Here is a 72089-nt window from a genome sequence, read left to right as displayed (position 1 = left end):
AAGGGTGTTTCCATGCAGGCGAGGATGAGAGACATACATTATATTGTGATATCTTTTCTTTGTATAAACATTCATGCATTTACCTTGAGTTGTTACTGTTGCACCTGTGTTTTCTATGTGACTTGTCGTTGTTGTTCTGTCTTTGCCCTCTATCTAAATTGTTGTTGTGTTGTCCATGACTTCTGCCTGCTTAACTTGCAAATATCATTATTTCCTTCTTGTTGTCATATTTTCAACCATGTCGTTTCTCATTTGTTACACTTTCATATAAGGCTTCTACCATGTTAGTTATTCATGCCTTCTATTTGTTTAACTTATAAAGATCATATTTTTCTTCATGTTTGTTATATCTATATCTACGCCTTCTACCATGTTAGCTAGTGAAATTTTTGACCTTCTACCATAAATCAATCATTACTTCTATGCCTCTTATCTAGTCTGTTACTATTATTCATATGCACCGAATTGTTCGTTATTGCTACCTGTGTATCTCCCACTTTATCGTTATTGTTATTGGCATTTCTTTCACCTGGTTAGTATTGTTATATGTATGATCGATAAGAAAGAGAAAAAAGCATGAAGTATTTCCATGCCAATTGATTTGACTTACATTCATATATGTGGTGAGTATGAGATGAATGTACGAAGGGTGTTGCCGTACCATTCGATTTGATATCTTTAGTACGTTTCTCACGTTATGAAAGATATAAATTTACTACCATGATTTCTTCTGGTGATTCTTTTACTACTTCACATATTTGTTCTTGTACTCTTCTCTATAATATTTTAGTATTGTTCGATTGCTAGTCTACTGCACAGGTTATATCAGTGAGTATCTTTTAACTAAAAAGCCTACTCACTACTTCCACGAGGTTAATCAAGATACCTATTGAGCACATGGAGTCGGTTGTACTCATACTACACATCTGCAACTTGCATGGAGATTTTGGAGTTGAGATGTGGTGGATGACGAAAGCTGGCTCTGAAGATGTTCGTGTCTCCTGGATGCAGCTACCACTTGTCCCTGTGTAGTTTTAGAGTTGAATTCCGTTTATGTACATTTCGAAAATAAGTTGTATTTATTTCATATGTACTTTTGCAAAAATTGAGTCTTAGTAGCTCATGACTTGTACTACCAGATATTGCATGAAAATCTAGATATATCATTTGTTGATCATCTTATTTTATTTGACTTGTGTTAACTGCTAATTGGCTGACATAACAGGCTAGGTTAGGTGCCATCATGACTGGTGGATTTTGGGTCGTGACATTAATCTTCGCAAATTAGAGATCATAAATGAGGATATTCAAATAAGAGGAGGTAAACAGAATAAAATTTGTAAGAGATTTCTTTAGCAAAATGTGAGGAGTAAAAGAGAAAATATAAATATGTTTCTTGGTCATTGGAATATGCCACATCAGACTAACCACTTATGCCTTTTGTGTATTTTTCAAATTTTTGTATTCCATAAGAAGAAAAAAGGAGGAAAGTTTAAAAAAGAAAAGAAAACACAAATCCAAAAGTTTCAGATTGGGTACAAAAGGAGAAAAAAATGTATGTAGGTACTATTTTCTTTTCCTTCTCCCTTTTATCTCTCTTTCTCTTTCCTTATTTTTTTCTTTGTCTCTCCTTAACTTGTTACTTCTCCATCACTAAGATAAAGTTTCCTTATTTTTTCCTCCTAATGTGTCATGATAATAAAATTTTGATAAATATGCACAACATTCTATTCCATAAAATATACACATTCATTCTCTATATATTCGACGTATTTCCATCTCACTTTTTACTTATCTACTCTCATCATCTTCGTTATTAATAATTTTAACAAAAACTTTTCCCCTTCCGTGTCAACTTTCTCATAATAATATATCTTGAATGATTCAAATAATTATCTGAAACTCAACATAAAAATACGAGTTAGTGTGTGTAACAACCCTAATTTAATTTAAAGGTTATTTAGTAATTTAATCACAAAAAAAAAACACTTAAAAAGAAGCAAAATATAACGACTCTGCCAGTTATTTTGAGTATATTTAGCCCTGATGCGCTATTTATTACCCCCTCTATGTTGTGTCATGATTATGTGACTTTCCAGAGGTGTTTGATTTTTGTTCGGGTGAGTTCCGGAGTGAAATGGGACACATAGTCCCTAAATTGGAGGCTTAAGTTGTTATAATTGACCGTAGTTTAACTTTTAAGTAGACGACTCCGGATTGGAGTTTTGATGGTCTCAATAGCTCTGTAGGGTGATTTTGGAATTAGGAGCGTGTCCAGATGATTTAGAGGTCCGTAGGTCATTTCGGCGTGAATTGACGAAAGTTGGAAAGTTGAAGGTTTGGAAGGTTAGAAAGTTTGACCGGGAGTTGACTTTATTGATATTCGAGTTGGATCTCGATTCCAGAAGGGAATAGGTCTGTCATATCATTTATGACTTATGTGCAAAGTTTTAAGTCAATCAGAGTTGTTTTGGTATGAATCGATATTAGTTTTGGAATTTGGCAGTTCATAGTTTCCTAGGCTTGAATTTGGGTTGCGATTCATAGAATCAATATTGTTTAATGTGATTTTGACCTCGAGTAGGTCGTTAGGTGTTTTGAAACTCGTAGCTATATTTGGACGGGATCCAGGGGACCCCGGGTGTGAAATGGATTTAATCCTGATCAAAATTTGACTTATGTGATTGCTGAAGTTGGGTTGTGTCTGGTACAATCGCACCTGCGCAATTTGGGTCGCAGGTGCGGCACCGCAGAAGCGGCCTTCAAGCCGCAGAAGAGAAAGTTGCCTTGCCTAGCTGGGACTGCAGGTGCGGTCATTTGTCCGAAGAAGCAGACTCGCGGATGTGGACACTGCCTTTGCAATAGCGGAACTCCTAGATTTTAGTTGGAACTGCACCTTCGATGGATTTTCAGTAGGTGCGACCCCAGGCCCACAGAAGTGAGGATCGATGGGCAGATAGGTCTTGTTCGAGGGTTTGATTTTCATGATCCGATTTTGAACTTAGAGAGCTCGGTGTGAGGTTGATATTTCGGGAGATTTTCAAGGAAAACATTGGAGTAAGAATTCCTAACTCGATTTTGGTTCAATTACATGAATCTATTGGTCTTTTCATCATTAAATTAGTGTTTTGGAGTTTGGAATTTGGAAAAAATTTATGAAACTTCTTAGGCTAAAACTTGGGGATTTGAAAAGCGATTTGAGGTCGGATTTGAGTAATTCTTGTATGGTTGAACTCGTTATCGAATGGGTGTTCGAATTTTGTAATTTTGGTTTGGTTCTGAGGCGTGGGCTCGGGTTAACTTTTTGAGTTGACTCTTTATTTCCTTGCAATGATAGTAATTTTATTGTTCAAAATAGTTTCCTATAGTTTATATTTATAGTATAAAGTTGTTTTGGCTAGATTCGAACTGTTTGGAGTTGGATACTTGAGGGAAAGCCCTACTAGTGGATTTAGTTAGCATGATTGTAGGTAAGTGTTTTGCCTAACTTTGTGTGGGGGAATTACCCTTTAGGATTGGTGTTGTTTATGATCATTTTGACGTGTGAAAGCCGTGTACGCAAGATGATTAGTGTGTGCACGGGTTAAATGTGGAAATTACTGGTTTTAGCTATGTAGATTCCTTTCATGCCTTAATTGAGTTATCTTAACATGTTATAGTCATCATTTCTCGTCTATCTTCACATGCTCTGCTTTTCTTATCTCTTACTTGCTAATTTCTCTACATGTTTAGTTGAAGTTCTTGTTTTCTTTATTCTGTATTCATTATTTACCCATTGAACTCTTTACTTGAAGTTGTTATTCTTGGAATATCTTGTTTTTGAAAGTGGTATTGAGTTATAAAGGTTGTGATTTGCATTGAGGCAAAGTGTTAAGTTGTGAAATGTTATTCTTATTGAGTTATTCACTACCAGTTATTGTTGTTGAGACTCTTGTGTATATTATGGTTGAGCCATGAGCTCTTTATTGTGAAAACACTGTTATTATTGGTTTGTATGGCAAGTTGTGATATTGGGCATTGAGATGCGATTTGTGATACGTTGTGATATTGATATGCATGCGGTGGTATAAGGTTTTGGAGTTGAAACGCGTGCAGTGAGATACAGTGGGCTTGATACGCGTGGCTAGTAGGGGAACTACTAGAAGTCATGCGGTGTGATAAGGGGGATAAAACGCGAGATGCTATTTCGAAAAATTAATTTTTAAACCTAAATTCAAGGTTCCCATGGTGATATAAGAAAGATTGAATTATTCTTGTGGTTTGAGACTACGAGGCGATATCTCGGTAGTGACTCTTGCTGGTATGCTATTTGTTGTTTCAATGTCAATGATATAAGAAAGATTGAATTTGCTTTAGTTTCGTGTAGCTGATCTTGATATGCTATTTGTTGTTTCAATGTCATTGCTATCATTACTACACTGCCATACACTTGTACATTCTTTTTATTTATTCCAGTAGGGACTTGATCTGACCTCGTCACTATTCTACCAAGGTTAGGCTTGAGACTTACTGGGTACCGCTATGGTGTGCTCATGCTACGCTTTTGCACATCTTTTTGTGCATATCCAGGTACCTCCTACTAGCCCAGGCATTTGTGAGAGTTTAGCTGCGGAGACTTCAAGGTATACTAGCCGGCGTCCGCAGGCCTCGTAGTCCCCCTCTACCTTGACTATTTTATTTCCTTATCCTTCTATAGATATTGATGTATAGGATTATGCAGTACTTCTATTTAGTGCTTGTGACTTGTATACACCGGGTCTTGGAAGTTGTATATGCTGAGTTGCAGATTTCATATTAAATAGTTGCTGAGTTTTGAGACTTTATTTATTAATTCAGTTATTTCTGTAAGAATGTTAGGCATACCTAGTCTTAGAGATTAGGTGCCATCACAACATCCTACGGTGAAAAATTAGGATCGTGAACTCTAGTTCGAAACAAAAGCATAACGCAAAAGCAGAAAAAGAAAGTGCAGTAGGATAAAAGAAAAGAAATGGAGAAAAAGAGAGGAAAAGAGAAGAGAAAAATAGGGATTTTCAGCAAAAATAATCAAGGTAATGATCCTTAACTTTTGTTTGAGTTTATTATGTAAGTAAGAGAAGATTTTTATGGTACAAATGTGGAGAAATTTTTAGAAATTGAAAAAAAGTCTAACACTAGGGTTCTTCAGCATAATTTATCAATTTGAAAGGGCAAACGTTATCAAAATTTGATTTTGATTAGTATTCTGGAATACTCTTACTGAGAAGAATCTGTTGGTGGTCATTATCCGAGAATCCAGACCCGTTGAAAAAATTTGACTTTTGGGTCAACCTTTGATGACGAGTTTTCCTTGTGTTAAAGAATTATAAAAATATTGACCTAAGGGTTTTTGTCCATTCTAAAAGTGTAGGTTTGAGATGAACCGGAGACCCGAGAGCATAACTTTGAGTTATTAGAACGAGTGCTTGGATTGTGTATTCTAGGTAAGTGAGACTTTAAGCTTCGATACTTGCTTCCAAAATCAATTTGAAAGTATATTTTGTCTGCCTGGTCCATGTGTTGGTACGAGCATAAACTTGGCACAATCGGTGGTCTTTGACCAGCCGCAAATATAAATTATTTTGTAAAAAAAAGTTAAAATTATTTATAGGTGATTTGTGGTGTGGTATATATGGTGTGATGTGGTGTAGCCTCGTGTTTGTCACGACCCAAACCTATGGGCCGCAAATAGCACCTGGTACCTTACTTAACCGAGTACCAACATAACATATCTTTCTAATTGTACTTTCATTAGCAAATGGGCCAAACGGGTCGTCATGGGTTAACCAAAATAAACATAGGGGAATACTAAATATAGGACGAACCAACTTGATAAAAAAACTTATACATGTGATATGCGGGCCTATAAGGCCAACATTATTATTTGTAAACTCAAAACATAGGCCGACAAGGCCATACAAGCATTCGTATACATGACATCTATCTACAAGTCTCTAAGAGTACGCACTTAACATGAAGTTTGGGACAGGGCCCCGCCATACCAAACAATACGCATCTAAATCATACTGACCAAATAATCAACTCTGGAGCAAATAGTGCGCACCAACATCTTCCGTTGAGCTGATAGCCTACTTGGAGGACTCTCGACCTGTCTATGAGACCTGCGAGAATGAAACGCAGCGTCCTCAGGAAAAAGGAAGGTCAGTACGAATAATGTACCGAGTATGTAAGGCACATAAATAAGTACATAAAAGATATGAAAGAAATATAGAGTAAATGACTTAACCTGTAAGTCTGGATAACTCTGTAAATCATGAAATACTTATAGTGTCATGCATATGCGTATGAATGTCATCATCAAGCCTTTGAGAGCATCCCATCATAGCATCTTGGCTACTGTGGACAAAATTATCAACATATACCAGCTGATTAGGTGGTGGTGCGTATATAATGCCATAACATTTTCCATATCCCATATACATATATATACGTATATATAACACCATCTGGTCATGGGTCAATGTACATGTATAAATGCATGAAATGCATATGAAATACATTAATAAAATCTCTCGGTACGTCATAAGACCATTATGCCTCTGAGTAATATCATGAAATAAACTTTATCAATTTACGTATTTTCTGAGACCCATGAACACATTGTAGAATAATAAGACATATGGGGAATCAAGAACATAAGTATCTCTAGCATTTCTATGAATAGAGTCATTTATGGAATTGGTGCATTTACTCGTTTCGTTATCGTATAGATTATGCCAAAAAGAAAGAAGGGATAGCCTTAACATACCTATCCGATTTTATTGACAATCCCTCCAACATACGTTGATTGCGACAAAATATGTGATGGCTTATCAAAGTAGGAGAAAATCCGTATGATATTCTTTGAGAAAGATTTCACCGTACTTCATTAGAATCGCAAAATTCCGTTACTATAATATTACATAGTCTCGTATGATTTATTTGTAGCAAAATCATGTTGCTAACATGAAGTCTTTTAGGAATGAGTTTGCTGAAATTTGTTTGTCAATAATGTTGCTAATTCCTTGGCAGAATGTCTTTGTAGAGATTAGGAGAATGATTTTTTAACTAGGAAAGTTACATTTTAATTTTTAGGTGGGCCCCACTTTTGAGGACTAATCTTGCCCAAAGACACCTTAATGTGCCACCTATCCTAATGACTAATGAGTTATCAAATTGGGCTTAATTTGCTGCCACCTATCCTAATGAATAATGCTTATCCAAAAGTGGTTAATTAATCACCCAATAATTCCTTAATTAACTAGGTAATCTCTCATTACCAATAATTAACCAATTACCCACATAATAAAGAATTATTTCAATTTACTTAAAATACTACTCACTTTTAACATACCTTATACACCTTACTATCATGGTCATGTGGTACCTTGTATGACACTAGTCTATAAATACAGGGTATTGTAGCTTGGACCGTATTTACTTAAAAATGTCAAACTTTGACGAAATTCACTTTCTTCAATTCGCTTACCCTTTCACTTTCACTAATTTACTTGTCACTTGTTTGAAATAGCATAATACTTATAATCTCAAAATAATCTCATTCCCGAACTTATATCAATTAACTTACGATGAAGCTTTAACATACGAAAATGCAAAATGTAACATCTAATTTCCGAGCTTCCATCAATTTACTTATGGCGTACTTTCATGTACAAAAACGTGAGGTGTAATATGTCTTTCGAATACTTTAGTACTCTCCTTCCCATCTAGGCAACCGTTCTGTGAATAATTCCAAAGCCTAGGGTATTCCCCCCTTTAGTCCTCTTTTTCATACCACGACTTGTGGTCGAAATCTTTCCAATCTTGTAATTGTTGCTACCTCCTGTCATGCAACCTGTATGACTCTGACTTTGTTAGTGCACCTATGCGACTCTTCTCTCCTTTTCCCTCCAGCTTTTAACCAATCTCTAGGCCTCACTTTGCAAAAATATACAGAGCTTGACAAGATGTCCCTCTAGATATAGGTATACTTGAAGTTCTTTGCTCGGTACTTTTTTGAACTTAGGAATATTGCTATATCTTATTTCATAGATCCGCTTATCCATTCGTATGACTTTACTGCATCTAGGTAGGTCATACTATACCATAACTCTTACTTTGATTTATTGCTACTGAGGTCTTCTGCTGAACTCCAGGTTACTTTCATTACTTATCTCATATGTATAAATCTAAGTTCATTAATACTTCCTTATTACTTGTTCATCTTAAGAATGTCGGCCTAGTCTCGCCTCATACTTTGTGACTTGTGTCTATCCATTGTTGATTTACCTCAATATTTATCTACAATATACCACTAATAACTTGAAACCTCTTACGTAATCACTAGGGCTCATGTTGCATCGTGGAACATTTGAAGTGATTTTTCTGATCCACCTGGGGTGTTACGATACTATACTTTCATAACCGTATTTCATAGCATCCTAATGTGATTCACTTACGTGGTTATTTTAGTCCTGTACAATTCTTCAAATTCCTTTATTTACCACAATTACACCCTCATTTTATTACCAGGGCAACATGTCATCTCTTCTAAATGCTACTAGTCTTAGACTCCTTTGACTTCATTCGGCTATACTAGCATTCTACAACTTAGAGAAACCATCAGCTCTCTTTTTTACATGGGCTTAATCCTGAAGACTTATCCATTCTCGTCACCTTCTCACTTGCCCTTTCTTATCCTTACTACTGTCTTCCTAAAACCTTGTTGATTTTCCATACTTTAGCTTGCGATCTATACATATCTATTTATACTACTCGCAACCTTCCTTCAACTTGTTTTCACCTCATTACACAATCTCGTGAGAGCTTCATACTGACTTCTTATAGGGTTGGGACACTTCTAACTATCTTTATCGTAGAACCGTTATAGAATATGGATGTACTATCTCTCTTATACCTTTGATATTAAGAGTGATTATGCAATGTTCTCAATCATGATGTCTGTAACTTTCTGGGTCCAATAAGCAGACTCCTAATTTACTTAGTTGATGTAACTCTTTAGTCTCTTCTTCCTTCTGATTATCCTTTATGTAGGCTTAAGCTATCTTCCGATCTGTTGTTCATGGCATTTAGTTATTTCTTTAGCCTTTTATGGGCGCTATGGAAAACCATAATATAATATTATAATAATTCAATCCTTTGTCTATGACCTGTACACCAATTATAATATTATAATTATTATAATGATATAATATTATAATAATTCAATCCTTTGTCTATGACCTGTACACCAATTCCTTCTTTTACTTTTACCGTAGTAATCTACAGCTTATCATTAATCGAATAATTCTTTTCATTCCATTTCAGCTTCCTTCAAATGTAAGCAATTGCTTTTCCTGGTATTTTTGCCCCCTTTTGCATACATACTTATCTTATCTGACTTCTCACGCATGCCGAAGTTTTTTTGCAATTCATATGGTCTCGAATATTACTTTTGGTTTTACTCCCCGCTCATTAACCATGGTAGGTGCAACTTTCTTTTGGAGTGCATACAATTTTATAGTTAGACTGTTGTTACACGACCATTTCTCCTTCAAGTTATTATGTTTAGGTTGAAGCTTTCTCCCTCTTATTTCCTCATCTAATCTTTCATTGTAGTACTTAGGGAGAACCCTCTGTCTCTTTTAAAGCTGTGAGCTTATTACACCGTATACTCGATGGAATTTTTGATGTTCTTCCTCACCTATAATTAACCATAGTTACTTACCTCCATGCCCTTGTGCTTGTAAGGTTTCTTCTAAACTAGATATTTTGAATGTCTTCCTAGTAGCATTCTCTTTTATTTCTGTAATACTCATAGGTACCTTTAACTACCCCAACTTCTATCTAAATATTCTTCAAGGAACACGATTTCATAACTATGAGGCTGAATTCACTATATTGGGTTTTACTATGTTTATCTTGCACGATCTGTTGATTTGTCTGTATCCCCTTGTCTAGCCATAACTAGGCTCTTCCTAAATCAATTGCTAATTACTTGTTGGTCCATTCTTATATCAATATTCCACGTAATCTGTCTTGGTTTACTTACTTTGTCTTAACTTACCTCTCGCACTAGCTCCTTAATTATCCATAACATCCCAAGAAGGAACCTTACTTCCTTTCCTTGACGTCGTGCTTACATAATATTCTGGAATCGTAGCATATCTACAGGATTTAGATAAGTGCAATCTCATTCTTTTCTCATTTTTATCACATTCTTCCTTTACCATTCCACAGTTACTAGAACCACTTATTCTGACTTAATGTCACATCGATCCATATTCCCCCTTTTAGGGGAGTACTAAGATTTAGTGTTATGCCGATCTACCTATAGATGTTTTACCTCTTCATCTTTGGCGTCTTTTCACATCATCGACAACCCTTACTCGCCTTGCAGTAATCCTTCTGTACCCAGAATAACTAAATTTCTTACTCGCGAGGGTGACACTTAGTGTAACTGGCACATATAGTTCTTTAAGATTAACTTTGCTCACATTGCTTTATTTTGGGAAGCATCTTCCTGAATGACCTTTAAAGCGTATTCTTCTATCGTCTATTCTATTATCGTCGGAACGTAATCTCTGAAATTCTCATGATGCTAGATATTATCAAATTACTCAGTCCCGAGTTCATGTTTAGTTTATCTTGTTCACCAGCCCATACTAATTTCTATTACTCTGGAGTCTAACTTTTCATGTTGGAGTCACGAGCTTATTTCTCAAAATGAGGATATGACTTTATGGTCTGTACTCTTTTGTTGTCTCAAGGCCTGTCACCTCTCGTCTTTTTCTTCACTTGACTATAAACTCTGTAATACCGTCATTCATTTTATTTTTTTAGTCTTCCGTTGTCATCCATGTGTCATATCTTAATCATAATGCTTCATTAACTCTCTTTTTTCCTGTTAACATTTTGGTCTAGCACTTTTTCTGAAAACTTCAACAAGACATTCTTTTTTTTTTAGCTCCCCTTGCTTCATCCAATGGCTCTTCGAATTGCCTAACATTCTCTCCCTACTAGGGACGGGAGCCATACTAAGGTAATATTTATCTCTTCAAGGCTTCCAGTACCTATCTTTGTAGTACTCATATCTACCTGTGCTATTTTAGAGTGCACCATCTGGGTATCTCACAAGGAGATCTATTAGCATATTTCCAATATCTTCCGAAAATGTCAATTAACATAAAACAATCCATTCACCATTCTGGGTTACTCTAACCCTAGCCGGATCCTGATATCCGTCCTTCTCTTATACTACTTCTGTTAGCCCTTAGAGGGCATAAATGAGATGGGTGTGGCCAACTGTACATACCTCTGTTATTGTTGAAGGTAGCTCAAAAGGCTTATATTCCTCTGCCTGAATTATAAATACTGATAATCTTGATTAACTGGGCGCCTCGTACCCTTCTTCAGCTTGCTTCTTTTACTTGTTTAAACTCGTATCTACCTTCTGAATCTCTCATTGCCTTTCACCATAGGGGTGGATAGATATTCTTGCCTTAAGGCTCCTTATCAAAAGGCTTACACGTCTTAGTACACACATGATCTATTAAAGACCTTACATTTACTCATCATAAGCATCATGAAACATCGAATTCCCTTGACTCAACCATTCCATAGCCACATTCAATCTCTTTCAAACTGCCTTTCTGGATGTAGGCATCGTATTATGATTAGGATAGAGTTTGAGTTCTTACAACTGAGATCTATCACACTATCTAGAGTAAGAAGAAAGAGTGACAGTCCTAAATGCCCTCTAGCCTCCTGCTTATAAGTATGGTGCACGACACACCCATAAATAAGACTCTACTAGACACGGCTTGTAGACTCTCTAGGACAGAACTGCTCTGATACCACTTTTGTCACGACCCAAAACTATGGGCTACAAATAGCACTCGGTACCTTACTTAACTAAGTACCAACATAACATATCTTTCTTATTGGACTTTCATTGGAAAATGGGCCAAACAGGTCGTCATAGGTTAACCAGAATAAACATAGAGGAATACTCAATATAGGACGACCCAACTTGATAAAAAAAAACTTATACATGTGATATGCGGGCCTATAAGGCCAACATGGTCATTTGTAAACTCAAAACATAGGCCGACATGGCCATACAAGCATTCGTATACATGACATCTGTCTACAAGCCTTTAAGAGTACGCACTTAACATCAAGGTCGCGACAGGGCCCCTCCATATCAAACAATACGCATCTAAATCATACTGACCAAATAAGCAACTCCGGAGCAAATGGAGCACACCAACAACTTCCACTGAGCTGATAGCCTACTTGGAGGACTCTCGACCTGTCTATCGGGACCTGCAAGCATGAAACGCAGCGTCCCCAAGCAAAAGGGACGTCAGTACGAATAATGTGCCGAGTATGTAAGGCAAATAAATAAGTACATAAAAGACATGGAAGAAATATAGAGTAAATGACTCAACCTGTAAGTCTGGATAACTCTGTAAATCATGAAATACTTATAGTGTCATGCATATGCGTATAAATATCATGTCGTGCATAAGTACATGTGTTCATAATAACATCAAGCCTCTGAGGGCATCCCATCATATCATCTCGGTCACTGTTGGCATAATCATCAATGATACCAACTGATTAGGTGGTGGTGCGTATATAACGCCATAATCTTTCTCATATCCCATATACATATATATACATATACATACGCGTATATAATGCCATCTGGTCATGGGTCAATATACATGTATAAATGCATGAACTGCATATGAAAAATGTTAATAAAATCTCTTTGTACGTCATAAGACCATTATGCCTCTGATTAATATCATGAAATAAACATTATCAATTTACGTATTTTCTGAGACCCATGAACACACGATAGAATAATAAGAGATATGGGGAATCAAGAACATAAGTATCTCTAGCATTTCTATGAATAGAGTTATTTATGGAAGTGGTGCATTTGCTCATTTCGTTATCGTTTAGATCATGCCAAAAAGAAAGAAGGGATAGCCTTAACATACCTTATCCGATTTTATTGAAAATTCCTCCAACATACGTTGATTGCGACAAAACATAAGGCTTATCAAAGTAGGAGAAAATCCGTATGATATTACTTGAGAAAGATTTTACCGTACTCCCTTAGAATCGCAAAATCCACTTGCTATAACATTACATAGTCTTGTATGATTTATTTATAGAAAAATCACGTTGCTAACATGAAGTCTTTTAGGAATAAGTTTGCTGAAATTTGTTTGTCAATAATGCTGCGAATTCCTTGGCAGAATGTCTCTGTAGAGATTAGGAAAATGACTTTTTAACTAGGAAAGTTACATTTTAATTTTTAGGTGGGCCTCACTTTTGGGGATTAGTCTTGCCCAAAGACACCTTAATGTGCCACATATCCTAATGACAAATGAGTCATCAAATTGGGCTTAATTTGCTGCCACCTTGAAGTTTAATGCTTATCCAAAAGTGGTTAATTAATCACCCAATAATTCCTTAATTACCTAGGTAATCTCTAGTTACCAATAATTAACCAATTACCAACATAATTAAGAATTATCTCAAATTACTTAAAATACTACTCATTTTTAACATAGCTTATACACCTTACTATCATGGTCATATGGTACCTTGTATGACACTAGTCCATAAATACTGGGTAATGTAGCTTGGACCGTATTTATCTAAAAATGTCAAACTTCGATGAAATTCACTTTCTTCGATTCGCTTACCCTTTTACTTTCACGATTTTACTTGTCGCTTGTTTGAAATAGCATAATACTTATAATCTCAATATAATCTCATTCCCGAACTTACATCAATTAACTTACGATGAAGCTTTAACATATGAAAATGTGAAATGTAATATCTCATTTCCGAGCTTCCATCAATTTACTTATGGCGTACTTTCACGTACGAAAACGTGGGGTGTAACAGTGCTATGGCATTGGAGCGTTAGAAGTGATTTCTTCGCTGACATAATATATTTGGGTCATTGTGTATGCCGCCGTGGTAGATTTAGGCCATTGTGTATGCTGTCGTCGGCTCATTGGGGTGTTTGGTTAATTTATTTCGCTGTCGTTTATGACAAGTCCTAAGTGTAGATTGTGCTGAAATATATAGTATTGTTGTTGAATAATTGTTTGGACCTTATAGAGTAATTATATGGTAAAAGAATTTATGTGCATATTATTTTTGTGCTCGTTGTTTTTTTTCCCACTTGTTCCAGAAGTATTCAGAGTGGCAGGTCGAGGATCTTACTGGATTATATTCACGTATAACTCACTCCTTACCTACTTGTCTATGTAGATACTATTGGTGAAGACGTAGCTAATAGCTGACGAGTTCGCTATAGTTGATTCAGTTAGAGAGGTGAGCCACCGCATTGTTCGTGGAGGCTGCTAAAACAATCTTTATTATTTATTCATATGATGTCTTTTGCAATTCTCTTAGATTCTCTGTGGTCTAGTGTGGCATTTGGGCTAGAGTTTCAATTTAATATTTCGAGATATTAATTGTTCGTAATTAATTTTCAGATTATTTGGATACCCATTTAATTAATCAAATGCTACAAATTAATGGCTAAGGTATAAAGTATGTTTCGCCTGGCGGATGGTGTTAGATGGGTGTCAGCCACGTCTAGGGAGTAGTTTGGGACGTGACAGTATGTTAGAGATAGATATCTGTAAGAAAAATAATTTGATAAATAGAGATATTATAGATCTTAACAAATGCGAGATGCATGTTAATTACAGTTGAGCAACATCCATACATCTGAAATAAGGCCTTTCTAAATGAAACCTATAATGTTAAGAATCTCTCAGTCCTAGCGCGCAAATAATAGGATGCAATTTGTTTGACTCAAAAGATTTTTAACTCTTTTTAAGCAAATCAATCAAAGATGAAGGGGTAAATTGTAGTCAAAGATAATAAACTCTAAAATGATTGTAGTAGAGAGATAACAATAATGGAGAGAGAGAGAGATTGATATATAGATAATAGAAGTAGAGAGAGAGATGATATTAATCTTGTATCTTCCGAACCTCTCTTATTACAAGGATGAAACCCCTCTTATATACTGAGAGGTTTCCCTCCATTATGAGGATGACAAATTAAGATATATCTGCCCTACAGGACCTAATGCTAATGCGACGGCGTCTTTCCTTTTGCCTCTAGGTCGTACCCTTGTGTCGACTCATGGGTTTTCGACCACTTATAATACTCGCTATAGGCCGTGGTCAATCAAATTTGGACCCATACAGTTAGTCCCTCCGCTCGTCGAGGTCGCAACGGGATACGTCCTTGGTGAGTGTACTTGATGTCTTCCTTAGGAGGAATTTAACTCGCTGAGGCATTATGACATGACCAGTGAGAGGTGGTAGTCATGTTTGGGGGGATGTCTGAGAGTACATGCCACCCTGGGTGACGTCAGCCTTCGCATGCATCATCATTATGAGGATTTTTGAGGTAGAGGACTAACGGTTTTGGCGCTTGGTTTCCTGCGCTGATTTGAATCCTGCCACCTCGATTCTGGTACCACCCAACCCTATAAATAGGTGAGGGGTTCGATTCCTTTGAAAAACTTTGGCCATTCTTGAGAATTCTCTGGTCTTCTTCTTCTGATCTCGTATTTCTTTGTTTCCATTCCTGACCGGAAGTTCTCCTCTTTCACTCCATTTGTTTGGTTAAGTTCTTTCAAACAAAATCATGTCGAGGTCTTGTCGAACTAACGAAGAGGTTCCTGAGGCCGCTCCGTCGAACGCAACACCTCTTTTCGACAGCGGAGAGGTGGAGATGGAAGTGGGTGACAGTCCTCTTACAGTAAAGGCATTACTATCGAGGCATCCCCTGTTTCGAAATGATTTTCTCAGGGACCCGCCCCCCTACTCCGAACCCAGTGCTCTCCGAGATGAATCAGACTTATCTCGATGTCCTCCGTATAAAATATGGTATTCCTGCCCACGTAGAGATGGAGTTGGCGAAGGGAGATTACGTCGACGTTCATAGGCCTGGGTATTGTTCCTTCTACGAATACCTATTTGTGATCGGCTACACCCTACTCTCTTTCCTTTAGCGGACGAGTTCTACAGATTCTATCATGTTTGCCGGCTCAGCTTACGCCGTACACACTTAAGGTGCTTCTGCTACTGGATAAGTACGCGAAATTATCAGAGTGCGATGTCTCCGTTCATCATCTTTTGCACTTATTTTTGCCCGGTTTCCTTAGGGGAACCATGGTGCACCTGAGACTTCGTGGTACAAAGGGGTTGGTGGTCGGGACGGACGACCGGGCAAGCCGTAAATTTTGGCATAAGTACTTCTTCATCAAGACTGAGCACGTTGTTTTTATCTCCGCCAGGTTTCCAGAGAGGTGGAATAAAACTCGTAAGTATCGTAGTCCATTAGATTTCCCGTCTTCCGCAATTATTGTAACTTCTGGTCACTTGTATTGCAGCTATGACTCGTCCGCCCCAGCCCGTTATCGGTCTTAGGAACTGGGTCACTGGCCTGTTTCCCCATGTGGAAGAGACTCGAACTTGGTCTACCTTCGTACAGCATTATGGCCCTAAAGTTTCCTCAGGTAAACCTCTAATTTACTACCTCGTCGATCATTCGACCCTGCTTAACTGTATGATTCTCTGTGACGACAGGTTGGGGAGCTTCAAGGCGGAGGGCTCCAGTCCTTGCTTTTAGGCGGCCCGCTGCTACCATGGACACTCGATACATTTTGTGTGAGTCTGTCCGGGAGGGTCGTCCTCTACTTCTTCAACAGGGGGACACGTCTGTAATTGCGGCGATGAGAGAATCGGCCTCGTTGGCACAGGCCCCACATCCTATCGATGAATCTTCTAATGGTGATGAGCCGTTAGAGAGAAAAAGGAGAAGGTTGGAGTTGGGAAAAGGTGTGGCCACTGAAGCTGATGGAAGTGAAGCGTCTCGAACGGTTGTCGGTATGGCTTTACAGGTAGGTTCCTTTTTCTCTTCTTTTTGTCGGGGGAGTGGTGTAGAAATGGCATATTTTTCTAACTTTGCTTTTCTTTTGTCAGACCCTCGTCTTGGAGGTGGAGAGAGATCGTCATGAACGAAAGAGAACGGGCCTCTACAAGAAGATGTCGTCAAAATACCATCAGTACCGTGCTAAGCACCGGGCGATGTCTGACATCTACCATCAGGATCCCAAGTTCCAGATGTTCTGCGAGGACTTAAGCAGCAGGAGGCCGAATTGGAGCGTAGGGTTGAGGAGCTGAAGGAGAGGGACGAGGAGCTTATGAGGGCCATCACCCGCAACAGCAAATTAGAGGCCCTTCTTAAAGCGAATGAGGATGAGCTTGAGCTGAGTCAGGGGGTAACGACAGAAAATGCTGACTTACAGTAGAAGGTAGTCAGGGCGAGTTGAATGCCAATGCCGACAAATTGGCCACTGCCATTTCCGAGACGGTCATTTTTTAAGATGCCCTCTGCATATCTAGGTCGAAACTCGCCGGGGAAAGGAAGCCTCCGATCGTCGAATTGCAAGAGTTTGAAAGGCATATTGGGGAGCTAGAGGCGGAGTTGTCCGCATTGCAAGGGCAAATGGCCTGCTGAGGGCAGAGGCAGCAAATAGTCATTCTCGGCCCTCCACATCTCGTCCTTTGGCCAGCTAGGGCTTGCCTCGTCACTTGTATGAGTTGTGGGTTTATGTAGAGGCTTGGCTTGATGTATATAGAGCTTTTCATGCTGAGGGCCGGGCGACGGAGGTGGAGGTTCAGGCAGCGCATGCTGAAGCATGTGCAGCCCGCGAGTCATGTGGGTACGACCCTAATACTCCCAATAAGAGGGTGTCACTTCTGATGACGTGAACCGTCTTGACTCGGATTTGTGGTATGAAGATGCCTACCTTACTATAGACGACGTGTAGTTCTAGTTGTACGTTTATTTTTTGCTTGGGAATTTTTGGTTGTAGGTCATACCAGGGCCTGTTTGTAGGGACGAATGTACATAATATTTTTGTTGTAATATAAACTTTTTTGCCAATTTGTGTATTTGTCGCTTTTTCCTTTTTGGTTTATTGCATGACAGTCTTTGTTGGGATATTGTTTCGATTACTGTTAAAAAAAAATCTCGTCGTGGTTTGAACGAGGTAGAACTAGTGTCGATGGCCTTGGCCATTAGGATGTTGCTTCGACTGTCGTCGAAGTAGTATCCCGTCGTGGCTCGAACGAGGTTGAACTAATATCGATGGCCTTGGCCATTAGGATGTTGCTTCAACTATCGTCGAAGTAGTATCCCGTCGTGGTTCGAATAAGGTCGAACTAATATCGATGGCCTTGGCCATTAGGATGTTGCTTCAACTATCGTCGAAGTAGTATCCCGTCGTGGATCGAACGAGGTCGAACTAATGTTGATGGCCTTTGCCATTAGGATATTGTTTCGACTGTCGTTGAAGTAGTATCTCGTTGTGGTTCGAACGAGGTCGAACTAATGTCGATGGCCTTGGCCATTAGGATGTTTCTTCGACTATCGTCGAAGTAGTATCCCGTCGTGGCTCGAACGAGGTCGAACTAATTTCGATGGCTTTGGCCATCAGGATGTTGCTTCGTCTGTCGTCGAAGTAGTATCCCATCGTGGATCGAACGAGGTCGAACTAATGCTGATTCCCTTAGCCATTAGGACGTTGCTTCAACTGTCATCGAAGTAGTATCCCGTCGTGGTTCGAACGAGGTTGAACTAATGTTGATGGCCTTGGCCATTAGGAGATTGTTTCAACTGTCGTTGAAGTAGTATCCCGTCGTGGTTCGAACGAGGTCGAACTAATGTCGATGGCCTTGGCCATTAGGATGTTGCTTCGACTATCGTCGAAGTAGTATCCCGTTGTGGCTCGAACGAGGTCCAACTAATTTCGATGGCCTTGGCCATTAGGATGTTGCTTTGACTGTCGTCCAAGTAGTATCCCATCGTGGGTCGAACGAGGTCGAACTAATGCCGATGACCTTGGCCATTAGGACGTTGCTTCAACTGTCGTCGAAGTAGTATCCCGTCGTGGATCGAACGAGGTCGAACTAATGTTGATGGCCTTGGCCATTAGGATATTGTTTCGACTGTCGTTGAAGTAGTATCCCGTCGTGGTTCGAACGAGGTTGAACTAATGTCGATGGCCTTGGCCATTAAGATGTTGCTTCGACTATCGTCGAAGTAGTATCCCGTCGTGGCTTGAACGAGGTCGAACTAATTTCGATGGCCTTGGCCATTAGGATGTTGCTTCGACTGTCGTCGAAGTAGTATCCCATCGTGGGTCGAATGAGGTCGAACTAATGCCGATGCCCTTGGCCATTAGGACGTTGCTTCGACTGTCATCGAAGTAGTATCCCGTCGTGGTTCGAACGAGGTTGAACTAATGTCGATGGCCTTGGCCATTAGGATGTTGCTTCGACTGTCGTCGAAGTAGTATCGCATCGTGGTTCGAACGAGGTCGAACTAATGTCAATGGCCTTGTCCATTACGGTGTTGCTTCGACTATCATCGAAATAGTATCCCGTTATGGTTCGAACGAGGTCAAACTAATATCGATGGCCTTGTCCATTAGGATGTTGCTTCGACTATCGTCGAAGTAGTATCCCGTCGTGGCTTGAATGAGGTCGAACTAATATCGATGGCCTTGGGCATTAGGATTTTGCTTCGACTGTCGTCGAAGTAGTATCCCATCGTGGTTCGAACAAGGTCAAACTAATGTCGTTGGCCTTGGCCATTAGGATGTTGCTTCGACTATCGTCGAAGTAGTATACCATCGTGGTTTGAACGAGGTCGAACTAATGTCGATGGCCTTGGCCATTAAGATTTTGCTTCGACTGTCGTCGAAGTAGTATCCCGTTGTGGTTCGAACGAGGTCGAACTAATGTCGATGGCCTTGGCCATTAGGATGTTATTTCACCTGTTGTTGAAGTAGTATCCCGTCGTGGTTCGAACGAGGTCGAACTAATGTCGATGGCCTTGGCATTAGGATGTTGCTTCGACTGTCGTCGAAGTAGTATCCCGTCATGGTTCGAACGAGGTCGAACTAATGTCGATGGCCTTGGCCATTAGGAGATTTGCATTTCATACAATGGAGATTGAATTTCGTTCTACAATGGAGATTGAATTCCGTTCATACAATGGAGATTGAATTATGTTCATACAATGGAGATTGAATTGTGTAGTCTCTTCAATACTTCGACCCAAAGATCGTATCGATGGACCAAAGTGATGAACAACGTTCCGATCCATAGGGTATCCCCTTTGCTGCTCGTTAAAAACCTCCCCGAGAAAACCCTATTGGGACAAAACTCGGGTGAGGGATAAAGAGTATGACTTAGGTGACGCCTTTCAGAAGTGGAAGTACTTGAGATGGGCGACGTTCCAGTTGTTTTGGAGTAGTTTTCGCTCCATTGTTTCCAGTTGGAATGCTCCTTTGTTTGTTGCTGCTATGATTTTATACGGTCCATCCCAGTTTGTTCCTAATTTTCCCTCATTCTGTTCTTTTGATGCCAGTATTTTGGCTTTGAGGATTTAGTCACCAACTTTGAGTGATCTTACCTTGGGTTTTTTGTTGTAGTATCTCTCTACTTGCTGCTTCTGGGCTACCATTCTTACATGGGTCATGTCTCTCCGTTCTTCAACTTCATCTAGGTCTTGTAACCTACTTTCGTCGTTATTTTCCCCGCTTATATGGGAGTATCTCAGGCTGGGTTCCCCGACCTCGACGGGTATGACTGCGTCAGTCCCGCAGACTAGTGAGTAGGGCGTTTCACCCGTGCTGGACTTTGGCATAGTTCGGTATGCCCATAACACTTCAGGTAGTAGTTCGGGCCATAGCCCTTTTGCTTCCTCGAGCTTCTTTTTCAATATGTTTAGTATTACTTTGTTGGAGGAGTTGGATTGGCCGTTGGCACCGGGATGATATGGCGTGGAGAGTGTTCGCTTGATGTGCCATTTTTCGAAGAAGTTGGTCGTTCTCTTTTCGATGAACTGGGGTCTATTATCGCAGCTTATTTCTTTGGGGATGCCGAGATGGCATATAATATTTTTCCATATAAAGGCGATGACCTCTTGTTCGCGTACCTGAGCGTATGCACGTGCTTCCACTCACTTAGAGAAATAGTCAGTTAAAACCAAAAAAAACGTACCATTCCTCGTCCTGTAGGAAGAGGGCCAACTATGTCCATTCCCCACTTTATGAAGGTCCGTGGTGAGGTGACGGAATATAGGAAGTCTCCTGCTTGATGTATCATAGGGGCGTAGTTTTGGCATTGCTCGCATCTTCGGACATAGTCTGCGGCTTCCTTTTTCATAGTAGGCCGAAAATAGCCAGCACGAATGAGGCATCGAACGAGGACACGATTCCCTATGTGGGCGTCGCAATGACCCTCGTGTATTTCCTCTAGTACTTGTCTTGTTTGGTGCGGTCCGAGGCATTTGGCTAGGGGGCTGCCAAATGTTCTCTTGTAGAGGTCGTGATTTACCAGGCTGCATCGAGTTGCTTGTACTCGGAGTTTCTTGGCTTCTTTTTTGTCTTGCGGGAGTGTTCCCTCCTATAAATAGGACACAAGGCAGTTACACCAGTCCCAAGTTAGGTTTAGAGAAAGTACCTCGGCGTGGTCTATGGCTGAGTGAAGGAGGGTGACCACGTTTTCTTTGTTAATATTCTTGATGGCCACAGCTAATTTGGCGAGGCCATCCGCTTTGATGTTCTGTGCCCTAGGAATCTGGTCGAGGCGGCATTTGTTGAACTCCGGCAGTAGTTTATGGATTTCCGACTAATACCTCTATAGTCTCCACTCTTTGATTTGGAATGTCCCGGTGACTTGATTTACAACGACTTGAGAGTCGCATTGGAGGATGAGTCGTCGGGCGCCGTATTTGAGGGCTAACTTCAAACCTGCAATCACAGCCTCATACTCGGCCTCGTTGTTAGTCATCTTGGGGCATCGTATGGACTAGCGAATTACTTCGCCTGTAAGGGCTTTGAGGACGAGTCCCAATCCCAATCCTGAGGCATTCGAAGCACCGTTGATGTAGAGGGTCCACAGGTCAGTACATGCGGAAGCGTGAAGTGCTTCTTATTCCACCTCTGGCAATATTCTGCGCTGGAGTCGGTGATGAAATCGGCGAGCACCTACGACTTAATGGAAGTTCACGGTTGGTAAGTTATGTCGTGCTCGCTGAGTTCTATTGCCCATTTGGCGAGTCTGCCTGAAAGCGCGAGTTTATGCAGGATACCTCTTAGGGGGAAGGTTGTTATTACTTTTATGAGGTGACATTAAAAATATGGTCAAAGCTTTCGTATAGCTAAGACTAGCGCCAGAGCAAGTTTTTCAAGGTGAGGGTACCTTGTCTCGGCATCTATTAAGGTTTTGCTGATATAGTAAATAGGAGATTGCGTACCTTTGTTTTCGCGAACCAAGATTGCACTGACAGCGACTTCGGATACTGCCAAATATACGAGCAGACATTCACCTGGGTCCGCTTTGACGAGTAGTGGTGGTAAGGACAGGTACGCTTTTAGTTTCCTCAGGGTGTCGATGTATTCCTCATTCCATTGCAGCCCGTGATCTTTTCTTAGTACATTGAAGAATTTGTGACATTAGTCCAAGGACTGTGAAATGAACCTCGACAAGGAGGCTATTCGCCATGTTAGCTTCTGTACCTGCTTTTTGCTGGTCAGTACCTCAGGTATTGTGTCAATAGCTTTGATTTGATCCGGTTTGACTTCGATCCCTCGTTGTGATACAAGGAAACCTAAGAATTTTCCTGATGTCAAGCCGAAGGCGCACTTTTCTAGATTCAACTTCATCCCGTACTGCCTCAATATTTTGAATGCTTCTTTCAAATGATTGATGTGGTCCTCCTTCTTTGCCGACTTTATCAGCATATCATCAATATAGAGCTCCTCTGTCTTGCCGAGCTGTTCCTTGAACATTTTGGTGACCAATCTCTGGTAAGTGGCCCCTGCGTTCTTGAGTCCGAACGGCATCACTTTATAGCAGTTAGTCCCTAGGTGAGTGATGAAAGTCATCTTTTCCTGATCCTCTTCGGCCGTTAGAATTTGGTTGTAACCGGAGTAGGCATTCAAAAAACTCAACAATTCGTGCCCCGATGTCGCATCGATCAGTTGGTCGATATGGGGTAACGGGAAGGAGTCTTTTGGGCATGCCTTGTGTAAAGCCCTGAAATATTTTGCCAAGTAATTTAAGTTTTCGTGGTGCCAAGGTAGGCTAATTATTTTATTTTGTGTGCAAATGAGGATTCATGATATAATGGATATCAATTGGATATGTTAGTAAGCATATAAGTCATATTATAAGTGAATTGGGGTCTAAAGAGGGGCCTAAGTCTAAGCCAAGTTGGAAAATTTCATAATGGACTAAAGTTGTGAATGAGTACGCACAAGACCTCACTTTGGACAATCATATATCCAGTTATATAAAGAATTGTGTGATGCAAAACCTATCAAATTAAATCCCTTTGGGTCTAGTTTCCAACGCATCACACCGTTTGTCATTTGGAGGTGTATACAGAAAGTTACGATCATTTTACTGGGCATGTGTCATTAGCGCGGCCGCACATATTGCGAAGTATTCTGCCTCGTTAGCGCGGCCTTAGCACGGGCGCGCTAGTGGCAAACCTCTAAAAACACCTAAGGACGGGAAATTAGAGGATTTAAGTCATTTTTCAAGACTAGGGCATCCTCTCCATCCCCAATCCGACCAAGGCATCTAATTGCACACCTAAGGTGAGTTTTTAAGTATGTTTTCATAGTGATTTCACTTCTCAATCACTAGTTACAACATCATTTTGATTGGATTTCATAGGATTTATTCAAAATCTCAAGAACACCCCAAAGTTGTCTTTCAAGATTTGATCTACAAGAGGTAAACTTTTACCCTTAGACTTACATATATGGAGTTATTATGGAATTATGAGTATGAATCAAGTATTACAACTTATGGTATGGTGATTGGAAGCCATAAATTCCCAATTTAAATACATGACCATGGTAGGGATTTAAAGGTGATTACTTGATGGAATTTTGTTGGTTGGGTGTGAATGGTTGATTACACATGTGGTGTTAGGAGTATAAATTGTTAAAGAATAATGGTGGAATGAATTTTTTGTTAATGGTGATAGTTGGATGAACCAATACTATAGTTATGAGGTGCAAATATCTCTACCTACAAGCTGTTTGATAATATGCCTAAATGGCTTAAGTTATAGAATTTATTACTAATATTGGCCCTATTAATTGATGTATTGTAGATTGAAGTTACTTAAGTGTATTGGATCATTGTAGTATCATTAAGGGGAAAATTTCAGGTATGTATGGCTAAAACCCCCTTTTATTAGAAATTGAGCTCTGTTGGCATTTACGAAAGTGTGGTAAGATTTGAATTGGTTAATGTATTGATTGTTATTGCGCATTAATTGATTTACAATTAACTACACATATACGTGAAGGATGTGCCTCAATGTGAGTAATATATCATTCTTGATAATTAGAGAAGTATGAAGAATACAATTATTTGTTGAAATGCTTAAGCTATAAGCCAAGATAGAATCTGAGAATTATTCATGCTTGCTATGTGCCCACTTACCTGTACTGCAACTTAAATTACTTTTGTATATGCCTATGATCACAACCTGCAAGATGAATACTTAAAATGGAAAACGATGTGATAATGGTGGCCCTGAGTGCCAAGGAATTGATATGATATATATGAAATAAAGATTCAGATGTGATGACTAATGAGAATGGAACAATGCCTAGATAAGGCGGCCTAGCCGATCGGGTCCTGATCGGATACCATGCCGCTCATATGGTGGTAATGTGCTGATATTGAATTTCGGATAAGGTAAATGTAATAGTGATTAAGATATATGCCTCCAATGAGGCAACCTAGCTTGTCGGGTCATGATCGGACTCCGATCAATATAGCAGTGGTATCGAGAACAGTGATGAAGATGTGAAAGAAATGCCCCAAACTAAGTTTTGGAAATTATATGAAGGATTGAATGAATTGCATATTTGATTTACTCATGTGATTTACTTGTACTTGCTTGATAGTTCTTTCTAGTAAGATGGTGTTTAGTTATCCATACTAGTGCTATTCGAAGGCACTAACGTCCTTTTTGCCGGGGGCGCTACATTTTTTTATGAATGTAGGTGGCTCTATTGCGGATAGTGCCGATCGCGCATAGCGGAGTACCTTCTTCTCAAAGTCATGGTGAGACCCTTTCTCCTTCAAGGGGTTATATTGTACATCCTCTCACTTTTGAGGTGTAGCCGGGTCCTTGTTGCCAGCATTGTTATCACGTCTTTTGTATCCTTAGAGGCTCCGTAGACGTTTGTGTGAGTTATGTATGGGTATTGGATAGGTCAATGGACCATGTTGTAACCTTGTACTCTTGCTTTCTTCTACACTATAACTTGTATGGAACCTTGGAAGTTTAACCACGTTTTAAATATTGTGATATAAAATGAACTAAGATGTTGAATGTACTATCTTTCCTAGTTTAAATAAAGGTAAGCATGGCTTCCTTATTCCTATCGAGTTGGGTAGATAGCGGCTGATAAGTCTTGCTCGGTTGGGTTCACTCGATTGAGCGCCGATTGCGCCTCCCGAAGTTGGGGCGTGACAAACATGGTATCAGAGCCTAAGGTTTTAAAGTGTCCTAGGATGTCTCGGAGCCGTGTCTAGTAGAGTCCTTTTTATCGACGTGTTGTCGACCACATCTATAAGTTGGAGGCTACATGGACATTTAGGAATGTTACCCTTCTTCAACACTCTAGATCGTGCGATAAAGCTTGACTATAAGATTGCCTTCTAACTCGTGTGTTGAGATTCAAGATAAGTTTAAACGCTCTTTCTTCTAATTCAAGTAATGTTGTCATATGGAATGACCAATAGGCAAAGGCCTGAATATTAAGGAGATGGCATATGTATCATGTTGAACGAATGGTACGAATATATGAGGTACGTACATAGTATCAGAATCATACTTTATTCGAGAAAGTGTTAAAAATGATTGTGACCTCCAAAGAAACATTGAATTGATAAGTGTTATATAAGCTTGAATAGCACATGTGGGTAGTGTGAGAAGTATGTAAATGATCCTAAGGTGTGAAAGAAAACTGGTTATATAAGCACGTGATATATGGGAGACATGACCAGGAGACTAATGATGAGATTGCAAGTCTCTCCCAGGAGACAAGAAGTTATGAAAGGAGAGTCAATTGAACCCACGATGAGAAGACCCCTGTACAACGAACTTTATAAAAATCCCGAAGTGTACGAACTGATATTATACTCCTAAAGGATATTGATATGAGGAAATGGAATCCCAAGCCCGTGTGGCTGAAGAAGAGCAGAGAACTTATGAGGTTAATACCATTGTGACTTCAATCTCCCTAATAGTCGAACATATATGCGAGGGATAGAGAAATGAGACATATGTCCATGAAGTTGCTAAATTCAGGACTTGTGTCGAAATACGGGGCATTCGCCCCAAGTGGGGGAGGAAGGGCCATAGTAAGGCAACTTAAAGATAATGAAACAAGAGTAAGATCATGTAGATATGATGTTTGAATATTTTGTTGAAGACATGCGTAGTCTAGAAAAGTGATAATGGATGACGTGATTATCTAAAGGATATGCTAATTATAGGCTGCTAGTCCCCCAAAAAGGGTGAAAGGTTAAGGAATGTAAATTCTTCATTCAAGGCAATGTGAATGATAGGGTCAACGATCCTAGAAACTCAGAGTAGGTTTGTAAATGGGTTCTATACTTGTTAAAGGGCCAGGGACAATGCAACCCAAAGAAGTACTATAGATCAAAGGTGAAAGTTTTGCGAGTTTTTAGAATGGGTTAATCATGGAATTGCTATTCAACTAAAGTTCCAAGACATTAAGAAAGGCATAACGAGTGGGAAAAATAAATGTGATGCTATAATAACCCAAGAGGGTATTTGGGCTTGATGGAAATCTTACAAGCAAATAAGTGTTAAGTGATATGCGGATGAACACACTTTCCAACAGATATCCTCACAAGAGTTAAGAGGTGAGCATGATGAAATAACTAAGGGAAAAGACCACGTAACATATTGAAAAGTGCATGGCTATTCACTAGCTAGGAAGAATGAGGTGAGAAGAAATGGGGAGAAAACCTATAAATTGAGATGGTCACGGTTATCATATATCTTGTATCAGAATGGTGGACTCGCTTAGAGCATAAGTGTTAATAAAAGTTATAAAGGACTAACTGTAATGCAACCAACTTGGATGATACCAAATATCAATTAAAGGATCTAGAGATAGTTCATGTCTACATACAATGGAAAGAGAGACTACTGGAGGTGAAGTTGTGGTATGATAAACCCTCTCAACCAGGCACAGCGATGTTACAAGTTCACGGGAGGTAGACAAGTGTGTGGCAAAATAAGGCTATCAATTATGCACTATGAGCAAAATAGAATGGGAATGAATGTTCCAGTTATAAAGAAATGATGGTACAAGCATATTGTCCAGGCCAAAGGGCAATAAAAAAAGGGGAAAGACAACACAATCTACCCAAGGGGCAAATGAAAGCTTCAAAATAGATTGAAAGAGGATGAACACTTGTTATAGACCAGACCATGTTTAACATGGTAACTCTTAAACCATAATATCAGGGAACTCTATTGGTAGCTACAATACGGGGAATGAGGTGAGTTACTCATCGAGGATAGAATCAAGTGGACTAAGTTTTACACTTAAGAGTAAAATCAAAAGTCGTTGTTGAAAAATTGAGGAGGATCTCAAGTTTCATAGAATGCCCTTCTCGGGCCAGTGACTCTTCCTAAATTGTACACATATAAAGGGTGTTGATATGTGTTTTGGGCGGTGTTTAACCGTAAAGAGCTATCGTGAGAATATCACAGGGGAAGTAGTGTGGTTTCTTAAATTCTATAAGGCACATATGGGGAGAAGAGATTGGCTAAAAAAAGGCGGAGCACAATATTACCTTACATTTGATGCAATGTCATGCAGGTTGAGGATATTAAGGTATGTGCGCAGGCTAGAAGATGTTATTCCTTTGAAATAAAAAGGTCCTATAAGAAAACTCATCCAGTAATGTCTTTTTTTGAGAGTTTGGAAGAGCAAGTTGCAAGTTTTCACAGAAGATGGTAACCATATCAAGGAAATTATTGAAGAACTCAATTTCTAGGAAGTCATATGTAAGAGAAATGTGATATAGATGGTTCGCTATTGATGCAACATGGCCAGGTGATCGCTTATGCCTCTAGGCAACCCAAGAATTATGAAAAGAACTATCCAACCAATGACCTAGAGCTGGCAGCAGTGGTGTTTGCGCTAAAAATTTGGCGAAATTATTTGTATGGGGTCCATGTGGATGCAATTATAGATCATAAGAGCCTTCAATATATTTTCAAGCAGCAAGAGTTGAATCTGAGGCAAAGAAGATGGCTAGAGTTACTCAAGGACTATGACATCGACATTCTCTATCACCCGAGAAAGGCTAATGTCGTGGCAGATACACTTAGTCGAAAATCTATGGGGAGTTTGGCTCATTTGGGGGCATATCAGAGGCTGTTAGCCAGGGAGGTTTACCAGTTGTCCAGTTTGGGAGTTCGCGTTGCGGACTCTAGTGAAGGAGGGGTAATTATACAAAATAGGGCCGAATCATCGCTTGTAGAGGAGGTGAAGGAAAAGCAATACAATGATCCATTGTAAGCATAATTGAAAGAGGGGATTCACAAACACAATACCACAGCTTTTTCCTTTGGCATGAATGATGGTACTCTACGATACCAAGACCGCCTATGTATTCCTGATATCGACGGTCTTCGGGAAAAGATCATGGCAGAAGCTCACACATTCAGGTATTCCGTGCACCCCGGTTCTACAAAAATGTATCATGATCTCAAGGAAATTTATTGGTAGAACAACATGAAGAGGGATGTGGCGGATTTTGTAGCAAAATGTCCAAATTGTCAACAAGTGAAGGCCGAACATCAAAGGCCCGGTGGATTGACTCAAAGCATAGAAATTCCAATGTGGAAATGGAGATGATCAATATGGATTTTGTAGTAGGGCTTCTGCGCACTCCGCGTAGGTTCGACTCAATTTGGGTGATCGTTGATTGACTCACAAAATCAGCGCACTTCTTGCCAGTTAAATCTACCAACACAGCGGAACAGTATGCTCAGTTGTATATCAAAGAAATAGTCAAGTTGCATGGCACTCCAGTCTCAATCATTTCAGATTGAGGGGCTCAGTTCACGACCAACTTTTTGAAGAAATTTCAGCAAGGTTTGGGTACGCAGGTAAACCTTAGCACAACTTTTCATCCACAAATCGATGGGCAAGCAAAGTGGACTATTCAGACGTTTGAAGACATGTTGCGTGCTTGTACTATTGATTTCAAGGGTAGTTGGGATGACTATTTGCTACTCATAGAATTTGCTTACAACAACAGCTTCCATGCTAGTATCCAGATGGCACCATTCAAGGCACTGTATGGTAGGAGATACAGGTCTCCCATTGGGTGGTTTGAGGTTGGAGAAGCAAAATTGATAGGGCCGGACCTCGTGTATCAGGCCATGGAGAAAGTCAAGATTATTAAGGAGAGGTTGAAAATTGCTCAAAGTCACCAAAAGTTTTATTCGGACATTCGTCGCAGAGATTTGGAGTTCAAAGAAGATGATTGGGTATTTTTGAAGGTTTCCCCTATGAAGGGCATTATGCGATTCGGGAAGAAAGGGAAATTAAGTTCGAGGTATGTCAGACCGTACAAAATCATTCAGAGGATCGGTCAGGTGGCATACAAGCTCGAGCTGCCACCCGAGATGTCGTTGGTACATCCGGTTTTCCATGTGTCTATGTTGAAGAGGGTAGCGAGAGATCCGTCCGTTATTGTGCCAATTGCAGCTATTCAGGTTAATGAAGAACTATCTTATGAAGAAATTCCAGTTGCCATTCTTGATAGGCAAGTCCGAAAATTGAGAAATAAGGAAATTGCCTCTGTAAAAGTGTTATGGCGGAACCAGCAGGTTGAGGAAGCCACTTGGGAAGCCGAGGAAGAATTAGAAAGAAGTACCCAAATTTGTTTGAATAGTTATGTAATAGCTTTTATGCATTTGGTTCCTATGAACTCTAATCTTTTGATTTGATTTATGTTAATCTATTCCATTTTGGTAAATACATGTTGCCTATGCGGCCATAGTTGGTGTTGTATAAGTTATGTTATGCCTATGAAACATGTATATATTGTTAGGATATGTATCTGGGGCCCTCTGACAGGTGGATAGTCCTAGTTACAAGGGAAACTCTACCAAAATTTCTGAAAAATTTGGGAGTTAAAGATGTGTGAGAAAGGAGATAAGTTATACTAAGTATTTGCAGATTGACTCCAATTATCATTCGAGGACGAATGATCCTAAGCGGGGGAGAATGTAAAGCCCTGGAAAATTTTGCCAAGTAATTTAAGATTTTGTGGTGCCAAGGCAGGCTAATTATTTTATTTTGTGTAAAAATGAGGATTCATGATATAATGGATATCAATTGGATATGTTAATAAGCGTATAAGTCATATTATAAGTGAATTGGGGTCTAAGGAGAGGCCTAAGTCTAAGCCAAGTTGGAAAATTTCATAATAGACTAAAGTTGTAAATGATTGCGAACAAGACCTCACTTTGGACAATCATATCTACAGTTATATAAGGAGTTGTGTAATGCAAAACCTATCAAATTAAAGCCCTTTGAGTCTAGTTTCCAACTCATCAAACCGTTTGTCATTGGGAGGTGTACACAGAAAGTTACGACCATTTTACTGGGCATGTGTCATTAGCACGGCCGCACATATTGCGAAGTATTCTGCCTCGTTAGCACGGGCGCGCTAGTGGAAGACCTCTAAATACACCTAAGGACGGAAAATTAGAGGATTTAATTCATTTTCAAGACTAGGGTATCCTCTCCATCCCCAATCCGACCAAGGCATCCAATTGCACACCTAAGGTGAGTTTTTAAGTGTGTTTTCATGGTGATTTCACTTCTTAATCACTAGTTACAACATGACTTTGATTGGATTTCATAGGATTTCTTCAAAATCTCAAGAACACCCCAAAGTTGTCTTTCAAGATTTGGTCTACAAGAGGTAAAATTTTATCCTTAGACTTACATATATGGAGTTATTATGGAATTATGAGTATGAATCAAGTATTACAACTTATGGTATGGTGATTGGAAGCCATAAATTCCCAATTTAAATACATGACCATGGTAGGGATTTAAAGGTGATTACTTGATGGAATTTTGTTGGTTGGGTGTGAATGGTTGATCACACATGTGGTGTTAGGAGTAATTATAAATTGTAAAAGAATAATGGTGGGATGAATTATTGGTTAATGGTGATAGTTGGATGAACCAATACTATAGTTATGAGGTGTAAATATCTATACCTACAAGGTATTTGATAATATGCCTAAATGGCTTAAGTTATGGAATTTATTATTAATATTGGCCCTATTGAATGTTGTATTGTAGATTGAAGTTACTTAAGTGTATTGGATCATTGTAGTATCATTAAGGGGAAAATTTCAGGTATGTATGGCTAAAACCTCTTTTATTAGAAATTGAGCTCTGTTGGCGTTTACGAAAGTGTGGTAAGATTTGAATTGGTTAATGTATTGATTGTTATTGCGCATTAATTGATTTGCAATTAACTACACATATACATGAAGGATGTGCTTCAATGTGAGTAATGTACCATTCTTGATAATTAGAGAAGTATGAAGAATACAATTATATGTTGAAATGCTTAGGCTGTAAGCCAAGATAGAAATTGAGAATTGTTCATGCTAGCTATATGCCCACTTACATGTACTGCAACTTGAATTACTTTTGTATATGCCTATGATCACAACCTGCAAGATGAATACTGAAAATGGAAAACGATGTGATAATGGTGGCCCTGAGTGCCAAGGAATTGATATGATATATATGAAATAAAGATTCAGATGTGATGACTAATGAGAAAGGAACAACGCCTAGACAAGGCGGCCTAGCCGATCGGGTCGTGATCGGACACATGCCGCACACATGGTGGTAATGTGTTGATATTGAATTCCGGATAACGGAAATGAAATAGTGATTGAAAAATATGCCTCCAATGAGGCAACCTAGCCGGTCGGGTCGTGATCGGACTCCTCTCAAGATAGCGGTGGTATTGAGAAAAATGATGAAGATATGAAAGAAATTCCACTAACTAAGTTTTGGAAATTATATGAAGGACTGAATGAATTGCATATTTGATTTACTCATGTGATTTACTTGTACTTGCTTAATAATTCTTTCTAGTAAGATAGTATTTAGTTATACATACTAGTGCTATTCGATGGCACTAACGTCCCTTTTGCCGGGGCGCTACATTTTTTTTATGAATGTAGGTGGCTCTATTGCGGATAGTGCCGATTGCGCCTAGCGGAGTACCTTCTTCTCAAAGTCTTGGTGAGCCCCTTTCTCCTTCAAGGGGTTATATTGTACATCTTCTTATTTTGGACTTTCACTTTTGAGGTATAGCCGGGGCTTTGTTGCCAGCATTGTTATCACGTCTTTTATATCCTTAGAGGCTCCGTAGACGTTTGTGTGGGTTATGTATGGGTATTGGATAGGTCAATGGACCATGTTGTAACCTTGTACTCTTGCTTTCTTCTACACTATAACTTGTATGGAACCTTGGAAGTTTAACCACGTTTTAAATGTTGTGATATAAAATGAACTAAGATGTTGAATGTACTATCTTTCCTAGTTTAAATAAAGGTAAGCATGGCTTCCTTATTCCTATCGAGTTGGGTAGATAGCGGTTGATAAGGCTTGCTCAGTTGGGTTCACTCGATTGAGCGTCGGTCGCGCCTCCCAAAGTTGGGGCGTGACACCTTGTTTAGATCGGTGAAGTCTACACACATTCTCCATTTCCCATTCTTCTCTTTGACCATGACCACATTGGTGACCCACTGGGGGTATTTCGATTCTCTGATGGAACCATTGGCGAGCAATTTGTCCACTTCTTTGCTGACCGCTTCGTTGATGCGACATTGAATTTCTCCTCATCTACCGTACCGGCGGATAAAGTGGGCTGACATTCAATCTATGAATGGCGATATCCTTTGGGATCCCTGGCATATTTGTGTGGGAAAAGGTAAATAAATCGGCGTTGTTAGTTAAAAATTCACGATACTTTCCTGGCTCTGAGAGGTTGTGCCCGATGTAAGCCTTTTTTGTGTTGCCGGTGTCGTCCAACTGGACTGGGTCGAGGTTCTCTATAGTTGCCTTGCAGGATTCTATGATGTCTTGGTCTCTGATGGCCTCTGTTGGTGGGTCGGTTTTAGTTCCCGACATGGCTAATTTTTATGCCTCCGCACTTGCTCCTTTCAGCTGTTTGGTGTATGTGTAATTTTGGGCGATTCGATAGCATTCCTGGGCAGTGCGACATTCGCCTCGGATGCTGAATATTCCCGACGGTGTGGGAAATTTGATCACTTGATAGAAGCTTGGGGGGATGGCTCACATGGCGTGTATCCATGGGCGCCCTATGATGGCGTTATAGGCTGTTTCCTGGTTCATGACATGGAAGGTGGTTTCCAGCATGACTCCCCCTGCTTGGACTGGTAGCGCTATTTCCCCGGATGTTCGCTCTACTACATTGTTAAAACCCGTTAGTGTTATGCAACGCAGTATTATTCTATCCTCGAGCCTCATTTGTATGAGAACTCTCGGGTGGATAATACATGGGCCGCTTCCGTCGTCTACCATGATTCTTTTCACATATGTATCAGCGATGCGTAATGTTATAACCAAAGCATCATAATGAGGGAAAGACAAATCATCGGCATCTGACTTTTCGAAGATGATACTGTCTTCGAAGTCGTCATAGCGTTCGTGGGCGACCGTCCGTTTGAGTTTATGCGTGGTGGTGAGATTCACATGGTTGATTACCGAATCATCGCCATCGCCAATGATCATCTGTATGGTACGTGCCGGTGATGGTGGCTTTGAGGGTCTTTGAGATGGGTCACGTCCTCTAGCGAAGTTGGCCCGTCCTTTATCGCTGAGTTGTTCTTTCAGGTAGCCCTGGTTCAACATCCTGACCACTTCTTGCCGTAGACCTATGCAATCTTCGGTCTTGTGTCTTCTTTCCTGATGGAACTCGCAGAGGACGTTTGATCTTCTCGCGCTTGGGTCCGATCTCATTTTTTGTGGCCATTGTACCTTCGTGCCTAGTTTCTCTAGTGAGTATACTATCTCTGAAGGGGAGATACAAAAGTTATGAGCAGATAATAGTGGAGGCATACCTCTATCATTTCGAAGGTGTGCGGTGTGCCGTAGCACGACATATGCATGCCTTGGAGGAGGCGGGGTTAGTTGTTCTGACATAAGGCTGATTCCTTTCTCGATTGAAATGTGGGGGTTGATCCCTTCGCCCATCGTTACGTCGATCTCTCCTTGCCTCGGTCTGAACTGACGTCAGTCGCTGGGTTGGGACGTTTAGATCGTCTTCGTCTGCCCTCACCTCGGTGCAGTAGGCGTTGTGAATCTTTTCCTATGTGGTGGGGGGCTACTTCATGAGTCTGTTGAGCATTTTTTTTTGTTGCCTTTGATCCGTTCCTGTTTAACCCATTTTGGAAGGTTGCGACCGCCATTCCTTCTGACACATTTGGCAGTCCCATCTTTACTCTGTTGAATCGGGCCAGGAAGTCTCGAAGTCCCTCGCTTGCCGTTTGCCTGATTGTGAAGATGTCGTTGACCCTATCTTCAACCTTCTTTGCTCCTGCATGAGCGGTGGAAAATTTATCCTCCATCTCCTCAAATGTAGATATCGATCGTGCCGGTAGCTGGGAGTACCATGTTAATGCTCCTCCTGTCAAAGTCTCATTGAACTTTTTTAGTAGCACAGATGGCACTTGTTCTTTAGACAGGTCATTTCCCTTTACCGCAATGACGTAATGGATTAAATGATCCTCTGGATCCGTGGTCCCGTCGTATATTCTCAAGTATGGCGGCATTTTGAAGGTTTTCGGGATGAGGTGAGGAGCAGCTCCCTCTGTATGGCTGTTTGACGAATCGGCCCACATCGCGTTTTGGTAGTAGTTTAGGGGCGCCAGTTATTTTGTCAACCCTTTCCTGGTGCTCTCTCATTTGCTCACGAAGTGCTTTGTTCTCGTTTTCCATTTCTCCCATTTTCTTTCGGATGTTCATGAGTGCATCGTCGTTTGCGTCGATGACAGTACGGGTGTTGCTCGTTCTTGTGGTGCTTGGCTCACCGATGGTAGCTGCGATTTATGTCGTTGGTAAGTCTTCGACATTTCCTTGGGGTTTTTCGAGCATGTTGCTTAAAGCACTTGTCAACCACTCCTTCAGCAGCTTTTTGATTGCTGGTGGTGTTTCTCTCGTCGTGGACGTGAAAACTTCCCTTTCGCACAAGACCGTCAGGTCCTCATGTTGAGAGGGTGAGATCTCCTCCTCCGGTGTATCCTCTGGTGTTGTATTCTCAGTGCCTTCTCTACTGGCTCCGTTGAAGGAGCTTAAGAGGTTGTTTGAGACCTCTGCTAGCATCTTCAGCCTTGCTTCTTTCTCCGCCATTGTTGGTTTTTATTGGGTATGAAGAACAGTAATCGTTACTTTCGATATCCTAGATGAGAACTACGATTTCGGCTAACAAAATCCCCACAGACGGCGCCAAATTGTTTGACTCAAAAGACTTTTAACTCTTTTTAAGCAAATTAATCAAAGATGAAGGAGTAAATCGTAGTCGAAGCTAATAAACTCTAGGATGATTGTAGTAGAGAGATAACAGTAATGGAGAGAAGGAGAGATTGATAGAGAGATAATAGAAGTAGAGAGAGAGATGATATTAATCTTGTATCTTCCGAACCTCTCTTATTACAAGGCTGAAACCCCTCTTATATACTAAGAGGTTTCCCTTCATTATGTGGACGACAAATTAAGATATATCTGCCCTACCAGACCTAATGCTAATGCGACCGCGTCTTTCTTTTCGCCTCTGGGTCGTACCCTTGTGTCGACTCGTGGGTTTTCGGCCACTTATAATCCTCGCTATAGGCCGTGGTCAATCAAATTCGACTCATACACAATTCTCTGTCTTTTGAACCTGAAAACAATCGAGTATGTTAGGATACGTTTATGAAATCTGTGCAACTATTATCATGCAATCCTATACAAATGTAAGAATTTCTAAAGACAAGCACATGCATGAACGTAAATTAACCGGAAAATAAGTTAAGCTTGTAAATGCAGACAGTCGCATAACAGTGTGAGTAATTTACATAAAAGTTGCGCCAAAATACAAAACAAAAAAACATGGATTTGTGGCGGTTATTTTTGAGTAAAACGGCAGTTTGAAACCGCCAGAATACACAGTTACGGCGGTTTGAAAAAGTGCCACAATCCGGTCCGCCGCAAGTATATTACGGCGGTTCCCGAGAAACTGCCGTAATAAAATATCAAAACTGCCGTAATAGGCTGCATTGTTTTCGTGAAATTTTATCATTTGATAGTAAATTTCCAAATATATTAATGTGCATATGCTATTAGTTGCTGTACAACATTATCAAACGATTTCAAATCCTCGTATGTGAGGTGTCATTCCATGCCATGCTATTTGGATTTAGTAGGGCTCTTTGGTTGTCGTCCATGTATATTTTAGTCTCGTATGTACTATGAAGGTCCCATGAAGGTCTCCTAACAGATGACATTAAGAGACTCTTTGTACTTTAGTGAACTTCTTGTAGTTAATTACAAGGAGGAGAATGGTTTCCAGTATAATTCACTCTGCGCTGTAAGTTAGTTTAAATTCAGCAGCTCGCATAATTTTCGCTTAAGATCGGGTAAAAAAAATGAAATTTAGATACTAAAAGCTACAAAGAAAAGTACTTAGAAGTAACTTTTTATAAATATCAAAAGTGGAAAAATCAATTTTTAAAATATTAGTGAAAGTTTATTAACAATAATATTGGTAGGCAAAAAATATTGAATACTCCAAAACAGATGAAATAGGTCCCAGATTAATTATTGGCAACTTATTTCCTTCATCAAATACAATGGCATGAAAATAACAAAGCTTTTTGTTTCTTACTTGCCTAACCAAATATTTACAACGCTATTGTAAATTCGTAACTTCCAAATATTTGAGTACGAAACTACCAGTATATATCTCCTAAATCCTAATTTAAGGAACCTCGAGCATTCTGATTGCATATTGACTATATATATATATATATATATAGATTGTACGAAAGAGGCAATAACCAGAAGTATTTAAATAGTATAACTCCATAGAGAGGTGAGCAGCAGCTTCCCCATAATCTCCAACCTCTACGTAGTGAGGTGGTGGTATCATTAGTCCTTCCGCCATATTTGCTAGCAGTCCCGGCATGCAAAACAGAGCTTCCTCATCCATAAAAAAATTATTACTTTCTGGTGTTTCATGAGGAGTTGTGCCAGCAGATTCTCCTGAAACTGCTTCTGACTCAGATGGTCGGAAAGCCTCGGCGGCCTCCGCTGCCGCTCTCTGAATATCCTTAGAGTCGGTAGAAGCAGGGATAGGCAACTTCCAAACAGATCACACTACTAGAATTCCCGTAAAAAGCGACCAAAAATTAGCGACCAAATTTGGTCTGTCAAGAAAAGCGACCAAAGTTGGTCGCCAAACTGCCGAAAATAATTAAAAATATATTTGAAATAGTTTAGCGACCAAAGTTGGTCGCTATTTGGCCGCAAATTTAGTCAAATTGTTGACTGGACTGGTCAGACTTGCTTGGTCAAATATATACTGAGATTAGCGACCAATATTGGTCGCTAAAGTGGGACCCACATTAAATTTGTTAATAATTTTATTATTATTTTATAAAACTTATAAAATATAAATATATATAATTTAAAACTTGCGACCAACGTTGGTCGCTAATTGAAGGATAAGTTGATAGCGACCAACATTGGTCGCTAACATGGGACCCAGTTATAATATTTTAATAAATATATATTTATTTAAAAAAAATTAAAATATAAATAAATATAATTCAAAAGCTAGCGACCAAAGTTGGTCGCTTAATGAAATAGAGACCAACGTTGGTCGCCAATGTGGGACCCAGTTCTAACGTTTAACAATTTTTATTATTAATTTAAATATTATATAAAATATAAATAAATCTGATTAAAATTTAGTGACCAAATTTGGTCGCTAAATTAAATTCATGTTCTGTTAGTGACCAACTTTGGTCGCTAAATTAAATTCATTTACAGTTAGCGACCAAAGTTGGTCTCTATATGGTCAAAATTAAAAATCACTTTTGTATTTACTATGTAAATAATATAAATGTAAGTCGTTAACACTTTTGTAATACAAGGGATGAATAGTACTACGAAGCGGGCGTGTGTGTCTATATATATAATATATATATACTTACGCTATATACGATGTACTAAGTATAAGTGTATTAGGTAATATTGTATCGAATATAGTTTATATATATAATATATGTACTTACGCTATACTATGCACTAAGTATAAGTGTATTAGGTAATACTGTATCGAATATAGCTTACATATATATATAATATATGTACTTACTCTACACTATGCATTAAGTATAAGTGTATTAGGTAATACTGTATCGAATATAGCTTATATATATATATAATATATGTACTTACGCTATACTATGCACTAAGTATAAGTGCATTAGGTAATACTGTATCGAATACAGCTTATATATATATAATATATGTACTTACGATATACTATGTACTAAGTATAAGTGTATTAGGTAATATTGTATCGAATACATCTTATATATATATATATATATATATAATATATGTACTTACGCTATACTATACACTAAGTATAAGTGTATTAGGTAATACTATATCGAATACAGCTTATATATATATATAATATATGTATTTACGCTATACTATGCACTAAGTATAAGTGTATTAGGTAATACTGTATCGAATACAGCTTATATATATATAATATATGTACTTACGCTATACTATGCACTAAGTATAAGTGTATTAGGTAATACTGTATCGAATACAACTTATATATATATATATAATATATATATGTACTTACGTTATACTATGCACTAAGTATAAGTGTATTAGGTAATACTATATCGAATACAACTTATATATATATAATATATGTATTTACGCTATACTATGCACTAAGTATAAGTGTATTAGGTAATACTGTATCGAATACAGCTTATATATATATATAATATATGTACTTACGCTATACTATGCACTAAGTATAAGTGTATTAGGTAATACCGTATCGAATATAGCTTATATATATATATATATATATATATATATATATATAATATATATATATACTTACGCTATACTATGCACTAAGTATAGACTGTTTGACCAAAATAGCGACCAACGTTGGTCGCCATTTTTGACCGTTTGACCAAAAGGCGACCAAAGTTGGTCGCCATTTTGGTCAAACGGTCAAAAATGGCGACCAACGTTGGTCGCTATTTTGGTCAAACAGTCAAAAATAATTTGGCTACCAAAATAGAGACCAAGTTTGGTCGCTATTTTTTTTCACAGGAGCCAAAACGAGTTTCAGGTCCATTCTTTCAAAATTATTCCCCAAATTAAAATCTTTCTCCTCTAACACTCAAAACCCCTTCCCCCCTCCGACTTTCAGCAGCAGCGACGCCCCCGCCACCGGCGACCCCTGACGACAGCAGCAAATTCCGGCGACCTCCACTCCCAAGGTTAGTTTCTCTCTCCTTTCTTTTATTTTTCCGAAAAACAGTGATTTTAGGGGTTCAGTTCCAATATATTAGGGTTCAAAGTTATATATTATTTGTTCAACTATGTTTAGTTCAAAGTTAATTCCATGTTAGGGTTTAATTTCTCCATGTTAGGGTTCAATTTCTCCATGTTAGGGTTCAATTTCTCCATGTTATATATTATTTGCAATTTTTAGGGTTCTTATTAATACTTTTAGGGTTCAAATAAATTAATTATTTAGGTAGACTAATTTATATATGGGGTTAAATTTCATTTTATGGAGTTCAAGTCAGCTACATTTCATGTGTTGCGAAATTGTCTCGAAGTAGTACCATTTCTCAAGTAAGTATTGATTTAATAGTTATCAAAATATAAAATTTACTGTGATTACATCTCAATGCAACTACTAAAAATATTTGATGTGTCACAGTCACTTCGTGGGTCAATTTGGCCAAGATGCTGTATATACGGCATTTCATAGGTGGTTCAAACAATTTGTAAGTATATCCTTAAAATATTCTAACACTATGTAGGTAAACAATGTTTGGAAGTTATGCTAACTTATGAATTTTGTTAACAATATGTAGGTAAATGATCCAAATAATGGTGTAAATCAATTTTTGAAAGATATATCTTGGGGACCTGGGGTTGAGGTCACAACATATTCCAAGTACGTTGTGAATGGTTATAAGTTTCATACAGAGGGTTGCTCTAAAAATAAAAAAAGCAACAACAGTGGGGTGTGGGTTCAAGGTGGTGATGGCAACCAAGTTGGAGATATTGATTATTATGGTATGCTCAAAGAAATAATAGAACTAGAATATTCAGGTAGGCCATTTAAGAAAATTATTCTCTTTAGATGCAAGTGGTTTGACCCAAATCCAACAAGAGGTACGAGAGTACACAATCAATACAACATAATTGAGGTTAATCATACGAGGGAGTATGATCGCTATGATCCTTTCATAATTGCACATAATGTTAGGCAAGTGTATTATGCTCCTTATCCATTTCGGCAGAATAAGTCCGATTGGTGGGTTGTAATCAAAACTAAGCCTGTAGGTAGGGTCGAAGTCGAGAATGTGTTGGATGTTGCATATCAAAACGATATCTCCAGTGTTCACCAAATAGTGGACGAACTTTTAGAAAATGATTTGGAACATCCTGAACACATATTGGAAGAAGTTGATATAAATGAAGTAAGAATTATAGAAAATGAGGAAGAAGAATCAACTGATGAAGCTCAAACTAGTGAGGAAGAAGAATTCTCTGACGAGGAAGAATACGTCGATGAGCTTTAAAAAGTTGGTTTCTTTGATAACTCTCATTTATAGATAGTTTCCTTATATATTTCAATCTAAATATGTATTATATTATGCAGATGACAGGCAAGGGTCGAGGTAATAATGAAGGTAGTGGTTCTCGGGGTCGAAAAAAGGCTAGGAAGCAAAAGAGGAGGGTAGAAGATACTACTCATCAATCTTTTCCACCATCTTCTGATTTGCCTATCACTATGCCACAGCCTCTACCCCATGGCTATACTGAGCTGACACAACATCACCAGCCCTACACCTTCGTGCAGACCCCGGGTGTTTCTTCACAGGGCCATCGGACTGTGCGTCCGACATACAATCCACCTGCCTCACTACCACGTGGATCCCACCCAGAAGCATCACATGGATCGCATCGATCCATGTCACAGCCACATGGATCACAACCATCAATATCACAGCCACTCGGGTCACAGCCACTCGGGTCACAGCCACTCGGGTCACAGCAATCAGTATCACAGCCACTTGCGATCCGTGCAGCTATGTCGCAGTCACAGGGATCACATCTATCGTCATCAGCGACTCCACCTATTGGAGGCCTTCGCTTGCGGGATAGTAGCTCTGACCCCCCTACTCCTTCTACACATGCCTCTGATACACATGTTTCGAACGATGATGCTGATGCTGCTACTGCTTCTAACGAGGAGGTGCATTATGATCAGTATGGCAGGATCATCATAGTCCCTGAGGGTGATGGGTAAGAGTTATTTGTTATTTTTATGTTTATTTTTTTGTACAGTTTTTACTAAGATATTAATTTGTTTTATTTATTAAATTGCAGGTTCCTCCCGAGTAATATTACTACGAGGATAATCACCAAAGCAACCAGAAAGCTTTATGATGCCCCTTATGCGTCTTGGCGTGAATTCCCATTCTCACTGAAGGAGGCAATTTTCAATGAATTTAAGGTATAAATGTTCTTTTAAGCAGTATAATTATTTATATTTATGATATTTCCATATAATATTTAACTTTTGAAATACAGAGCAAGTGTGTATGGGAACACCAGTATAGCGCGGACGTGGCTGCAAATTTTAATCTCAAAGCTCGCAAGCGGTTGTCGCATTCTTTCTCCATAGCTAGACAGCTGAACCAGAAGCCTGGCTGGTTGCTTCAGGAGTTTTGGGATGATTTGCAAAGGCAATGGCTTACTGCAGAGTTCTTACAGAAGAGCGAAAAGGGAAAGAAAGCTCGCGCATCTGAGAAGGGAGGATCATTGCACACTGGAGGTGCGGTCAGCCAGGGGACAATAAAAAGAAGAATGGTACGTAATTGCTTAATTTATTTTAATTTTCAAAGTATATCTATTCTATTTATTAATTAAAATTTATGAGTTTTCAGGAAAAGAAGTTGGGTCGTCCGATGAACCAAGATGAGCTATTCAGGGAGACTCATATTGTGAAGAAGAAGAAAGAGACGGATCAAGAAAGGTGGGTCGAGGGACGTGCCTCGACTGTACATGTAAGTTTTCACTTTTCATTAAGTATTTTCATTTACTTTTATATAAATTTTGAAATACTAATTCAATTTACTTTTTCTTATAGGATCGCTTCAGAGTTGAAGCTGAGGAATTCATACGCAGCCAGCCACCTAATGAGTCGGGCGCGCCATTCCAACTTTCGGCCGAGGATGTTGAAAGACTATGGACGCGGGCTGCAGGCAGTCCAAAACGGGGGAAGGTATACGGCCTTCCTACTAAGACATTCCATCGCTATAGGTGTGGAATGCAAGGAATATGGACTTCATCGCAAGCCGAGCAACTTGATGGGGAGAGCCTCTCCGCTATGCGGGAGACTGTGACAAAGCTCACATCCGAGCTAGAAGCGTCCAAGGAAAGAGAAAAGCTTAGAGATGCTGAGTATATTGGTGTGGTCGCTCAGTGCCAAAGCATGCAAGAGCAGATCAAAAATCTCCTAGCTGGATCTTTTTCGATTCCCCGGTCTCGGCCATCATCGCCAGAGGCTGCCCGTCCCCGTGCTCGTTCGTCCCGTCCTCCAAGTGGACGTTCCTCCTGTCCTCCCCGAGATCATTCTTCCCGTCATCGACAAGTAGACCCTTCTCAATACCGTGATGATGATGAAACTTCATCAGACAGTGATGATAATGATGTTCCAAACAATGAATGAATTTTAGACAATTTGAACTAGACAAATACAATTTGTTTTCCATTGGGTTGTAATAAGAGTTAACTTAGTTTGGTAGTTCTATTGAAATTAACACTTTCTTGGTTTTAATGTAGCTTTTAATGTTGTTTTTGTGTTGTTGTTGTTGTTGTTGTTGGGTTGTTTTTTGGTATTTTTATTGGAATTATTGTTTGAATTGTTGTTGTTGTTGCTTGTTAGGGTTTTGGTATGACTGGCAGGTGGTGTAGCTGCCAAAACAGGCAGTTTCTGCCAAAATAATACACAGAAAAGCGACCAAAGTTGGTCTCTATTTGGTCGCTTTTCATGTTAAAAAAAATAATTTTCTGGAGAATAGCGACCAACGTTGGTCGCTATTTACCCAGATTTCTACAAAAAGCGACCAAACTTGGTCGCTATTTCATTAAAAAAATAAAATTTCTGGTGATATAGCGATCAAAGTTGGTCGCTAATATTTAAAAAATAAATTAAATTCATGTATTTAGGGACCAAAGTTGGTCGCTAGTTTAATAAAATAAAGAAATAATTGAATAAAAAAGCGACCAACATTGGTCTCTAATTTCCAGATTTTAAAATATAATATTTGGATTAGAGACCAAAGTTGGTCGCTTTTTAATGATTAATAATAAATAAATAAATAATGTATTTTATATTTAGAGACCAACTTTGGTTGCCAAATTTATATTATTAAATTAATAAAACGACCAAAGTTGGTCTCTATAGTCAATATCCGGAAAAATTGGTCCATTTAGCTTAGAGACCAACTTTGGTCCCTAAATAAAAGGGATCATCAATATAGCTACCAGGCCTTTTTGGTCGCTTTTTAGCCCAATAGCGACCAACACTGGTCGCTTTTTGCGGTCATTTTTTCCCGGATTTCTAGTAGTGAGAGTTAGCAAAGTTCAAGCAAGCAGAACGACCCCTTAATGCAATAGCCGCCACGTCATGAGCTCTAGCCGCCATTTCTGCAGTGGGGTAAGTTCCAAGCCATATTCTTGATTTCTTATTTGGTTCTCTGACTTCAGAAACCCATTTGTCTGAATTCCTCTTCCTCACTCCCCTGTATACTGGGTGTCGAGTTTCGCAAAACTTCTTCCTCCCTGCTCGCTTCTTGGGGTTATTCAAAGCTAACAACACTTCCTCATCAGAGTGATTAGCTCGATTACATGGGGAGCTGCTGTTATCAGAAAGTGATGAAGATTCAGTAAGAGGGTCCGAATAATAACTTCGAAAGATATCCATTCTTGATCACTGATATATATAATTATATATTTTGAGAGTAAGTAGTAGCCTAGTAGTAGTGTTGTGTTGTTTCAGTTAGAGGTTTTTTTTCTTTTTGGTCAATATGAAAGGTAGGCGTCTATATATAGGGGAAGTAAGCTATCATAAGGGAAGCAATTAAGCTAAAAAGTTTGATGACGCGGGCGAAAGAACACGCGAGTCGCGAGTTAATTGAAGGGCTGTAAGGAGACATGCTGGAATATTTTTAGAAATATTCTGAGCCCAGCTGTTTTATGGGACAAGTGGACTGGTTTCAGAAAAGTAAATTCCAAGTCTTACGTGTGTACAACTCGTGTGGGTTTTGCTGATGTGACAACTTGTAAATCTTTCTACTTTCTGCCTCTCTTCCTTCCTTCCTTCTTTTTTTTTTTTCTTTTTTGGAAAATACCTTATCTAGAGTACTGGGATTACTTGGGCTGAACTGACCAATCTTTAACTTTTGAAAATGATCAAAATAAGGAACTATTCCCTCCATTTTAATTTTTGGATGATATTTGACTCGACACAAAGTTTAAGAAAGAAATAGATTTTTAAAACTTTTGATAAAAATAAACCATAAATATTTATGTGATTGTAAATTTATTTATTAAGAGTTAGCAAGGAATTTAAAACTAAATTATTTCTTAATAACAAAGTGATATTCTTTTCAGGATTAACTAAAAATAAAAAAGTATAATATAAATTGAGACAGGGGAGTAATTGTTTATTTAAAATGATTGGATTTAAGTCATATGTACTTATAATATAAATTTTTAGTATTATTAGTGAATTTTGGTATGTTTTAGGATGTTATAAGTTACCATTTTAAATATATTACATGTAATTATTCAATAAGTGATATAATTGTCACGACCCCAATATCCCTCTGTAGGATGTCGTGACAGCACCTAGTCTCTAAGACTAGATAAACCTAACATACATGCGGAATAACTGAAATAATAATTTAAAAGCTCAAAACGTCAACAACTGTATAAAGTAAAAGCTGCAATTCAACATGTATACAACTCCCAAAACCCGGCAAGATATAAGTCACAAGCTCTAGATACAATGTTGCACAATCCTACAAATCACTCTCTATCAAGAAACATAAGAAAACAAGGAAAAGACGGGATAGAAGGGGACTTCGAGGCCTGCGAACGCGGGCAGATGTACCTTGAAGTCTCTGAAGCCAACAACAAAAGGGGCATTAGCGGCAATAACAATAGCCGCTATATAATTTACCGGCCATTGATGTTTAGCCGCTGAAGACAGGGTCGGCAAAGCCTGTAGCGGCATTTCTGACAAAAGCTGGTATAAGGCATGGCTGATTGCCGCTAAATATCATTTGCTTTAACGATAATTGTTTGCGGCAATTATTTTGACTGCTAAATCCAATCTAAACCGGCTACTGATGCTCTAAATCCAATCTAGAATGGCTATAATATTCTTTCTAAAAATATATTAGTATGACCTTTTAGCATCGATTTTAATGGCTGGTAAATTCAATTAAATTGCCACTAAAACTCATCTTTAACGATAATTATAATAGCTACAATATCTCTTATGGACACATCATAATTTGCCTTTTATCATCTATTTTTATAACCGATATATCCTATTAAATTGGCGCTAAAAGTTGCAAGCTATAATGATAATAGTTTAGCCTCCATTAATAATAGCTACACACTCTTTCAAAAAAGGATCTATAGTATTGATGGAATACCATGTTTCTTTTATTTGTTTTCTAGTTTTAGATATACAAAAAATATAAAGTTGAGGTTTCCTAACTCTCAAGTAGAATGAAGAGATCTACACAATGACCTTGTCGCAAATGTACTTTGTGTTTTGGAATTTCTATAAAGGTGGTTGTTGAATAAATAAAAAAATAAAAAAGACTCTAATGATAAAATAAATTAGAGGAAAATTCAAACAATAAACAACTCAAACAGTAACGCTTTGAAAGATAAAGATGAGTACTACCGTGATAAAGTGAAGTATGTTTTGCAATACTAGGTATCTTTGATGTTTGTGATACTCGTTCATGCCCGTTGTTGGCGTCAGGGTCCTGATTAATATTATCACCTTAGATAACAATACTTTTAAAGGATTAAATTTTTATAAAGAATGTCTAAAACTTATGAAAAATCGAGTTACTTGTTCACTTGAGGTGCCATTGATATTTTGAGGCATTGATTAATTAGAAGCATATTTGCACATGAATTATCTCATTTGGAGTAATTCTGATTGCATCTTCTCTTGATTTTATTTCATCAGATTCATTTCTTCATTGTGTTTATCCTTTAATTCGGTAATCTCTTATTCTAACCTTTGTACATCCTCATTAGACGAATCCTCCGCAATAATATTTTTCAAGAAAGATCTACAACGCATAGAACAAAAGGAGTTGGACCAAGTCCTAAACCACGAACATACCCACTTTTGTCATTTCCGAATACCTAGGAATACACATAGCCTTCTCAAGCAACATTGCGATGAGGTTGGTCAGTAGAGCTCTCACTATTGCTCATCCTTTCATTTATTTTTTTCTGGCCATAGAACACACAATAAATCCAATTTAAAATTCATTTATTCGCTTTTAACTTTTTTTTCCCTAACTATTTCACAATTAAGAAATTAAAAGAATAAATAAATCTTACGATTACCTTGAAAGAATCATCGTCCAATGTTCTACCATCTTCATGTTCTTTATGAGTTAATATGATAATTTGTGCTCGTGTAGACTCTATCTCATTTACAGCCTAACACAATCAAATTGACGTTAGATATGTGTGAAAAAAGAATTTTAAATTATTATAGTTAGTAATTTTAATAGGTTTACCTGCTCATCCATCAAGGTACCAATACTTTTTGATCCTCCTATGCGAGGCATGTTTTGATTGTCCCTATTATTTCTATTTGCTTGGGTACGCCTCTGTCATTAAAATATTACAATGATATCTGTCACGACCCAAAATCTAACCATGTCGTGATGGTGCCTATCGTATTACAAGGCAAGCCTATTTCCCAAAATACTACTACTAAATCAATTATAAGATATTAATAAAATATTTCAACATTTAAATTTTTCATAAACTAAATCAACACTAACTATAATATAGAAAAAATACGGAAACAAATCCCAAACATCAGGGTGTCACTAAGTCATGAGCGTCTAAAACTATAAACTAAGATATATATATAAACTGTCTAACTATCCAAAAGAAGAAATGACAAAAGGAGTAACAAGGTCCTGCGAACGCTAGCAGCTACCTTGCAGTCTCCAGATATAGCCAGCTTAAACTCAACGATCACCGCGCTCTAACTCACCTGGATCTGCACATAAGGTGCAGGGTGTAGTATGAGTACAACCACCTAAGTAGTAACAGAAATAACTAAGGAACTGAGAAGTAGTGACGAGCTAAGTAAAACAGTCCAATTATTTATTTTCACAATTTTAAAAAAATAAACATGAATAAACAGGTAAATTCCATAACTCAGTAAATACAACAAAGAAATTTAACAGATAAATGCAGCAACAACAAAAGTAAATGCAACTTCGCAGCAATGTCACTCCATCACTTAGCACTCGCACTCAACATTCAACACTCAACACTCAATACACTCAACACTCTGCGCTCACTGGGGGTGTGTACAGACTCTGGAGGGGATCCTAAAGCCCAAGCGCTAAGCACGGAAAATTCACGTACTACCATATCAATACCTGGATCCGCACGATCAACTCACGCGCTATGGTATCATTACCTAGACCCGCACGGTCAACTCGCGTGCTACACGGACAACTCACGCGCTATGGTATCAATATCCTCACAACTAGGCCCCTGACCTCACTCAATCATGTACCTTACTATCCTCACCATCATCAACAAATAAGGGGACACAACCCACATCAAGTATCACAACATATTAGCAAATAATAGAGACTGAGGTAAACATGTACAATAATTTCTATGATTGAGTACAAATAATGTGAGCATGAATAAAGCCTAAGCATGATCCCTAACATGAAGGCAAACAAGTTCAACAACAAGTAAACACATAAACACATATAACAGCCATTAGGCCTCACAACCTCACGGAACTGACTAAGTCTCAATCCCTCGCGGTGCACACCCACACGCCTGTCACCTAGCGTGGGTATCACCACCAAACAATCACATGATATCAATTTCTCCGGGTTTATACCCTCAAAGACAGAGTTAAAACTGTTACTTACCTCAACCGCATAAAATCCTACTCCGGGATACCCTCGTCTCTGGACTCGGTCTTCAAAAGCTTCGAATCTAACCATGATCAGATTAATACCATCACCATGTACTAAAGAATTGAATTCCACAATAAAAACTACAAAATATGCAAAAAATTCGAAATTGGCCAAAATCTGGCCCCGGGCCCATGTCTTGTAATCAGTAAAAAATGGTAGAAAACCTCGTTCTCTCCCGAATCTAACCATATAAAATTTATCAAAATCGGACTTTGTTTGGTCCCTCAAATCCTCACTTAAAACTCTCCAAAACTCAAACCCTAACTCCCTCAATTTCACTTTGAAATCATCAATCAAATCCCAAAAATGATGATGGATTCATAAAATATAACCAAAACCGAGTAGAGAACACTTATCCTAATCCATATGGTGAAAATCGCCTCCAAAATTGCCCAAATCTGAACTCCCCAACTCAAAATATGATCGAATAAACAAACCCTTATTATATATATATTTTTCTGTCAGCTATTCCGCCTCGTTTCTTATGCCAAATGATCCTGAAACTCGCTTTTTATGGCTTCAATGGATTCCTTGTGAAATTCTAGTCAAGTTAGGCTTTTGAATCACTATATTTGACCTTATAATGAATGAGATATGTAGGTTTTAATATTTACAAATAGTGTAGATTTTTAAATACGCTAATAGAGGTAATTTCGTAATTACTCTGAAAAATCTGACAACCTAATTCTTAGTAAAATGACCATAAAATCTTCATACAATGTCCAAATTCGATGATTCTTTTTGCTACGGGTTCGTAATTACGACACGGATCTAATTCATCAATAAAAAAAGAAATCGAAACTCATTTATTCAATATGATATCATTTATGCTTGAAGAAACAGCGTCGAAACATAAGAAAAACGAGCGCAACAAAACCCAAACTTATTAAAAACTCACCCGAGGTCCTCGGGACCTCAACCAATAATTTTAGCAAGTTATACCGAACTTAGTCGAACCTCCAGAACACCCAAAACAACACCAAAACACTAAATCAACCTCGAATTCAAGCCTAAGAATTTCTAAACTTCCAATTTTCGCCAATTCAAGCCTAATTCTACCAAGGACCTCCAAATTATATTCCGGACACACTCTTAAGTGTAAAATCACCCAACTAAGCTAATCGAATCATAAAAATCCAAATCCGAATTCGTTTACTCATAAGTCAACTTCCGATTGACTTTTCTAACTTTACTTTCTAACTAAGAGACTAATTGTTCATTTCACTACAAAACTACTTCGAACCCAAACCTACCAACTCAATACAACTCAACACAGTTTAACAATACATAAAGAAGCATAGATGGGGGAAATGGGGCTATAACTCTCAAAACGATTGGCCGGGTCGTTACATCCTCCCCCTCTTAAACAAACGTTTGTCCTCGAACTAGTCTAAAAACATACCTGGAGTCTCAAATAGATGAAACCTTTAGCAATACCTTATCATCACATTCAAATCATATAAACTCATCTCGCGGTCACATCATACTCATCACGTATCCATCCAGCCACTATTTTCACTAATAGGGACACTACCGAACATATATGTCCACAAGCACGCGCTCACACAATCAACACCTTAGTGCTCAATCTACAGTCAAAACCTGGCCTCAAATCCTCCAGATTGGCCCAACATCAATACACAAAAATCACATCTCGCACCTCATCTAGGGAATCACAATTCGTCAATGCAAAACTGATACCGAGCACTCATGTGCGCATATGAATGCGTGGAAGGAATTCAAAGCGTTACACTTCAAGCTGAATCAATATAGCACGATAAGAATTCAAGAAGGTGAATTTTTCCTAAGGGTTCTACAGCCTCTCGAAGATAAGTACAGACGTCTCCGTATCGATATGCAAGACTATACTAAACCCGCTCATGACTCGTGAGACCTATGTAACCTAGGCTCTGATACCAACTTGTCACGACCCAAAATCTAACCATGTCGTGATGGCGCCTATCGTGTTACAAAGCAAGCCTATTTCCCAAAACACTACTACTAATTCAATTATATGATATTAATAAAACATTTCAACATTTAAATTTTTCATAAACTAAATCAACTCTAAATATAATATAGAAAAATACGGAAACAAGTCCCAAATATCAGGGTGTCACTAAGTCATGAGCTTCCAAAACTATAAACTAAGATATGTAAACTGTTTAACTGTTCAAAAGAAGAAATGGCAAAATGAGTAACAAGGTCCTGTGAACGCTAGCAGCTACCTTGCAGTCTCCAAATATAGCCGACCTTAACTCAATGATTGTCGCACTCTAACTTACCTGGATCTGCACATAAAGTGCAGGGTGTAGTATGAGTACAACCACCTCAGTAGTAACAGAAATAACAAAGGAACTGTGCAGTAGTGACGAGCTAAGTAAAACTGTCCAATTATTTATTTTTACAATTTTAAAAAAATAAACATGAATAAATAGGTAAATTCCATAACTCAGTAAATACCACAAAGAAATTTAACAGATAAATGCAACAACAACAAAAGTAAATGCAACTTCACATCAATGTCACTCCATCACTCAGCACTCATACTCAGCACTCAACACTCAACACTCAATACACTCAACACTCTGCGCTCATTGGGGGTGTGTACAGACTCTGGAGGGGCTCCCAAAGCACAAGTGCTAAGCACGGAAAACTCATGTACTACCATATCAATATCTGGATCCGCACGATCAACTCACATGCTACGCGGATAACTCACGCGCTATGGTATCAATACCTGGACCCGCACGGTCAACTCACGTGCTACGCGGACAACTCACGCTCTATGGTATCAATATCCTCACAATCAGGCCCTCGACCTCACTCAATCATCAACAAATAAGGGGATACAACCCACATCAAGTATCATACCATATTAACAAATATAGAGACTGAGTTAAACATGTACAATAATTTCTATGACAAAGTACAAATAATGTGAGCATGAATAAAGCCTAAGCATGATCCCTAACATGAAGGCAAACAAGTTCAACAACAAGTAAACACATAACCACAGATAACAACCATTAGGCTTTATAGCCTCACGGGATGGACTAAGTCTCAATCCCTCGCGGTGCACACCCACACACATGTCACCTAGCGTGGGTATCACCCCCAAACAATCACATGATATCAATTTCTCCGAGTTTATACCCTCAAAGCCAGAGTTAAAACTGTTACTTACCTCAATCGCATAAAATCCTACTCGGGGATGCCCTCATCTCTGGACTTGGTCTTCCAAAGCTCCGAATCTAACCATGACCAGATTAATAGCATCACCATGTGCTAAAGAATTGAATTCCACAATAAAAACTACAAAATATGCCAAAAATTCAAAATCGGCCAAAATTCGGCCCCGGGCCCACGTCTCGGAATCAGTAAAAAATGGCAAAATCATAAACCTTGTTCTCTCCCGAGTCTAACCATATAAAATTTATCAAAATCGGACTCCGTTTGTGTGACGACCCGGCCGATCGTCTTAAGAATTAACGCCCCGATCCCCTATTAACTATTTTTCCCAAGTTTGTTTCTGCTATTTTGATTTGCTGGGATGTTCGGTTTTGAGTTTTGGAGAGTTATGGGACACTTAGTCCCTAAATAAGAGCTTAAGTGTTGGAAAGTTGGCCATAGTCAGAACAGTGTGAAGACGGCCTCGGAATAGAAATCCGATGGTTCTGTTAGCTTTGTTGGGTGATTTCGGGGTTAGGAGCGTGTTCGGATTGTATTTTGGAGGTCCGTAGCTAATTTAGGCCTGAAATGCCGAAAGTTGAATTTTTAAAGTTTCCGGTTCGATAGTGAGATTTTGATCCGAGGGTCGGAATGGAATTCCGGAAGTTGGAGTAGCTTCGTAGTGTTTAATGTGACGTGCGTGCAAAATTTCAGGTCATTCGGACGAGGTTTGATAGACTTTTTGATCGAAAGAATATTTTTAGAGTTTTTGGAATTCAAAGGCTTGAATCCGATGAAAAATAGGTGTTTTGATGTTGTTTTGAGTATTCCGAAGGTTGGAATAAGTTTGAATGATGTTTTAGGATTGGCTGATAGGTTTGGTTGAGGTCCCGGGGGCCTCGGGGGTGTTTCGGATGCTCAACGGACCACTTTTGGACTTGGAAAGACAACAAATTTTCTGCTATTGTGTTGTAGAGAAAACATTCATCGCGTTCGCGAGAGGGTCTCGCATTCGCGTAGAGCATTTGGGTGAAGCAACTGAAATGTGCTTCGCGTTCGCGATGTTTTCCCGCGTTCGCGGAGGTAAGGACCCGTTGGTCTTCACGTTCGCGACATGGTCCTCGCGTTTGCATAGGGTCTACCGGTGTAAGCTGCGCGTTTGCGAGTGGACCTCGCATTCGCGAAAGAGGAAGTTGGCCAGCAGGACTTTTGTGCATTGCGTTCGCGATAACAGCCTCGCATTCGCGAAGGAAAACGCGCCTCGGCAGATATAAGATTTCAAAATCGAAGGTTTAGCCATTTTTATCAAAACTTAAGCTTGAGAGCTCGGATTTAGTGATATTTTGAGGGATTTTCAGAGATATGATTGGGTAACGATTCTAGACTCCTTTTTGCTTGGAACCCATTAATCTAAATATAAATTCATCCTTTAATTTCGGAATTTGTATGAAAATTTGGAAAAGTTCTTAGACCAAGAAATTGAGTTTTGATTGGGGATTTGACATCGGAATTTGATAATTTTGGTATGCTTAGACTTGTGAGAGTGTTAGAATTCTGAAACTATAAATTTTACCCGATTCCGAGATGTGGGCGTGAGGGGCATTTTGGTCGTTTTACATAATTTCGCGTATTAGCTTAGACTTTAATTGTAGAATCAGTTACTTGAAGCGTTATTTACATTATGTAATTGAATTGAATAGATTTGGGTCATTCAGAATCGAGTACTCGTGGCAAAGACGTGGTGTCGGGTTGATTTTGAGCTGGTTTGAGGTAAGTGGTTTGTCTAACTTTGTGTAGAGGACCTTCTCCTTAGGATATGATATATTTGATAATTGAAACGCCTTGTACTTGAGCTAATTGTTGAAAATCCGTTTTTCCTTAAGTATTTCAATTGAGTTCTTTTTTCTGTTTTATTCTACTTGCGTATTTAGCATGTTGCTAGTTTAGGAAAGCATGTTTAGTTGACTTAATTACCTATTTGCCTAAACTGCCTTAATTGCATTACTTGAAGAATGTTAGGCTCGAATTAATTGTTTACGTGGTACGAAATTTAGCTTAATTTAGTACGGAATTTAGCTTAATTACCTATTTAGCTTGAAGAATGTTAGGCTACTGTGTGTTTTTACTTTGGAACTATGGGTCGGCATCCCGGGAGATCCCCTGTACGTATTTATGATCTGAATTGAGGTGCGGGATACCAAGAGATCCCTGGCACATATATTGAAGATACCAAGAGATCCTTGGGATACTAAGAGATCCCTAGCATATAATTGAGGATACCAAGAGATCCTCGGGATACCAAGAGACCCCTGACACGTATATTGAGGATACCAAGAGATCCTTGGGATACCAAGAGATCCCTAACATATATTGAGGATACCAAGAGATCCTCGGGATACCAAGAGATCTCCGGCTATCATCCTGGTTATGAGTTGTATTTCCTAGTGTTTGCCTTTATTTTTGTTTCTGTTATTGTACTCTTATTAACCTTTATAGATCCTTACTGTAGATTTTCAATTGTACTGCTTACCTTATCCTGTCATCTTTATATTTATTTAATCTCAGTAGGGCCCTGACCTTTCCTCGTCACTACCCAACCAAGGTTACGCTTGGCACTTACTGAGTACCGTTGTGGTGTACTCATGCCCCTTCTGAGCATGTTTTTCATGTGCAGATCTAGGTACCGCTACTCAAGCCTATCATCCTTGAGGAGGCGACTGCTCTAGAAACTTCGAGGTACATCTGCCGCGTCCGCAGACCGAGAAGTCCCTTTCTATTCCTGCTTTTAGTATTTTGCTCTTCTTTATTTTTCTGTTCTTATTAGATATTCCGGAGTTAGAGCTATGTAGTATTGATCTTAGCTTGTGATTCATAGGTTTCCGGGTCTTGGATTTACGTATTGGTATTGAGAGTTAAACACGATGTATGCCGAGGAGCACATTTAAACACTATTATTACTTTATTCCTGTTTTAAATTGTTTTACTTCCGCTAATTTTGGTTTTTCTTCTACAATTTAGGCTTAACTAGTCATAGAGACTAGGTGCCGTCATGATGGTTCATGGAGGGTGAACCGGGGTCGTGATAGTTTGGTCCCTCAAATACTCACTTAAAACTCTCCAAAACACAAACCCTAACTCCCTCAATTTCACTTTGAAATCATCAATCAAATCCCAAAAACGATGATGGATTCATGAAATATAACAAAAGCTGAGTAGAGAACACTTACCCCAATCCATATGAGAGGCTATGTAACTGTTAGGAAAATTTCCACTTTATTTGATTCCTTGTCTTGCGATATTTTGACATCACAATTCTAAACTTCTGTCTTCTATTCTCTTGCAGATGGTGAGGACACGTGCTACCCAAGATGATCAGGCACCCGCGCCCCCTACTGCAACTGTCAGAGGCCGGAGCCGGATAGAGGCTGAGGACGCGCACGTGGTGCAGCTAGAGCACCTGCGCGAGCTGCCGCAGAGGTACCATTCGCAGTTCCAGTTGGAGTCTAGGCACCTGATACGCCTACTGCTACTACTACTCTAGCCCTTCAGGAGATTTGGCGGAGTTCATGAGCATGTTCACCACCTTGGCTCAGGTAGGGTTGCTTCCCCTTGCTGCAGCCACATCTCAGGCCTGGGGAGGAGCATAGACTCTCGCCACCCGCACTCCTGAGTAGCGAGTGCATGTTGAGCAGGTCCTTGAGATTATTCCTGGACCGCCTGCAGTGCCAATTCAGCCCGAGGACAGGGCAGCAGTTTCCGAGGAGGACCAGCTGAGGCTTGAGAGGTTCAAAAAGTACAAGCCTCTTATATTCAGCAGTCTAGCATCAGAGGATGCTCTGGAATTTCTAGATGAGAGCTACCACATTCTCCGTACCATGGGTATATCAGGATCGAGCGGGGTTTCTTTCACTAATTTCCAGCTTCGAGGAGCCACCTATGAGTGGTGGCGCACCTATGAGTTAGACAGTCCGGATGAGGCTGCTTCATTGACTTGGACTCGGTTTTCAAATCTGTTCCTGAGAGAGTATGTTCCTTAGAGCCTTAAGGACGCATGACACATAGAGTTTGAGCATTTGCGCCAAGGTACTATGACTATCTCAGAGTATGCTGTCCATTACACCAGTTTGGCTAGGCATGCACCAGCCTTGGTTTCTACTATTCGCGAGAGAGTTCGCCGGTTTATTGAGGGCCTTATTCTCAGCATCAAGTCTAGCATGGCTCGTGAGTTGGAGATGGATATTTCTTATCAGCAGGTGGTGAGAATTTCTAGGAGGATTGAGGGTATGCATGCTAGGGAAAGAGAGGAGAGGGAGGCCAAGAGGTCTCGAGAGTCGGGCCATTATTCTGGTGCCCGTACCCCAGATGCAGGTCGTCATGGTAGGGGTTATATTAGTCGTCCTATTCATTCAGCTCTTCCAGCAGCCAGTAGTGCTCCAGCTCCTCTTAGGCATCAGGAGCCTTATTATGCACCTCCGGTTTCTAGCGCGCCTCCTGCGCGGGGTGCTTTCAGAGGTCAGTCCAGCAGACCTGGTCTAAGCCAGTCACAGCTGCCACGTCCTCCTAGAGCTTGTTTTGAGTGTGGAGACACATGACACATGGTGAGGGATTGCCCTAGACCTGGGAAGAGTGCACCTCCAGAGACTTCTCAGTCACAATGTGCTCCATAGAGTTCTCAGGCTATGATTATAGCTCCAGTTGCTACCCCACCTGCTCAGCCAGCCAGAGGTGGAGGTCGGGGAGGTAGAGGTCGCCCTAGAGGGGGAGGCCAGGCCAGATACTATGCCCTTCCTGCCCGTACCGAGGCTGTAGCCTCCGATTCTGTCATCATAGGTATTATATTGGTTTGCCACAGAGATGCATCGGTTCTATTCGATCCAGGCTCTACTTACTCTTATGTATCTTCTTATTTTGCTCCGCATTTGGGTGTATCTCGGGATTCTTTGAGTTCACCTGTTTATGTTTCTACTCATGTGGGAGATTCTCTTGTTGTGGACCGCGTTTATCGGTCGTGTTTGGTTGCTCTTAGTGGTTTTGAGACCAGAGCCAATTTATTGTTACTCAGCATGGTAGATTTTGACATTATCTTGGGCATGGACTGGTTGTCTCCCCATTATGCTATTCTTGATTGTCATGCCAAAACCGTGATGCTGGCTATGCCAGGTGTACCGCATGTTGAGTGGAGGGGTACTTTATATCACACTCCCAGTAGAGTTATTTCTTTTCTTAAAGCTCAGCATATGGTTGAGAAGGGGTGTGATGCGTACTTAGATTATGTGAGAGATGTCAGTGTTGATACCCCTTCAGTTGATTCAGTCCTAGTAGTACGGGATTTTTTCGATGTGTTTCCAGCTGATCTTCCAGGCATGCCGCCTAATAGAGATATTGATTTTGGCATTGATCTGCTGCGGGGCACTCAACCCATTTCTATTCCCCCGTATCGTGTGGCTCCTCTTGAGTTGAAGGAGTTGAAGGATCAGTTATAGGAATTTCTTGATAAGGGTTTTATTCGGCCCAGCGTATCACCTTGGGATGCTCCTATCTTGTTTATGAAGAAGAATGATGGTTCCATGCGTATGTGCATTGATTATCGCAAGTTGAACAAGGTTACAATGGAGAACCATTATCCTTTGCCTCGTATTGATGATATGTTTGACCAGCTTTAGGGTGCACGGGTGTTTTCTAAGATTGATTTGCGCTCAGGTTATCATCAGTTGAAGATTCGAGAGCCAAATATCCCAAGACTGCTTTCAGGACTCGGTATGGTCATTACGAGTTCCTTGTTATGTCATTTGGGTTGACTAATGCCCCAACAACCTTTATGCATTTGATGCACAGTGTGTTCTGGCCGTATTTTGACTCGCTCGTCATTGTCTGTATTGATGATATTCTAGTGTATTCTCGGATTCGGGAAGTTCATGAGCAACACCTGAGGGCTGTGCTTCAGACTCTAAGAAAGAAGAAGTTATATGCTAAGTTCTCGAAATGTGAGTTTTGGTTAGATTCAGTGGCATTTCTAGGCCACGTGGTATCGAGTGAGGGTATTCAGGTGGATCCGAAGAAGATAGAGGCCATGCAGAGTTGGCCCAGACCATCCTCAGCTACCGATATCCATAGTTTCTTTGGTTTGGCGGGATACTACCATCGTTTTGTAGAGGGGTTTTCATCGATTGCAGCCCTTATGACCAGGTTGACCCAGAAGGGTGCTCCGTTCCAATGGACAGAGGAGTGTGAGGCGAGCTTTCAGAAGCTCAAGACAGCTTTGATCACAACCCAAATTTTGAAACTGCCTATAGGTTCGGGGTCTTATATAGTCTATTGTGATGCCTCGAGGGTTGGCCTTGGAGCGGTGTTGATGCAGGACGATAGGGTGATTGCCTACGCATCCAGACAATTGAAGGTACATGAGAAGAACTACCCTGTTCATGACCTTGAGTTAGCTTCCATTGTTCAGGCCCTGAAGATTTTGCACCATTATTTATATTGTGTGCCTTGTGAGATTATATTAACCATCGGAGCTTGCAGCACCTTTTTAAGAAAAAGGATCTAAATTTGCGCCAGAGGAGGTGGTTAGAGTTGTTGAAGGACTATGATATCACCATTTTGTATCACCTGGGCAAGGCCAATGTAGTGGCTGATGCCTTGAGTTGCCGGGCAGAGAGTTTGGGGAGTTTGGCATATTTACCAGCATCGGAGAGGCCTATGGCGATGGATGTTCAAGCCTTAGCCAGCCAGTTTGTGAGATTGGATCTTTCAGAACCCAGTCGGGTTCTAGCTTGCATGATTTCTCGGTCTTCCTTATTTGATCGTATTAGGGAGCGGCAGTATGATGACTCTCATTTTCTTGTCCTCAAGGACAAAGTTCAGCACTGTGATGCTAGAGATGTGACTATTGGTGATAATAGGGTATTAAGGATGAAGGGTCGGATTTTTGTACCCAATGTTGATGGGTTTCGAGAGTTGATTCTATAGGAGGCCCATAGTCCGCGGTATTCTATCCATCGGGGTGCCGCGAAGATGTATCAGGATTTGAGACAGTACTACTGATGGAGGTGGATGAAGAAAGATATAGTTAGATTCGTAGATCGGTGTCTCAACTATCAGCAAGTAAAGTATGAGCACTAGATACCAGGTGGGTTGCTTCAGCAGATGGAGATCCTGGAATGGAAGTGGGAGAAGATCACCATGGACTTTGTAGTTGGGCTCCCACAGACTTTGAGGAAGTTTGATGCTATTTGGGTGATTATGGATCGGCTGATCAAGTCTGCTCATTTCATTCTTGTGTGTACTACTTATTCCTCGGAGCGGTTGGCGGAGATTTATATCCGGGAGATTATTCGTCTACATGGTATTCCAGTGTCCATCATTTCAGATAGAGGTACTCAGTTCACGTCACGGTTCTGGAGGGTCGTTTAGCATGAGTTGGGTACTCGGGTGGAGTTGAGTACAACATTTCACCCTCAGACGGACGGATAGTCCGAGCGCACTATTCAGATTCTTGAGGATATTCTCCGTGCGTGTGTGATTGAGTTTGGAGGGTCTTGGGATCAGTTCCTGCAATTGGCGAAGTTTGCTTACAACAACAGCTATCAGTCCAACATTCAGCTGGAATCGTATGAGGCTTTGTATGGGAGACAGTGTAGATCCCCGGTGGGTTGGATTGAGCTGAATGAGGCTAGATTGTTTGGCACAGACCTGGTTTAGGATGCTTTGGAGAAGGTTAAGGTGATTCAGGATAGACTCCGTACAGCCCTGTCCAGACAGAAGAGTTACGCGGACCGGAAGGTTCGTGATGTTTCCTATATGGTTGGAGAGCGGGTTCTGCTTCGGGTTTCGCCTATGAAAGGCGTTATGAGATTCGGGAAAAAAGAAAAGTTAAGTCCGAGATTTATTGGCCCTTTTGAGATATTGAGGCATGTTGTGGAGGTTGCTTATGAGCTTGCCTTACCTCCCATCTTGGCCGGAGTTCATCCAGTATTCTATGTTTCGATGCTCCGGAGGTATCACGGTGATCCATCGCACGTGTTGGATTTCAGTTCAGTCCAGTTGAACAAGGATCTATCTTATGTTGAGGAGCCAGTGGCAATATTGGACAGGTAGGTTAGAAAGTTGAGGTCAAAGAACATTGATTCGGTAAAGGTTCAGTGGCGGGGCCATCTGGTCGAGTAGGCGACCTGGGAGATCGAGCAGGAAATGTGCATCCATTACCCTCATCTTTTCACTACTTCAGGTATGTCTCTATGCTCGTTCAAGGACGAATGAATGTTTAAGTGTAGGAGGATATGGCGACCCGGCCGGTAGTCTTAATAATTAACGCCTCGATCCCCTATTAACTGCTTTCCCCAAGTTTATTTTTGCTATTTTGATTTGTCGGGATGCTCGGTTTTGAGTTTCGGAGAGTTATGGGACACTTAGTCCCTAACTGAGAGCTTAAGTGTTGGAAAGTTGGCCATAGTCGGAATAGTGTGAAGACGGCCTCGGAATGGAAATTTGATGGTTTTGTTAGCTATGTTGGGTGATTTCGGGGTTAGGAGTATGTTCGGATTGTGTTTTGGAGGTCCGTAGCTAATATAGGCTTGAAATGCCGAAAGTTGAATTTTTGAAGTTTCCGGTTCGCTAGTGAGATTTTGATCCGAGGGTCGGAATGGAATTCCGGAAGTTGGAGTAGTTCCGTAGTGTTTAATGTGACGTGCGTGCAAAATTTTAGGTCATTTGGACAAGGTTTGATAGAATTTTTGATCGAAAGCGTATTTTTATAGTATTTGGAATTTTTAGGCTTGAATCCGATGAAAATAGGTGTTTTGATGTTGTTTTGAGCATTTCGAAGGTTGGAACAAGTTTGAATGATGTTTTAGGATAGGTTGGCAGGTTTGGTTGAGGTCCTGGGGGCCTCGGGGGTGTTTCGGATGCTCAACGTACCACTTTTGGACTTGGAAAGACAACAGATTTTCTGTTGTTGTGTTGCAGAGAAAACATTCATCGCGTTCGCGTAGAGCATCTAGGTGAAGCAGCTGAAATGTGCTTTGTGTTTGTGAAGGTAAGGACCCGTTGGTCTTCGCGTTCGTGACATGGTCCTCGCGTTCGGATGGGTTCTGCCTGTGTAAGCTACGCGTCCGCGAATGGACCTCGCGTTTGCGAAAGAGAAATTTGGCCAGCAGGACTTTTGTGCATCGCGTTCGCGATAGTAGCCTTGCGTTCGCGAAGGAGAACGCGCCTGGGCAGATATAAGATTTCAAAATCGAGGGTTTAGTCATTTTTATAAAAACTTAAGCTTGGGAGCTCGGATTTGAGCGAGATTTTGAGGGATTTCAGAGATATCGATTGGGTAACAATTCTAGACTTCTTTTTGTTTGTAACCCATTAATCTAAACATGAATTCATCCTTTAATTTCGGAATTTGTATGAAAATTGGGGATAAGTTCTTAGACCAAGAAATTGAGTTTTAATTGGGGATTTGACATCGGATTTGAATAATTTTGTAATGGTTATACTCGTGAGAGTGTGAGAATTCCGAAACTATAAATTTTACCTGATTCCGAGATGTGGGCCCAAGGGGCATTTTGGTCATTTTACATAATTTCGAGTATTATCTTAGACTTTAATTATAGAATCAGTTACTTGAAGCGTTATTTACATTATGCAATTGAATTGAATAGATTTGGGTCATTCGGAGTCGAGTACTCATGGCAAAGACGTGGTGTCGGGTTGATTTTGAGTTGGTTCGAGGTAAGTGACTTGTCTAACCTTGTGTAGGGGACCTTCCCCTTAGGATATGATATATTTGATAATTGAAACGCCTTGTACGTGAGGTGACGAGTGAGTACTTGAGCTAATTGTTGAAAATCCGGTTTTTCCTTAAGTATTTCAATTGAGTTCTTTTTCCTGTTTTATTCTACTTGCGTATTTAGCCTGTTGCTAGTTTAGGAAAACATGTTTAGTTGACTTAATTGCTTATTTCTCTAAACTGCCTTAATTGCATTATGTGAAGCATGTTAGGCTAGAATTAATTGTTTACTTGGTACGAAATTTAGCTTAATTGGGTATTCTTGTGTTGCTAATGTGTGTTTTTACTTGGAATTACGGGACGACATCCCGGGATATCTCCTGTACGTATTTATGATCTGAACTGAGGTGTGGGATACCAAGAGATCAGTGACACGTTTATTGAGGATACCAAGAGATCCTCGGGATACTAAGAGATCCCTAGCATATAATTGAGGATACCAAGAGATCCTCGGGGTACCAAGAGATCTTCGACACGTATATTGAGGATACCAAGAGATCTTCGGGATACCAAGAGATCCCTAACTTATATTGAGGATACCAAGAGATCCTCGGGACACTAAGAGATCCCTAGCATATAATTGAGAATACCAAGAGATCCTCGGGATACCAAGAGATCCCTAGCTATCATCCGGGTTATGAGTGGTATTTCCTGGTGTTTGCCTTTATTTTTGTTTCCGTTATTGTAATCTTATTAACCTGTATAGATCCTTACTGTAGATTTTTAATTGTACTGCTTACCTTATCATAACATCTTTATATTTATTTAACCTCAGTAGGGCCCTAACCTTTCCTCATCACTACCCAACCGAGGTTAGGCTTGGCATTTACTGAGTACCGTTGTGGTGTACTCATGCCCCTTCTGCCCATGTTTTTCATGTGCAGATCCAAGTACCGCTACTCAAGCCTATCATCCTTGAGGAGGAGACTGCTCTAGAGACTTCGAGGTACATCTACCGTGTCCATAGACCGAGAAGTCCCTTTCTATTCCTGCTTTTAGTATTTAGCCCTTTTGTATTTTTCTGTTCTTATTAGACATTCCGGAGTTAGAGCTATATAGTATTGATCTTAGCTTGTGATTTGTGGGTTTCCGGGTCTTGGATTTACGTATTGGTATTGAGATTTAAACATGGTGTATGCCGAGTGGCACATTTAAACACTATTATTACTTTATTCCTGTTTTAAATTGTTTTACTTCCGCAATTTAGGCTTACCTAGTCGTAGAGATTAGGGGCCGTCACGATGGTTCACGGAGGGCGAATTGGGTCGTGACAGTTTGGTCCCTCACATCCTCACTTAAAACTCTCCAAAACTCAAACCCTAACTCCCTCAATTTCACTTTGAAATCATCAATCAAATCTCAAAAGCGATGATGGATTCATGAAATATAACCAAAGCTGAGTAGAGAAAACTTACCCCAATCCATATAGTGAAAATCGCCTCCAAAATCACCCAAATCCGAGCTCCCCAACTCAAAATATGATCGAATGAACAAACCCTTATTTTATATATTTTTTTGCCAGTTATTCTTCCTTGTTTCTCATGCCAAACGATCCCGAAACTCGCATTTTATGCCTCCAATGGACTCCTTGTAAATTTCTGGTCAAGTTAGGCTTTTGAATTACTCAATTTGACCTTATAATGAATGAGATATGTAGGTTTTAATATTTGCAAATAGTGCAGATTTTTATATACGCTTCTAATGGCAATTTCGTAATTACTTTGAAAAATGTGGCAACCTAATTTTTAGTAAAATAGCCATAAAATTCCCATACGCTATCCAAATTGGACGATTATTTTTGTTACGGATCCGTAATTACGATACGGATCTAATGCTTCAATCAAAAAAGAAATCGGAGCTCATTTATTCAATATGATATCATTTATGCTTGAAAAAACGGCGTCGAAACATAAGAAAAATGAGCGCAACACAACCCAAACCTATCTAAAACTCACCCGAGGTCCTCGGGACCTCAACCAATAATTTTAACAAGTTATATATCACTACCCGAACTTAGTTGAACCTCCAGAACACCCAAAACAACACCAAAACACCAAATCAACCTCGAATTCAAACCTATGAATTTCTAAACTTCCAACTTTCGCCAATTCAAGCATAATTCTACCACGAACCTCCAAATTATATTTCGGACACACTCCTAAGTCTAAAATCACCCAACGAAGCTAATAGAATCATAAAATTCCAAATCCGAATTCGTTTACTCATAAGTCAATTTTCGATCGGACTTTTCTAACTTAACTTTCTAACTAAGAGACTAATTGTTCATTTCACTCCAAAACTACTCCGAACCCAAACCTACCAACTTGATACAACTCAACACAACTGAACAATACATAAAGAAACATAGATGGAGGAAATGAGGCTATAACTCTCAAAACGATAGGCCGGGTCGTTACAATATCTTACAAATTATAAATAAAAATTAAGCATAACTAAAATCAAAACAGTGAAAATAATCAATTAGGGTTGTTTTAAAGATTTGTTGATACCTTAGCTTTATCCGAAAGCTAATAAGAGACAAGATCACTCCATTGATCTCTTGGTATGCGACTTGGTCTATTATTCAGCAAAGCGTCTTTAGTCTTATATTTTCGCATATACTCTACTTTTAAATCGCACTTGTAATATTTTCATTTATTTTCTAGTGACTTTGAGACATAAGCTTCTCTCCGTTTTGGGATAGGAAACTTCATCTGAAAAAATAAAGCCAACATTTAGAAGAAAATATCATGTATAAAAGATTGAGCTGGTTCATATAATAATAATAACAATAACAATAATAATAATAAGAAGAAGAACTACTACATACCCTCACAAAATCCACCAATTTTTTATTTTCCTCCTTGTCAAAATTTCTCCAATCATTTACATGTAGAGGTGTTAGTTCTCGAGTTCTCGCAATACTTCCTAGAAAGCTAGATAGGTTTCAGACCTTTTTCCCCAATAGCGTGGTTACGATTATTAAACGGCACATTAACTATATTTTCCGGAGGAGGCTTCCAAATATCTTTCAGTAAAGTAAGCCCATGAACCTTTCTTGGCTCCGAATTACCTAGAATGGAAGAATCGAAAGTCATCAAATGGCAAAGACTTATATGGTTAAACACCAGAGAAAGCAAAAACTTATATGGTTAAGCATACAAATCTATTAAATAATAGTATCATGATAAAACAACAGAAAGCAAAAACAATATATGTTTCAACACTAAATATATGCCAACAGGTAAGTGGTTATCTTCGATTAAATAGTGAATGTATATATGACCTTTAAAGACACTATAATTTGGACTAGTTATCAAATTTCAAGCCTGAAAGCAGCTACTCAGCTTTCTGGCATAATGTTCATAATAAGTAGACCAACTAAAAGATGTAAATGATAAAATCAAGCCCACGAAGGAACTTCCAAATCACCGTAATGTGGCAGCTAAGATAAGCCCATGGAACTATAGGCTTAAAGGAGATAAAAACTAAACAAAAGGCAAATAGCTATATATTATAAAGATTTTGCACGTTTAAGCTGCATTAGTGAGTAACTTTTCCTATTTCATGGTTTTCCCATCTAAGGGAACGATATACAATTTCAAACAAAAATGGCTAGCGTTTTGGAACAATTGAATTTCATGGTTTCCACATAAGCAATATGCAATTTCTAATAAAATGGCCAGATTTTCAGAAATGCAAAGGACGGCCCAATGGAGAGGAGCTATAGTGAGAGCAAACTGAAATTAGAATCAGAAGAACACACCATATGTTCAGAATATTAAGTCCTCAAAGATAGCCAATGTGTGCAAAATTGTATAAAAGAGCTTACAACAATCTTTAGCAACTTTAAATCACACCTAAAAATAAGTGAATAACCAGATGGTACTCACCAAGAGAGATATGGCAAAATATTGAGCAGCGAAGTTTTGTTCTTAGTGGACAACATGAATTATGGAAAAAATTGTATATATATTCAATTAAAACATCAATATGCATTAACGACACTTAAATTTTTTTTGAAAATCACAAAAATTACAGTAGCCTTAGAAAACATAAAATGAGCAAAGACATAATACGCCAGCAGCAGTTTTGAGTGTGTGGATTTCAGTAATAACAGACAAACAATAATATTAGCTACAACAAAGAAATATGCTTCTGTTAAAGAAATGCTGAGACCTCAAGTCAAAAAGGGGTCAAAGGATAAAGACCTCGAGTTAAATGACTTAAGGTTTTGTCTCCAAAGGAAAAAGATATATATTTAGTATGTCAAACATTAAGTGCTAGCTAGAAAATATGTATAAATCTCAAGAATAGAGATAGGTGATGATGCTGATAGAATGTTACACTTGGCAAAATGAATTAACAACCACCAGCTTGAGGAAAAGATAATGAATAAGATTAGAAATCAAACTTTTAGCAGATTCAAATATAAATACTACTCTTCTGACTTCAGTTAAATATATATATATATATATATATATATATATATATATAACATGATACATACTCATATTCCTTCCTTCTCCTTTTTAACGTAGATTACGACAAAAATATTCATATTCCGCGGACAGAAGTGAAATATGGTGGAGTGTCCATGTTAAAAACCTTGACAACAATAGAGGAACGGAGGAGGAATCAATTCAATTAATAGACCATTAATCTAATAGCAGCCAAATATCACAAACGACTTAGCAAACACCAAAAAACCTATACTTTCACAAATCCTAAAATGCCATAATTAGACATAAAAAAATCATAAATTGGTACCTGGTAAACAGAATTTTTTGACGCTAAAGACAAGAAAGTGAAGGAGAAGAATGATTTCTGCAACAATCTTGAAACCTACACGAAAAGAGAAATTGGATATGGATAAGAGGGAGAAGATTGACAGCAAAGATTGAGCATTATTGAACAGCATCAACCCAAAATCAACTGTAAATTGATTGGAAGAAACCTACAGGTTAAGAAGAAAAATTACTTGGGGATGGCCGAAGACCGTGGCAGAGCAAGACTGTGGTAGCGATATTGTTTGGTTTTGTTTCAGTTTCCCTTTCAGTCAATGGGAATATGTTTTCAAGAGACCATCCTTAGGTTTCCTTTTGATTAAAGGAAATATGTTTTTCTAATTGGAGGGAATGTAATTTCTTGTCCAAAAAAATTGGAGAGAAATAATTTTTTTTATACGGAGGAAAGGTAAAATAGTAAAAAGAAAAACAATTAATCAATTAGTGGCAATATTTTTTTATTGTCGGTAAAAGAATATCTTTTACTGGCTAATGGTCATGTGCCGCTAATATTTCAGCTTAAATATTTCATTAGCGGCAATTGCCCTATTGCCACTAAATAGGATGTACCAGGATCTGCACAAAACATGTGCAGAAGCGTAGTATGAGTGCACCACAATGGTACCCATTAAGTGCCAAACCTAATTTCGGTAAAGCAGTGACTGGTCTGGTCAAGGCCGTACTGGAGATAGTAAGAAACAAGGCAGAAGATATAATGATATAATAAGAATAATAGATAAGTAAAACAATAAAGAAATTACGGAAAATAACAATACAAAATCAAGAGAACAATACGACACGAAAGGAAACAAGAATCCTACATGTTAAGGAAACAACAAACAACAATACAGCAAATAGAGAAAGTCAACAGGGGCACTCCCGAGGTACCGCCTCATAGTCCCAAATCATAAAATAACTCAAAGTCTTTCCTTATATCACCGCGGGAGACTTTATATTTGATTTTAAAAATTATTTTTCCGAAATATCATCCTGCATTTTAGCCCACCTTCTCACACCGCATGGCTTCTAGCAGTTTCCCTACTAGCCACGCGTATCAAGCCTACCTTATCTCACCGCATGCGTATCAACACCCACACCTTATACTACCGTATGCGCATCAATACTCACAACGGCACAGGAGAAACTTGGTGCAACAATAACAACCATACGGCAGAAATCTCGTACAACAATAACAACAATACGACAGAAACCTCATGCAAACAACCAAACAATTACCTCAACAATAACACGAAAGCCAAGACACAACAACAACAACAACAACAACCCAGTGTAATCCCACAAGTGGGGTCTGGGGAGGGTAATATGTACGCAGACCTTACCTCTACCCCGAGAGGTAGAGAGGCTGTTTCCAGGAGACAACTAAGTCACGCCCAGTGGGACTTAGTAAAGAATTCCACAGTTAAGTAATGAATACGGAAATCAAGAAAAGCAAGTAATTCAACTAAACTTGTGATACATGTTGCAAATAAGAGATAAGACAAGTAGACATGTGAAATTAGGCTAAACATGGTGACTATTATAACATGCTAAAGTAAATCAATAAAGGCATAAAAAGGAAACTACGCAGCTAAAATAGGGATTTTAGCATTTAGCCCGCCTACGCACTCGTCACCTTGCATGCATGATCTTTACATAGTACAAATTATCACCACAGTACCAAATCCTAAGGGTAATTTCCTCCACACAAGGTTAGACAAGTCACTTACCTCAAACCACGCTCAATCAATCAATTAGAAGGCCTTTCCCTCGATTTTCCGACTCTGAGCGGCTCAAATCTAACCAAAAATAATTACATACTATAAATATAACTATAGAAAACTAGTCTAAATAATAAAATTACGATTTTTGCAAGGAATTGGAAAATCGCTCCAAAACGTCGACTGGGGCTCACTTCTCAAAATTCGACCAAAATTATAAAATCCGAACACCCATTCGATATCGAATCCAACCATACAAGAATTATCCAAATTCAAACTCATTTCGCCTTTCAAAACTCAACAATTTGGCCTAAGAACTTTACACATTTTCCCCAAATTTTTCAACCAAAATCCTGAATTAAATGAAGAAATCAAAGATTGATTAATGGAATTTAATAAAAAATGAGTTAGGAACTCTTACCCGAACAATCCCTCCAAAGTTCCCTCAAATTATCACCTTAAACCGAGCTCTCATGTACAAATGATGAAAAATGACATAAATCCTCGATTTTGAAACTTAAATCTACTGCCTATGTATTTCTTCTTCGCGAACGCGGAAACTGCCTCGCGTTCGCAAAGCACAAAATGCTACCGGCCAAATTTCCTCTTACGTGAACGTGAGGGTCCACTCACGAATGCAGCCCAAATAATCTACCAGCTTCGTGATCGCGAAGTCCATTATGCGAACGCATAGACCAAACACAGGAGTCCACCCAGGCTACCTTTCCTCTTCACGAACATGGATTCCAGTCTGCGATCGTAGTACACAAGGTCCTGCCCCTTCGCGAACGCATGGCCTCCTCTGCGAAAGAGAAGGGTAATCTTCCAGTAAAACTCAAACTACTCTACGCGAATGCGGGAGAATCATCGCGAACGCGTAGAAGGACACCAGAACTGAGAAAAACTAGCAACTTCAGAAATTATTCAAAGTTTCAAAATGCGTCGAACATGGTCCGAATAACACCCAAGGCCCCCGGACCTGAACCAGATGTACCAACAAGTTATAATATATGATAGAAATATAGTCGAGACCTCAAATCAAATCAAAAAATATCAAAAACACGAATCACAACCCAATTTAAGAATAATGAACTTATAGGCTTTTAACTTCTATATTCGATGCCGAATCCTATCAAATCAAGTCCGATTGATCTCAAATTTTGCACACAAGTCATAAATGATATTACAGACCTATTCCAACTTTCGAAATTGGAATCCGATCCTGATATCAAAATGTCCACTCCTAGTCAAATCTTCCAAAATCTTTCAACTTTCCAACTTTTGCCAATTTACGCTGAAATGACCTACAGACCTCCAAATCAACATCCGGACACGCTCCTATTACTAAAATCACCTTATGGGGCTATTGGAACTGTCAAAACTCCATTCTGGAGTCATCTTCACACAAGTCAAACTACAGTCAACTCCTACGACTCAAACTTTCAATTTAGGGACTATGTGTCCTATTCCACTCCGAAACTCTCCCGAACTCGACACCAGGCCTCCCGACAAGTCACATAACCACAAAATAAAATAGAGAGAACAATAAATAGGAGATTAGGGATAATATTCTCAAAATGACCGGTTGGATTATTACAATAATACTGTACATTTTATTTATGTGAATAATGCATAGAACTTAAATATTTTTCTTACAACCACCAATTTAACTAACTAGTGAATCTTTGGGGATTCAGTGTACCGATTACCGTGAAGTCAGCAATCATCGATGATAGGCTAGAAACTCACGCATTTAGCTATATTTTGCACTCTTGTTACTAAACTTTAATTGTATTTGAGCCTAATTACTAGTATTTTGTACTTATTACATGTATTATGCTTTATAGGAGGTCATTTCACATAAGGAGCGATTTTAGAGTTGTCACGACCCAAATCTACCATGTCGTGATGGAGCCTATCGTGGTACTAGGCAAGGGGACACATTATCAAAACCAATCAATATTTTCATTCTTAAGATAAAATCAAAGCTATTTAACAATAAACCTTCATAAAGTGTTTAAATCAAAACAACAGTGCGGAAAGAAAGCCCGACATCAGGGTGTCACTAGTCATAAGCATCTACTAAGAACTGCCCGATAATACAAAGACCAATACAGTATGGAAACCAACTAATGACATTTATAGGAAGATATATAGGAGGGAGAAGAGCAGGGCTACAATCGCCGTGCAGCTACCTAGCTAACTCCAATAGGTCCATGACGGATGAAATCAACACCCACAAACACGTCCACCAACCCTTTGATCTACATACAAGGTGCAGGGAGTAATGTGAGTACGCCAACTCAGTAAGTAATAAAAGTAAATAAAGACTGAGTAGTAGTGACGAGCAATAAAACATATATAGTTCATATCATGAAATCTCAGTAGAATACATCGAGCTTTTAAAATCAGGGTTTTGAATCAACTCAGCTCATTTAAATCCAGTTTCAGTAAAACCATTTAAAACATCTTTCAATTCTTTTCAAATAAAGTGATGAAACAGTGAGTAAAAATGATAAAAGCATAATAAGCCCCTAAGGAAAAACTCACTCGTATACGTCCCCTCGGGGAACATAAATCATAAACAGCTCCTCGGGCAAACATCACTCGTATACAGCCCCTCGGGCAAACATGAATCATAAACAGCCCCTCGGGCAAACATCACTGTCACTCGTGTACAGCCCATCGGGCATACCTTACAATCACTCGTAAACAGACCCTGAGGCACAACATGAATCAAGAACAGCCCCTCGGGCAAAATATCATATCACTCACTCAGGATACTAGCGCTCACTGGGGGTGTACAGACTCCGGAAGGGATATTACAGCCTAAGCGCTATAACGAACCACCTCGTGGCATAAATCAAATAGGCCCTCGGCCTCACATAATCATGAATTAGTACAATATGTTGCGGTGCACAGTCCGATCCCATATATCCTCACAAAATAGGCCCTCAACCTCACTCAGTCATAAACCTCTTAAGCCACTCGGGCTATCAGTAAAAACGGGGTGCTCAGCCCAAAATAACATTGTATATGCATCGAAACGGGGTAATAAAGACTGAGTTATGAAATAAGTAAACATAGCATGACTGAGTATAGATTTTCAATAAAAAGAGTGAGAGGATAATAAGAAAAAGGCCCTTAAGGGTCCAAACAGCTCTAGCACAAGGTCCAAATATGGCATTCAGCCCATTTTATAGAAGCTCTTTTTAAAACACATAAGTATCATATAGTTTCAGTCAAATATGTAACTTTATAGTTGCTGCGGGACGGACTAAGTCACAATCCCCAATGGTGCACACCCATACGCTCGTCACCTAGCACGTGCGTCACCGTAAAGTAGTAAAGCGATGTGAAATCTGGGGTTTCATACCTTCAAGACTAGATTTACAATCATCACCTACCTCAAACCGGTCAAATCTCTACTCTGCGATGCTTTTTCCCCTCGACTCGGCCTCCAATCGCTCCGAATCTATTCATAGCTAGAACATTACCATCAATATACGCTAATGGAACGAATTCCATAAGAAAAACTATCAAATTAGGCAAAATTTCGAAATCCTCTCCAACCCGGCCCCTGTACCCACGTCTCAAAGTCCGACAAAAATTACAAAACTAGAAAGCCCTTTCACTCAGGAATCTATACATACAAGATTTATGAAAAATCCGACTCCATTTGACCCCTCAAATCCTCAATCATCTCTCCAAAAATCCCAAGCCCTAACCCCTCATTTTCACCCTTAATCACCACTAATTACA

The 72089-nt window shown here is 39.3% G+C and overlaps 1 protein-coding gene and 1 pseudogene across 1 annotated transcript; both read right to left on the bottom strand.

Moving 5' to 3' along the window:
- Positions 1 to 34506: 34506 nt before the first annotated feature.
- LOC138888013 (uncharacterized) lies at positions 34507 to 35082 on the bottom strand. The gene has a single exon (XM_070169808.1). It carries the CDS (start codon positions 35080 to 35082, stop codon positions 34507 to 34509), a length of 576 nt encoding a protein of 191 aa, XP_070025909.1.
- Positions 35083 to 37354: 2272 nt separating this feature from the next.
- On the bottom strand, positions 37355 to 44770 carry LOC104239814 (dehydration-responsive element-binding protein 1B-like; annotated as a pseudogene).
- Positions 44771 to 72089: the final 27319 nt, after the last annotated feature.

This window comes from Nicotiana sylvestris, chromosome 3, assembly GCF_000393655.2.
Source record: "Nicotiana sylvestris chromosome 3, ASM39365v2, whole genome shotgun sequence".
NCBI lineage: Eukaryota > Viridiplantae > Streptophyta > Magnoliopsida > Solanales > Solanaceae > Nicotiana > Nicotiana sylvestris.
The sequence above is the reverse complement of the archived record's forward strand: the minus strand, read 5'-3'. Positions and strand labels throughout refer to the sequence as shown.

Coding starts and splice junctions, on each gene's coding strand:
- LOC138888013 (XM_070169808.1), bottom strand. CDS start 35,082: ATGCCGCCATACTTGAGAATATACGACGGGACCACGGATCCAGAGGAT.